The sequence below is a fragment of the Vanacampus margaritifer genome, chromosome 11 (genome assembly GCF_051991255.1).
Source record: "Vanacampus margaritifer isolate UIUO_Vmar chromosome 11, RoL_Vmar_1.0, whole genome shotgun sequence".
NCBI classification, from domain to species: domain Eukaryota; kingdom Metazoa; phylum Chordata; class Actinopteri; order Syngnathiformes; family Syngnathidae; genus Vanacampus; species Vanacampus margaritifer.
Window position 1 is genome coordinate 18103686 of NC_135442.1, and position 72089 is coordinate 18175774.

The 72089-nt window shown below is 39.8% G+C and overlaps 3 long non-coding RNA genes across 3 annotated transcripts; 1 reads left to right on the forward strand and 2 right to left on the reverse strand.

Annotated features, from left to right (window-relative positions):
- Positions 1–15472: 15472 nt before the first annotated feature.
- LOC144060069 (uncharacterized) lies at positions 15473–28933 on the reverse strand. Its single transcript, XR_013295840.1, has 3 exons — positions 28082–28933; positions 17485–17543; positions 15473–15509 (listed from the first exon to the last, which is right to left on the reverse strand). It is a non-coding gene; the product is annotated as an uncharacterized LOC144060069 (long non-coding RNA).
- LOC144060070 (uncharacterized) lies at positions 20555–38156 on the forward strand. Its single transcript, XR_013295841.1, has 3 exons — positions 20555–20634; positions 25007–25104; positions 38049–38156. It is a non-coding gene; the product is annotated as an uncharacterized LOC144060070 (long non-coding RNA).
- Positions 38157–42958: 4802 nt separating this feature from the next.
- LOC144060071 (uncharacterized) lies at positions 42959–49441 on the reverse strand. The gene is made up of 3 exons (XR_013295842.1): positions 49372–49441; positions 43932–43985; positions 42959–43084 (listed from the first exon to the last, which is right to left on the reverse strand). It is a non-coding gene; the product is annotated as an uncharacterized LOC144060071 (long non-coding RNA).
- Positions 49442–72089: the final 22648 nt, after the last annotated feature.

The window sequence follows — 72089 nt, forward strand, 5'->3', positions numbered from 1 at the left end:
AAATGTACAATACATTTTTTTAGGTTAAAAAATTTAATTGCCTGACACCCTGAATTTTTAATAATCTTTTTTTTTATTCATTCACTGCCATTGACGGCTATAAACGTCAAAAATTCATTTGAATTATTTCTATTAGTTAAAAATGTTTCCACTTTTGTTAACAAGAGTATGAAAACCTAAAAAAATGTATTGTACATTTAGAACAGATATACAATTTGTGCTTAATCGTGAGTTAACCAGTGAAGTCATGCAGTTAATTACAATTAAAAAATGTAATCACCTGACGCCCCGAATTTTTAATAATCTTTTTTATTATTCATTCACTGCCATTGACGGCTATAAAGTCAAAAATTCATTTGAACTATTTCTATTAGTTCAAAATTTTCCCCCACTTTTGTTAACAAGAGTATGAAAACCTAGAATTTTTTATTGTACATTTATAACAGACCTAAAAAAATATATTTATCGTGAGTTAACTAATGAAGTCATATGATTAATTACGATTAAAATTTTTAATCGCCTGTCACCCCTAATTTTTGATTACAACAACAGTGTCAACGCCTTTTTATCATTTTTCCCTGTCATTCATGATTGTCGTCCGGCAGTCGAGGTAGGGCCAAATGGCAAACAAAAATAGAAAGTTCATATTTATCCTTCTGAGATTTTGGCTTTGGGAAAAAAAAAAATCATTAAGGTCTGCTAGTAGGGGTCGTATGCGAGTGCACTTCTATGTTGACCCCTTCCGGTTTACACTGCTGACATCACGCGACCTCGTGGTCTAGAAAATAGGACTCGTGCGGCACCCTATTGCATAGCTCAGGGGTAGGGAACCCCCGGTCTTCCGTGTCTCTCTCCACCAACACAGCTGATTTGATGAACAGGATCATTATCATGCTTCTATAGCGATTGCTCATGAGCTGGTAATAAGAGTCAGTTGTGTTGGAGAAGGGAGACATGGAAAACAGGCGGGACAGCGGTTCTCGAGGACCGGGGTTCCCTACCCCTGGTATAGCTTATGTTTTCGTGAACACCATTTTAGGGTCTAATGAACTTAACTCATAATACATTTTTGTAAATATCATTTGAGGTTTGTTCTTGCTTAGTTCATTTGGAATTCCCAGTTATTCATAAACAATCGTTTCTTTAAAGAAACCAAACGTGTATTTTCTTCAACAATGACAGTTTAAACATCAAAGACAATTTTGAATTCAGCAAACCTAAGATACACGTGTTAGTAAAAAACACAGACAATCTTGGTCTTCAAGGAATAGCCTAATATAGGGGTGTTCAGAAAAAATCGATTCGGCAATATATCGCGATATTACAGAACGCAATTCTCGAATCGATTCAATATGCGGCCAAATCGATTTTTAAACATATATTTTTTATGGGAATATTCAACAAAACGTCTTACTTAGGGTTAGGATTCACACATTACGCATGGACGAAAGTTATATTAATGGAACATTAAGCCTTAATATTTTTATTTTAGTGCTGTCCAAACATGAAACAGACTGCAACCTGTTTGTTAAATGCAGTGGCTCAGTTATAAGCCTGAATTTTCAGATAAATAAATACATTTTCATACAAATCTTACAGTGTACATGTACAAGTTTACTGATTAGTATTTTCAATATTTGAGGGGGAAAAAAATCGCAATAATCAATTTATAGATTTGCATCAGGATTAATCGGAAGAGCAATGATGATGACATGTCGAATCGGTAAAATTACCGAATGAACAATACTGAGCTCTCAACAAGAAGAAGAAGGGAAAAAAAAAGAGCATTAATTGGTATCGAATCGAATCGTGATATGAATCGAATCGCCAGGTACTAGGCAATTCACACCCCTAGCCTAATACATGTTTTATTAAAAATAAAACACAATGTGGTAGTCTTTTCTTGAACCCAATGAAACAAATGCGTATTTTCGTAAACATCAAAAACAGTTTAAAAGTTATCCATAAACACAACTTTCAATTTAGAATAGTTTCCAGGTAAGCGGACCTTAAAGTATCCCAATCAATGTATCAATGCCCTCATTGTACATTAACTATTTGAGTGTTCTGTTTGTGCGCTTTCCAATGAAGGCCGCACTCAAGTTCACCCGCTGGACGCGGACGGCGTGTGGCTTGTTTGCCGGTGCGACGCAACAGAGAGCCATCTGTTGCCACCCAATGAATGATCATCAGCTCAGACGGAAGCTAAATATAGTCGACGCAAATTAAATTCAAATGACTCAGTCGCTCAATGACCGCGACGAGTGACTGATTCCCCCTCTTAACCGCGACGCTCCGCTCTGTCGGCCTTCGGTCCGTCAGCAAACAAGCGGCAGTCACTTCTTCCACTCCGGGTCGCCTCGTGAACTGTTTGAGGAAGGAAGTCAGGCGGGGGAGTGAAAGGGAGAGAGATTGAGAGAGAGAGAGAAACGAAATCAGTTGTCAGGCGAGAGGAAGCGCTGTCATGTCCAGGAGGAAGTGTGAGTCAGTGCTCGTACATTCTTGGTGGCTGATTCAGCGCAGTGCAGGAAGTGGGAAACGCTTACTCCTGGGCTTTAACAGCGCCGGGGAAAGAAGCTCGTCTGAAGCGGTAGCGGTGTAACCGTAAAAATCAGTCGTGGGCAAAAAAAATACAAAGCAGATCGTTGCCGCTGGCGTGCATTTGGTGACGGGACACCAAGCAGGACTTAAATACCACCAAGCATATCGACACGCTCACGAATATCAGTTGGGTACTAAGTATTGCAATCTGTACTCACACTCTCAGAGTACAGTTAGCGTTCGATACCATTTCCGAAATAAAAAGGACAAACGGTATACAGACAGTATGACCGATTCTGAAGGCCATGGGCAGTTTAGACCACAGAAAAAAGAAGAAGCAGACGCCCCGTCGGGTGAGTCCGGCAAACCTCAGCAATTGTTGTTTTGTTGAGAGAAGATTCCGTGTTCATCTCAAGTTCATTTTGCAATTGATTTTCACAAAAAAATGTGAAATTAGTGATGGATCAGTCAAAAAAAAGACAAAAAGTGGTACGGAAATGACTGCAGCGTCAATTGTTCAAGTTGCTCGGTTACGATTAATGAACAAACGGGAGCATGCGTCAAAATGAATGGCTTTCCTTTTTTTTTTTTTTTTCATTTCTTCCTCTGGATTGGAGGACTCTGGTTGGTGGCCCGGTAGGTGGTGGGTGGTGTCTGGTCGGTGCTGGATTTCACTTTCCTTTCTTTTCTTTGGTCCTTCCTCGGGTCTCCTGACGGCCTCACGACTCTGGCTGGAAGTGTTCGGTTTAAGTGAACGGTATGGGATTTTTTAATAGGTTTTAGGTGAACTAATGAATACACACACACTCACACGCACGCACGCACACACGCACATACACATTCCCACCCACATACAGATAAAAAAAAAATTTAAAAAAAGAGAGCAATGATGATGACATCGGTAAAATTACCGAATGAACAATACTGAGCTCTCCAGAAAAAATAAAATAAATGAATGGCTTTCCTAATCCATTCCGGAAAAAGAGATAGATCGGTAAGATCGCGTTCAGCTGTGATTTTATTCGGTATTTCCATTTGTTTCCTTCTTTTGCCATACGAACACTTATACATGCGATTTTATCTTCAAAATCTTAATAATGTATTTTAACTTGCTATTGAGATTTAATTCCTGTTTATGAGTACGTTTATCTTAACAAATAACACAATTATATAGATGAGTGGAATGGTTATTATGTAATAACTTTCCCTGGTAATTGAAGACCCTATGATTACGAACACGCTATGTGAATTGAATACTTTATACAAAAAAACTGCCTGCCTGCGATTGGCTGGCAACCAGTTTAGGGTGTACCCCGCCTACTGCCCGAAGCCAGCTGGAATAGGCTCCAGCACCACCTCGACCCTTGTGAGGAAAAGCGGTCAAGAAAATGGATGGATGGATGGATACAAAAAAACTCACTTGGGAGAGTTTGGTCACGTGACATTCGCAAGCTGAGCCGTGATTGGTCGTTATTTGAGCCCTGAGCAGCTGTGGTGTCATTTTCAGTCGACAACAAACAAGTGGCAAAATGGCCGACCCCTCGGATGGGTAAAAATGGCTGGATTAATTTATATTCCACAAATATTAATCAATATGAACTCATTCACTGCCATTGATGGCTATAGACGTCAAAAAATTTATTTGAACTATTCATATTAGTTTTTTTTTTTTCACTTTTGTTAACAAGAGTATGAAAACCTAGGAAAAAAAATATTGTACATTTAGAACACAAATTTTTTGATTAATCGTGAGTTAACTATTGAAGTCATGTGATTAATTACAATTAAAAAAAATTAATCGCCTGACGCCCCTAATTTTTAGTAATCTATTGGTTAAAAAAAAAAAAGGTTATTAAAAAATGTCTAGGTTTTCATACTCTTGTTAACAAAAGTGGGGAAAGAAAGTTAAACTAAGAGAAATAGTTCAAATGAATGTTTGACGTTTATAGGTGTCAATGGCAGTGAATGAGTTAATATGAATCAAAATACTGTGTGGACTGAAGAAAACAGACTATTGGGAATAAACTCATATTTCACTTTCAAGGAGCAAATATTTGAATGTAGGTTGTAAATGTAGGTCAGCGCTTCTGATCATGTTTAGATCAGCAGAGAAACCCTTGCTGGTCCTGACCACTCGCCGACGAAGACGCCAGCCTCCGAGTGTGGCTGCTGTGCTAACAGGATGCGTTTTCCCCGTTTGAACACTTTCATGGTCACCGAATGTGTCCGTGTGACACAACTGCCAACTGCTTATCATCACTTTCCATTCAGCTTCTTGGTCGTCTTATGCAACGGCAGGAAGTGCTGTCCTCTGTGAATGAAGAATTTACATCACGTGTTTGTATGTGTGCATTTGTGCTGTGTGTGACAGGTTTCCACATGAAAGTAAAGCAAATGTACAACAGTGGAAACAAGTGTGCTCAGCTTATTAGTGGACACACACACACACACACACACTGACGCAAACACATACACTTGTATACATCACTCATTTTTTCGGTGTCTGCACAAAAGCATGTTGAATTGTGCGCCTTGTTGCTAGGCGACCAATTCCAAACCAAAGACACACACATACAAAGGCGAGGCCGCAATCGTTTGGAAGCCGTTAAGCGTGAGTTTAAGGCAGGGGTGGGCAAACTCGGTCCTCGAGGGTCGGAGTCCTGCAGGTTTTGGATGTTTTCCTTGTCCAACACAGCTGCGATCAGCTCATCAGCAAGCTCTGCACGAGCCTGATAACGATCCTGTTGATTGGAATCAGCTTGTGTTGGAAGAGGGAAACCTCCAAAACCGGCAGGACTCCGGCCCTCGAGGACCGAGTTTGCCCACATTTTGGTTATATGAAGCGATATAAATCCTTTCTTCAATAGTCTGGAGCATTGATCTTGTGCTTGGTCAATTTTCCATGCTGTATATTTTGCACTTTCTCAATGTACTTTTTTATTTTTATTTTTTTACAGTAATCTAATAAGGTTTTACTAGATGTGTTTTTAGTTTGACACAGCAGTGTGTAACTGGTTCAGAGTTATGCCTTATGAAGTGTGAGTGTTTCATTTCATAATATAAGATGGTTTATTGTGTATTTACTATTTTTTACAAGTTTTTCATTTTGCACAGGGTGTGAGAGTTCTGCATCTCCTGTGTGTGGTTGTGCTACTTGCAAGTAGTGTTTTCAAAATCCGAGCACCGTTTTCTAATTTGTGTTTAAGCAATCATAAAAAAACAAAACAAACATCTAATATTTACTTTATGCTGAACTATGCAATGTTTGGCCTAAATGTAAAAGGGGAATAAAATATTAATATTACAAAAAAAGTCATAAAATTTGAAGTGTATGAAAAAAAGTCTCAAAGTGAAACAAAGTTGTAATCTTAAGCAAATCACCTAATTAGCATACCATTATTAGCTAAATGCTATGAAAGAGTAAGGCAACGCTGAAAAGGAAAACAAAAGGAAAATCCCAAGATTACAGAACTTTTTGCCCCTAAAAAAAATAAAGATATTTTTTTCTCATGAATTATGAATCATTTTTTAAGCCAAGTTGCAACATTATTATATTAAATTAAACAATCTAACAAACAATGCAAAACATTGCTTTTATCCAGTCATAGTCATAGTAGCTAACAGGTGTTTATAAAGCTAATGTTGCATACATCAGCACAGAAGTACGCCCCCCCCCCCCCACACACACACACATACTCACACATACTGTACAGTATCATGTGCTCTCCATTTCCATCCCTCCTCTTTCCATCAATGCGTCCCCGTGACGACCTGATGGTGTCACATGTCACATGACATGAGGTCATGGCTGTCCGTCCATCTGTCTAACATTGACAGCTGACGTGCAGCCTGCTTCTCTTTTTCTCTCTCTCTTCCCGCGGCATCAGCACTTTCCCGCACGGCTTTCGCCTCGACGTGATCCAAGGAGCGTGGTGTTGACCTCAGCGGTCGGGAGGGTCGTGTTCCCGCTGGGAACCTTTCGGGGGGGGGGCTGACATAAAGCAGTGACGCTTAACCTCTGCAGAAATACCCCCGAGGTCACCTGGTTGGTTTCACACGGTGATGAAGTCTGCTATGTTCGGTCGCAGAAAATTATATAGAGTAATCGAGTATTAGGATAAAATAAAAAAGTATATTTTTGCCTTGTGAAAGCGCAAAGACATTTCACTTAATGAATGACCTCTGATTTTTTTTTTTTTTTTGATGAACATTTAATACATTTAACTGTATTAGGAAGTGAGATTTTGGGTTATGAGATGAAGTGACGTCAGAATTAAAGAAAGGGTGATCATTAGGAACGGCAGCTGTGTCAGGCAGTCAGCATCAAAGTGTGCATTTTTTTCCCGCCTGTTAAACCGCGTTTGAAAAGAAATCTGACGGACCTGCCAACCTACAGTATAGACCAGGGGTGCACAAGTTCGGTCCTCAAGAGCCCCTATCCAGACGGTTTTCCATGTTTCCCTCCTGCAGCACAGCTGAATCTAAGGATCAGCTAATCAGCAAGCTTTGCAGAAGCCTGATAACGATCCTGATCATGAATCAGGTGTGTTAGTGGAGAGAAACATGGAAAACAGGCTGAATAGGGGCTCTTGAGGACCGAACTCGATCATCCCTAGTATCAGTGTTGGGAGGGTTATTTTTAAAATGTATTCCATTACAGTTACAAGTTACCTGCTAAAAAATGTAATTAGTACCATAATCCAAGTAGCCTAATATTTAAGTAATGTAACTTGATTACTTTGGATTACTTTTGGATTACCCCAATATGCTCTTGAGGACAAAATAAAAATAAATATCACCACAATATATATTCTATACAATCTGCCCTTGCTATTTGCGGGGGTGGTAGGGACCCGGGCAGAGTACAAATAGCAAAAATCCTTGTGTATTAAAAAGCATAAAGGCTATTGATTGATTGTTGTCCAAATGCTGTTTTCGAACTGTCACTGAAAGCATAGATAGATAGATAGATAGATTTCAAACAGTACGTCGATCACTTCTTTCATGGTGTAAATTGTCATTCATTAAATCGTTTGTGTCCGGATATAATCATCTTGCTGTATATCGAATAAATTAAAGTGTTGCGATAATCGTGTTTAAATAGTTAACTTTTTGTTCAAAATTACTTGAATACTTGTGCAAAAAAAAAAAGAAAAAGTATGAATGATTGTTTCACTAAAGCTAATATGGCACATTCATTATGTCTGCATGGAATTTACAATCAGACGTTAATGTTATGACCCAGTGTTTATGAAAAAGAGAAAAACTACCTGATACAAAATGATCTGAGCATATCCTCATACTTTTTGTGGGTGCAAAGCAGTCGCGTCGTAGGTTTGTTAGCCACCGTGCTAGTCTTGCCCTCAACTCCTCACTGTCTTCCGCCTGGTTTAGAATCACTGCCGGGAGCCGAAAGAATGATCTCATCTCTCTTTGAGCGATTAGAGCATCCGTAGGCCACGCACAAGTCCTCCAGCAAGGGGCGACACCCAAACGTGACATCACACTAGAAGAGGCTATGGGGCACTCGCTTACCTGCTAGCCACGGACGGTTAGAACAAATGCCACATTTGACAAGCGTATTAAGCTGTTTTTTTTTAGGTACCTTAATTAGCAATCGAACATGAGTATTTGGAAAACATTTATTTTGAAGTTGGCCTTGGCACCACGTTGGCGGCGTGTTCCGTCATGTATAGCATTGCAACAGCTAGCTTGATTGTCTTCCTGACCATGCTAACCAAATGAACAGGTACCCGAAGCAGAAAAAAATCCTCTAACATTTTGGACACGTTTCACTTTTGAGGGCCTTCTAAGGTGGAATATAGCTGTATAAATGAAGTACCATTACCATTACCCCTAGACAGTTCTCATTTTAGCATCAATCAAGAAGAACATTCATATTAGCCTATATGTCAAATTGCAAACATTTGATTGACATTGTCAGAGAAGTACAGAGAGAACATGCAAACTCCACACAGACCAGAGCCTGGATTCAAACCTCCAACCCCAGGATTGTGAGGCAGTGTGCTAATCACTAAATCACTGTGGCAAAGTATTGCCAATTGTTGAGTAATACAATTAGAATCAGGCTGGAATCAGGTTTCGTTTTCACACGAAGCTTTTGTCATCTTGGGTCGAGGTTGTTGGACGCTCGCAAGGTGAGTCAGCGTGTTTGGTACGAGACGTGCCGTGATTTGTTTTCCTTGCCACACGTTTGCCGTTGCTGGTGAAATTATGTGGAAGAGGAGCAGACGCACGTCTATGCGCAGGCACGAGCTGATTATCTGGAAAATTTCAGTCAAATTTAAGCGATGTTTAGTCACTGCAACGCTTGATGAGTCATTGCGCGTCAGCAATGTACCACACTCAATAAGTGAAAGGGATGATTGTTTAGATAAGGATGTGGTCAGCCATGTTTATTATTCTTAGCTCACACCTTTTCCCGCTTTATTTGCTGAATCATTTTAAGGACAGGAACTTCTTAAGCCTGTTTTAGCACACAACCATTTGCTCAGCAATCATACAGTTTGTATACAATATATAGAAATTACATAAGCCATGACTATATTTGAAATAAAGAGTATTATTATAGGCAAGGTTAGCATAAATAGAATATAAATATTAATAACATTACAGAGTATCTGTATGAATCATACAAAATGAACCATCATCATCCCCCCACCCCCCAAATAATGTGACTTACTGACTTTGTATAAAAAATACAATAAAATAAAAAGGACCGTAAATGTATCACTAAATCATTTAAAAATAAGTACACTGATGCCTTGAGATACGAGTGTTACTTACGAACACAAACTTATGATACAATCTATGTGTGTTGGCAGCTAATTCAACTCAAGTCACAACAAGCAGCATTTTGGCAAATGTAAACAATTCTTCAAAAACAGATTTCAAGCTGTTTAATGCCAATCCAAGTTTTCTGCCAAACTAAGCATGAAACAAAGAAAATTTCCTGTTCCCTTTGTCTACTAGCTTAATGCTAATGCTAGCACATAATGAGAAATGCATATATTTTAACACAAACAGTGTAGCAACACATTTAGAAATCCAATATAACGGCACTCAGTCAAATATTCTTTATCTTCGGTAAGGAGCAGAGACGAGCTGAGAGAAGCTGAGACGTCTACTGTACATCTTATAGTATATCAATCTGTCTGACTTATACTGCCTCCAAGTGGCCAAGGCGAGCAACACTAGCACTACATTAGCCATTCAAATGATGCAAAGTGCAGCAAAAACGGTTTCATTCTTTCGAATTCTATTTGATCATGTCATTACTGTATGTTTTCATGAAGTAGAATTTCATAGCGTGTTTTTTTTTCCTCATGAAAAGACATTTTGTTCTGTCTTTGGGGAAGAGGCTGGAACAGATTGATGGTGTTCACTTCAATGGGAAAATTTGGTTACAAGCATGATCATAAAACAAATTAAAGTCATATCTCAAGGCACCACTTTAAATGAAATGGATAATTTATGCGACCAATTAAATTTCCATACAACATATTAATATATATATATATGCAGGGTTGGGAGGGTTACTTTTAAAATGTATTCTGTTACAGTTACAAGTTACCTGCTAGAAAAATTTAATTAGTAATGTAATCCAAGTACCATAATATTAAAGTAATGTAACTTGATTACTTTGGATTACTTTTGGATGACTCCAATATCGAGTATGCTCAGGTGCATGCGTGCTCTATGTCTCTTTCTCGCCCTCTCTCACACTCTCTCTCATTGCAGAAATTGTAATCCCTCGAAGTAATCCATTTTTAACAAATGTACCTGTAATCTAATTACATATTTTTTCCCCTGTAACTGTAACGGTATACAGTTACATTTGTTTTGTAATAATCTGATTACGTAACGGCAGTACATGTATTCCGTTATATAACGTTATTGTTGTGATCCAAGACAATACAATACAACTTTGGCCTTGACAAAAACAATAATGCACAGTTGTGATTAGCACTGACAGAGAAGTATTCATTTATTTATACTTTTTTTATTTATATATTTCTCTTCCCATAGTGTCTGAAGGAGTTCGACGTGTAATGAGTTTTTATTGAAAGGAAAGCACACTTAATTATACATATCATTCAAACAATTAAGTTTTCTTCACTATTTCATCACATACAGTATATACGGGAAGTGCAAAGGTAGAGTTATTTATTAGTTAACATCTTTACTGCTATAATGTAATTATATGCATTGATTTATTTTTAGATAACCAATAATTATTAGTATTTATAAATCATCCATCATAGATGCTAGGGGGAAAAAATGCCACATAACCATAGCAACATCATCAATGTAAAAGTGACCTTTTATCAAAGGACCTCGAGTGTACAAACATTAATTTAGCAGTAACATGCTTGTGCTGTTTCAACGTGTGGCCTTGACGGCGAAGTACATCTGAAAAAAAATGGCCTCCAAACACAGGCACACTTCACACACGCGTCACAAAGACAAACCACCTACCAGAAAGCCTTCACCGACCATTTTAATCATCACATCATCATCATCATCAAACCGAGGTAGTGTGGAGAAAGACACGTTTGTCAGTTTGTTTCCGTCTTCATTTTTTTCTTTGACGGGGGGGGGCTGAGAGTTTTTTGTGTAAGTGTGAGTTTTTGAGTACGTATGTCTTTTTTGGTGTGAGTTTCAGATAATTGTTTTGTGTATTTAATTGTTTATTGGCCAAGATGAGTTTTTATGGTGAATGTGAGAGATTTTTTTTGGGTGTGTATAAAACAATGCACAATGCAACAATGAGTGTGAGAGTTTTATTGGTGAGTGAGTCTTTTTTCCCCTTGTAGCACAGAAGCATGAGAGTTTTATTGGTTAGTGAATATTTTTTTAGGTGAGTTTAGGAGATTTGTGAGAGGAACTTACCAAGTTTTTTTTGGGGTGTGAGTGAGAGTTTTTCAGATTTTTTTTTTCTGGTTTCAGAATTTTTTTTCTGTCAATTTGATTTTTGGTGGATGTATGTGTGAGTTTGGTAAGTGTGAATGTGAGAGTTTTTGTGAGAGAATTTTTGTGAGAGTGACAGTTTTTTGGTTGAGAGGTAAATTAGATTTTTGGTACCTGAGCGCCCGCTTTTCCTGTTGCGTTTATGTAATGTCGCATGCAATGTAATGACCAATCACAGCTCATGACCAAACCCAGAAAACAGGTGAGCCATGATTGGTCGTTACCTGATCGCTGAGCAACTGTGATGTTATTTTTCAGTCAAAAGCCAGTGAAAAAATGCGTTTTTAAAGGTATTAATTGTAGGCCTACATGAAAAATAATGAAGTGATCAAATAAATTACAGACAAAATATTAACTTTTTACTGTTGAAAACTGTTGAAAATATCTCTTTAAATTTGCCTGTTTGTGAGTGGCCTGGTACAAAAACACTCATTGCTTATTCACTCATTAGCATCTTGGGTTAAAACCATAACCTTGTCTTGTCTTAAAATACAAATTTTAAACCCTGATCTTAATCTAAGATTTTTTTTTGGGGGGGGGGGATTCCTAAACCAGACTACAGTATACCATTTACACCTTATCGTCATTGGTCCAGTATGAATCAGCATTAAATGTCAATACTGTATTGACGTATAAAAAACAACTACGTGAATCTTTTTCAAAATCATTTATTGTATAATAATTCTTTGCAAATGAATGCATGATTTGCTTTATTCGAGTCAAGGTCCAAGACACAGACATACAAGATACACAATACTTATATACAAATATACACACACCAAGATATTATATTAATTAAGAAGCATCATACAAGAGGTAGTAGTACCAATGTTTATCAGGTATCGTTAAGATGATATTTGATAAGTGTGCAATAATTTCATTATTTGAGTCATTCAGCCGTTAGATAAATGTCTAAATCAGATTTCTTTTCACTTGCACTGGTCCATCTAGCTGTACTGAGTAATAATCTCAGGTCATCATGATTATAGGCTATCGGAGGAATTCAGTTTACAAGCTTGTGCATGCAATCATGTATACCTTTCATATAGTGTGCATTGTGTGCAACACACGTGTTTGTCCATCCCTCTTGATCAGGGTGTCGGCTGAGCCGGAGCCGAGGCCAGATGATTTTCGGGGAGAGGCGACGGACATCCTGGACTGTTCCAGGCTCATTTTGACAACCAACCATTCACACTATATACAATGGACAATTGCAAATTCAATGAAGCTACCATGCATGTTTTTGGAATGTGAGAGGAAGACGGAGAGAACGTGTTAACTCCATAAGATGCCCTCAAATTCATCTTTTCTGTTGCGGCAACATGTTTCCCGAATCATTCAAATTAAAAACAATGTTTCAATGAAACAAAATTTTCAGGTGGGTTCTATTTGGGGAAATGAAGGTCTTATAACCTTTTGTTTCCTCCAAATAATTGCAGTCTCCATTTTCTAAATGAAAGCCTTCCAAGCCTCCACATCTCAAAATTGTTATTTTGTTTTCTTGTCCGTGTCGCAATATATACAGTATATATTTTGTTGCTGGCAGAGCGCTGACACAACCCCCTGCTGATTTGACTCATTTTCATCCTCTGCTTTTCCTTCGCTGGCTTTTATTGCTCCGTGGCCAACAGCGCACGTGGTCTCGGCTTGTTGTCTTGTGTTTTTTCGGGGGTGAGGGAGAGAATTAAATCCGCCGTCGTCGGTGGTCAACATCAGTGTAATACAATGAAACAAACACCAGATTATATTGGCATGGAAGTGAAATTGAACGTTTCTATTTTTAAGGAGTAAAGGCAGACTTCCATAAGTTTCATGTCAGGAAGTATGTGACAAAAGCTAGTGATTTTTTATGTATGTGTGTGTGAGTGTGTGCGTGCAGGCAAGACTTTGTCACGGTGCTAATAAGCAGCCAACGTGACAGCCGTCTGGCAACCGCCTTTGTGCTCCTTGCTTGCCACACTTCTTTCTATTCCGTCTGCCATCTTTGTCTGCACGTGGCCTATGGAGTGTCGGCCATATGTGTGGCAACCATGATATTCAAGAAATCGAAACCTAAGTATGGTTTGTGCTGCAGCTCTCTTGAATTAAAAGCATTTGGATTACCACAATAGCTTGTGAATTGTTAATACAACATTATGTAGAAGCTCCTTTAAACATAATTATTTTTCAATGCTAAAAAATAATAATCATTATCTAAAAATTTACAAATGTGTTTTTCTAGGGGTGTCAAAACTAGTGCGTAAAGTTCCTTTAATGCCGCTAATTTTTTTTATTGTACAATTAATGACCGGCCTTACTTGGAAAGCCTGTACTAGGGGAATTTTTGTCGCAACGCAGCAGACTCGTCCATGACAAAATTTAGCAGTAATAAATCTATTAATAATGCATATATTTGTAGAGACTGGGGTCAAGTTGTATTTTACAACTTTAAAAATGTGCAGAATTTCACAAGTTAAAGATAGTTCAAATGTCTTACAAATGCAATTATGCAATCTAGTGGCAGAAAAATTACAAACACAAATCAATATCACAATCGTTTTTTACAGTAAATCTTTTTAATTAATTAATTTGATCAATTATTATGAAATGACTGAATCAATGACTAAAAGATGCAGCCACATTTCTAAAACAAGAACATGAAAACTTAGGAAAAAAATATTTTATTGTACATTATATTGTACATTTAGAACAGATATAAAATGTCTGATTAATCTTGAGTTAACTATTGAAGTCATGCGATTAATTACGATTCAAAATTTTAATCGTCTGACAACCTTACACTAGTTTTTTTTTCCAGAATAGAAAAAAATATTAATTATTCATCATTATTCATTTTGAAACCTTTATTCCTGTTCAAAATGGTAAAATTCCAAGAGCTCACTGTCTCTCCTTGTTTTTATGAATGGTGGTCTAATAAATGTATAAAACATTGTATAGTAAAATATATATAAAATCTCTGCGCATCATGTTTTGACACAATATTTTGTATAAGAGCAAAGAAAGTACAAATAGTCACTTTTCAGCAATTAACATTGCATCATCAAAGACAGTAAGCCATTCCCAACACTTCATATTAATCAATAATTTGTAATAACTAAATAAATAAAGAACACCTACTTGTGGCCTAACCAATTGTATAGATAGATTTATTTTGTATTTTTTATATGAGTTGGACCAAATGGTGACTTATGAGGTTTCGGTCCCACGCCAGCGATATGTGTTCCTATTATGCTGAAAAATATATATAATACTTATGCAAAATTAAATAAGCATATGCTAATTCTAATATTGCCCAACAATATCACTTTAACTAAAACCATAATACATGAAATATTAATAAAATAAAACAACTCAATTAATTCCTGAATTCCACAGGAATTAATTCTTCGAATCCTCAAATCAATTATAAGCAAGACATTCACTCGAACAAATGAAAGCGGCAACAATTAATGTGTAAAATTGTATTTTTATTGTAGGAATGTTTTCTTTTTGTTACATCACAGCTAGCTTACCTTTTTCTCATTGAGTTTGATGAATCGGTTGCCGATTATATTGCTAGCCAGAAACCCAGCAGACAATGTAGCTGTAGAATTGTAGCACACAGAAATCTACATTGTATGCCAGGTTCAGGACAAAGCAAATCGATGAGCTTCTGGAGGCCAAACAGGAAGCCTTTAAAGAAGGACGGTGGATAAGGACAAAAGCCTTGACAAGGGCCCCTTGTGGAGTTGTGACAGAGAACATCCTGTCTGCGGGGGTCACAGGATGGAGCGCCCTTCGCCACCACCTCTCCGATGGCGCGGCCAATCGGGAGGCTCGGAACGCCACCAGTGGGTGGAGTGGAGCGTAGCGGGAAGTAGGCCGAGCCGCCAGAGACCCAGTAGCCAGATGTAGCTGCTGATTGCTACACAGGATCTACACTGCCTACTGAGCAAGTGACGGCCGCCGTGCGCAACCGGATCCGGGGGCGAGTCCGTCTGCAGGGGAAGAGCACGGAACATCCCTTTAATACAACTCATGGAGCGCAGCCCGAGGGCGGGGAAGGATATGGGAGATTATCCGCTGACGAACATCTCCAAGCATGGCATTATCAGTCGCAGATTCCTGTCATTCTTTCCCATTAGCCCCGAGGCCATGCCGGCTCCAGCTACGACGCATAATGGAGGCACTGAGGCGGTCCTAATAAAATATCACGTAGTGAAGAGCCCAACGCCGCATACCTGAGAGCTCGTGACCGCCACATTGATCAAATAGATGGCGGCCAGCTGACGCTCACTTGACTCCAATATTGCTTTTATTAAGGACTAAATGTGCTGGCCTTTTTCCCAAACGTCACACATTCCAGCTATTAAGGCTCTTCCTCTGTCACGTTGTCATTGTCACGGTGCACTTTTGGGCCACACTAATGCCAAATATCCGAAAACACTTTCAAGGCTTATAATGGAATGCTATAAGAGGCTAAGCTAATGCCTTCAACATTAGACCCTATAGGAACTCTGATGGGTTTTTTTTTTTGTTGATTTTCAAATAATTGCTTTGAGAGATACAATGAACTCCCGCTATATCACAGTTTTTAATCAAAAAAGTTTATTTATTTATTTATTTTACCGTCTTTTACAGTATCAGATCAGAGATGCCGGGCGGCACTGAGGTCCATTCAAAGACATGCAGCATAACAAAAAAATAAAAAGATGGAGATTAATAATAATAATCATCATAAAAATCTAAGTTTTATAATTACCCCAACATATACGTTTGCCTTTCTGTGACGGCATTAAGCTAGCAAAACATTTGTTAATGGTAGAACATTTTGGCAAGAAGCACGTACGCTTTGCCTCTTATTTGGAGAACTGCGACCCTGAGAGTGTCTTTTTGTTCCTTCGAAGTGATATTTGAAGTTTCTTGAATGCGTGACAGTGACATGAGGTGCTAAGTAATACTTTTAAAAACATACATGGGGTTTCATTGCAAATGCTTCTTATTGATAAGTTAGGATTTATTTTCATGTCACTCAAAAAAAACTTTATTTTTAATCCAAAAACTATTTTTCGGCATTTTCTGGATAAAAAGAAACCCGCAAAATTAGGACATTCATTTTTCTTGGACAGCAATTCTAAGGAAATTAGCAATTATTTATTGTGTCCCTCTTCCATAAAAAAAAAATATATATATATATATATATATATATATATATATATATATATATATTTATTTAATTTTTTATTTTTATTTTTTTACCATTAAAACAAATAATTGTCAATCTTCTGTGGAAAGATATAAAAATCTGGAAGAATTTTTTTTTAAATTGAAGATCCAGAAAGTAAAAACCCTGCAACAGTTTGGCTTTAGCCCCAGGTGCTAGCTAGCTATTTCCTTAGCTAGCTCCCATGGTGCTCATTTACCTGCTACGGAGCTAGCTAGCATCAATGGCTAAAGCCAAACAGTGGGAGGGTTTTTGATTTCTGGACATGGACTTGCCACTTCTGGTGGGCAGCTATCTATTGCAACGTGACACAACGAAAATCATGTTGCTAAAAAAAAAATTATTTTTCTTTTATTGTTTTAGACACACACAAAAATAACCTTCGGTGATACATGCTTCTTCCTACTGATCAGTCATGCTATGAAAATTGGCATCTATTGCATCGCTGTGGGATAGAAATAAAATAAAATAAAATGTGGGTCTCTAAGTGTTTTGGTTAAAAAACAACAACATTTGCCCTTATGGTATGGGAAATAAAACAATTCATGCATTTTAGGTTGGCTATTGCAAAGCAAATAATTTTTTTCTTCAGGTTTTGGATGAAAAGAAGAAAAAAAACACAACAAATTTGGAAGACGTGGTCCCTATTCAACAGCAATGTATTTCAAAAACCTCTTTGTATTTCTAAATATGTGAACTGGATCAAACAAGAAAATGGAGACCAAAGGAGGTCAGAGGTGGATATTTACCTCTCTTGAAGGCTGTGCCCAACAAATGGCTTTCGGGGGGAAAGCTTCACTGTGTTGACCTGAAATGAAACAAAAATAAATAAGTCGGTCAGCCACAATAAGCTCCATTTTCGTGACCGGCATAAATCCTGCACAGTAATTCTTTTTTGCAAGTTGGTGGATCTACGAGAGCGAATCTGCACCGTTGCGGGAGTGGTTACAGCCAAGTTCAATCATGGCCAATTAAAGCGGCTCCATTCATTCCGTTCAAATGTGACACGCAAGTTGTGCACGAGAGTCTTGCCATAGTGGAAGCACATCTACAGTACGCCATAAAGTGGACACCTGGAGACCAGCCCGTCACCCCGAATTGTTTGCGTGCCCGTCCCACCCCATAGCTGTGCCACCCAGTGGGATGATTTAATGAAAATATAACACAGTGATTCAAAGGATTTGATGCTTTATGTTCACATATTTTTAAAGGAAATATGTCGTGTTACATTGACTTTCTGCCACAAGATTGTCATTCCATCAGGCACATCTCCAAGACACACTCGAAATCAGGGGTGGGCAAACTCGGTCCTCGAGGGCCGGCCGCAGTCCTTCAGGTTTTGGAGGTTTCCCTCTTCCAACACAGGCTAATTCCAATCAATAGGATCGTTATCAGATTTATGCAGAGATTGCTGATGAGCTGATCATATACCAGCTGTGTTGGAAAAGGGAAACATGCAAAGCCTGCAGGACTCCAGCCCTCGAGGACCCAATTTGCCCACCCCTGCTAACTGCACCAGCCCGCCCAACTTGGCGCAGACCGTTCTGCCAAATTGGCAAACATGCACAGCTAGCCTTGTACTCAATCCGAAAATCAGGATGCGCGTCTACGAAAATAGAGGCCAGTGTGCTAGCATTTGTTAGCAGGATTGCATCAAAACTACTTTGGGCCAAAGAAGAAAACTAGTGAAATCTGTTGACAATTCGGGAACTTCCAACATGACACTTGTCCTTCAGTAAGCATTGCTGGCACCAGTGAACTGGAAGAAAATGAATACTGAATGGGATCCAACTGAACTTGTCTGTTTCTTTTGTTAGCATTAAATGTTTATACATTATCACTGTCAAATGAATAGCAACATCTCCCTTTTCTTTTGTCTACAAATCAATTCTTGTTGACAGTTGTTGTAAACATTTGATGTTTCCTGAACACTGTTTTGCTTTTCTCTCCTAAAAACATGTTTTTGTCAATGTATTCAATAAAAAGAAAAAAAAAGTCACAAAATATGGATACGTATGCTTTACAATGTTGTTGTATTAAAGATGTTGTCAGCGTTACAGGTTCAGGTGTGATACTAACTCGACCAGATCGTCGCGGTTGAGTTTGCCCTCAGTAATGAGAGAGATAAGTTTCTAATCTCTTAGCTGCGTCTTATCTCTGACTTTTCTTTCCATGCTTTGGTGATGCTGACACCTCTGCCGTGCCGGCACATGAAACAATCCCGTTTTTTTCCACTGGAAGTGCCGAGTGGAGTCGTGATAGCGGCCTGAGGTCGAGGTTCAACGGGAGGAAAGGGGAACTAATACAAACATGTATTTCTAAATATTTCTAAAGGCTTAAATAACAACGATTTTTTATTTTTTTTAATTAGTACTGTCAAAATTAAAGCGTTAACTAATTCATTAATCACAAAAAAATTATTGCATTAATCATGTATTAACATAAATTAATCACACTATTAATTTTGACCACAGATTATCCTTTATCTTGACAGCGGGTGGCTACGTTTAAGGTAGCACAGGTTGTGTTTAAGCAATAAACATAACTTTATGCATTAAAGTAAACATTTTAATAAATGTTTGCGTATGACTTTCAGAATATTTGTCCATGTCAAAATACTGGCGCCTTTTTTTTTTCTATTTTAAATTCTGCAAGTAATTAACTGATTAGATGAGGATGAGAGCGTGCAGTGGATCAAAAAATGTTGAAGACGTCTTCATAACATTAAATGTTGAAATAATTAACATATAACAGGTGCTCTTCAAATTTGGCGGATCTTTTTTTAAAATTTAAGCTTTTTTTCATCAAGTCATTAATCGTGATAAATCCAAATTCTAAGATGTGATTCATCTGATTACATTTTTTTTAATCATTTGAGAGCTGTAATTGTTGATTTTTAATATACAGAATATTTTTAATTTCAAGTGCTGTAAAACCAGAAATTATTTTTCTACAGAAATTACGGAATCTTATTCTATTCAAAAACTATTTTTCCTGCTTCATCAAAAATATTTGTATTAATTTAAATGACTGAAAAATAAGACAAAGGAAGTCTTTTTTTCTAAAACAAAACATAAAATATAATAGAGTTTACAGATATTTCTTTAAAATATTATATTATATATATTTTTGTATTCTTCTAATATCAACTTTGTTTTCCTCCTGTAAAACTAAGAGCTTAATAAATGCTTATTTTTAATGAAGCAATCATTTCAAATTATTTATTTATTCTAAATTTTCTGAAATATTTGTGGATAAAAAGAAAAAAAAGGATAATTTTTCCCTGGATAGCAAGCAAAAAAAAAGTTGATAGATATTTCTGGACTGGACAGCTACTGTCCATTTTGTTGTGAGACCAGAATTTTGTCAGGCTAACCTGCAAACAATTTTTAGAAACGCAAGAAAGAAAGAGAAATAAAATCACCTTTTTTTTTTCCAGGTAAAAAAAACTATTACGAAAACTTCATTGGACAGCGACATATTCGTTTTTTTTTTTTTGATAACATCAATAAACTACACGAGACAGTCAAAATAATAGGAACAGCTTTTGTGATGCACTGCAAGCTGCAGACTGTGGAGGGGCGGGGCCAGGCGTGCCATTCCATTCCTGCCTGCACTGGGCAAGTCTATTCCTAGAGTGTGGTGAATGGCAGTTGATGTGGGTTTCCTCTGAGCTGCCTGGAAGATGACTGGGCCTGACCACATCCACATTCGCACACACGCAGACTCACACACATTCACAAAGTGACAACTGCTGCGAACACACACTCATGCACGCCCGCGCGCGCTCACAAGATCGAGCAGCACATTGTAGGGGAAGCGAAGAGGAAGTGAATCATTACCCTGCCTAAGCCTCAAAGTAGGGGGTGACCACTGGACAAGAATGGGTGTGTGCAAACGTACGTTTCATTTTTGTTACAAGCGACACTGGTGTGTGTGTGTGTGTGTGTGAGTGAGTGTAGGCATGTGTGCATGTGTGTGTAGGCATGTGTGCGTGGGTGGGTGTGTAGGATGTGTGAGCTGGGTGTGGATGCATTCCCTTTCTCTGTACTGCGTGCGGTACACAGCACTCCGCTGTTTAATCTAATGGGAGGTAACAGACAATGGGGAGGCATGATGGTGGAGTTACAATAACACTACCGTGTCATTGAATAATGACACATCTACTGAGAGATCCCTGTTCGCAACTGTATGGCAACCACTAGAATGTGACCACATTTCGTTTCAATATTTGTTTATTCATTCATTATTTTTATGGTAACTCCTACTTCCATGCTCGTGTTGTATAACTAACTATGAGAGTAATTCAAACTACCTGGGCTACCTGTGCGCATTGTGTGTGACAGAACTGTTTCACGGCGCAATTAATTGATATTATTCTCAATGATTCTTATCATATTGTTCTTGGGGCATTGATTTGATTCCAACTGGACAGTTCTGGTTTGCCTAGAAGACATTTTTCTGTCATCTGAGCAGGCTTCATCAGTTCATGCACATAAGCTCGATATGACAGCTCTATTAGCAAGGTGGCTAACAGCTAGCTAATAGGCTAATGCTAACCAAACCACATAAAGAAGACCTCAGTGTAACGTACCATTGTGCACTTTACAACATTTTACCTGAATGGATTGCTTGTTGTTGCTTGAAGGATTTGTAACACAAGATTTAGTTTTGGAGAAAAGCATAATGAGTCCAAAATACAAATGTAGTTTTCACTGTTGAATGACATGACAACAACCTATTTGCGACCTCCAAAACACAAACATTTAAATTTGTCTCAGGATTGATATTTTTGAACAGTTTCTGTCTATACGCTAGTAAAGAATGAGTTTTAAGTGTGGAATCTGAATGACACAGTAATGACGGAACACAGCGTGTGGACATGTTTGAGTTTACGCTTCGTAACATTTACTACACAATTTATGCACCCCAAGAGTCACATTATTAACCACAGCCACAGAATATTTGCTAACAAAAATGCTAAATTAAAATGTGTCTTAGTGTGACACAATAATGACACGTCAGTGATAATGTTGGTTAAACTGAGAGTCAATTCTACAAAGTGCTCTCGAGGACTGCCATCAAGCCAGTAGCCAATCAGATATATCAGCAATTTGATATTCAGGTCCACTAGAAACTGGCTGGTAGAAGAAGTATTACAGAGTCCTTTTCTGTTCCCCATCCAAAGAGTTTTCGCTACCCTGGTATAGTCGATCAAGCAGATGGTCGCTGCCACACAGGCTGGTGAAGTCTGTTTTCCTTCTCTCTCGTGACACTGCCTTTAAATGCCTCGCTGTAAAACTGAACCCAGAATGCTTCCAAGTGGTGGTCTTGAGAGTCTCACATCATGCCAAAGCCAAGGAGAGTCTCCAGAGGGAGCCCCTACCTCGTACCCCGGACTGCCGACACCCCTTTGCGGGCCCTTCCAGGGGGCTGGACTGATGGGAAGGAGTTGGCACATAGACCAAGGAAAAGCAAACTTCTTCCTTTCACTGCTTCAAGCCTGGCAAACGCGAAAAGAAGCCGAGTGAGGGCGGGAGCAGGGATTGAAACACATGCTGAGACGAGCGATGGACGGATCCACAGTCACAAGAAACTCCTGTGTCCCCCGTCACCTTTTGGGGGTCACGGTATTTTACGCTGGGACCAGCAGTGCACCACGGCGGCCATAAATCGACTTCATTAGGCTCAACACAAGGCAGCGTGGAGGCTATAATGCTATAATGCAATAATGCACACTCTGTTTGCAGCGCCATAACCCGGCTGCCCGTGCCTGACCTGCCCCCACCTGGAATGCTAACACCACACTGATAAATGCACCATAGAGGACCCGGACAGTCGGTCCGTTTATATGGACACTTAAGTCGAGCTACGACAGCGCCGCGGTTGCAGAATGTCGCTGTCAAGCTTGTAAATCTTTGCTGATCTACGTCAACATAAATATGTTAGATGAACTACGACAACTTGATTATCTTAGTCAAGCTGAGATAACGTGAATGTCTATGACAAGACAAACATCTTAGTTGCATTAGCACATGGGCTACGACAAAGTGAATGTACTTTTTTTTAAATTCACGCTACAAACCGTGAATTTCTTAGTTGAGCTTCAACCACGCTAATGTCTTAAGTGAGTTACAAAAACATGACACTACAACAGCATGTTTGTCTTACTGATCTTCAACAACAGATATCGCTAATGCTAAATGTTATCTTGGTTGACAGTTCAGCAGCGCTAAACAAAATAATGCACTCTCCATCATCCAACGTTTTTTGCTCTGTCCCAACAGCTGTTGAGGAGCTGGCTATGCCATTTACCTCGCATTGTAACATTGGAAATTTATAAAAATATATATAATATAGGAGCTTGCGTTGTCTGACCGGGAAGTGGCGACTGCGAGGGGTAGGACTATATTTCCCATGATTCTTAGATGCAAAAGCAGGAAGTAGTTGTAGTTCAGGGCAATGCCTGATACCAATTAGATGCGGATGTGAATGAGAACGCAAATGTGAATTTGGAAGTAAATAGGAAGCAATTTAACAGTTAAGTTCCCCTTTAATGGGTTTATCGTATGAATCGCAATGACAGCTGTGAGACTGACATACATATGGCGGGGAAAAAAAAGGGATGCCGGGACGGGACCTGTATAATATCGGCAAAAAACAATAAGGTTGGTGATCTCCGCCAGCAAGCGGGACCCAAGGTTCAGATACGCGACTGTCCCAGTCAATTGGGACGTCTTGTCACCCTAATTCTAGTCAAGCTACGCCCACATGATTTTTTAAGCTAAGCTGCAAACTATGGCAACATAATTGACTTAAACAACAAATAACAATATTTCGGTTGAGCTGCAACAACATGAACGAGGCCTTTTCGAACTGTACTTGGTTTTCATGGCGTTCGCAGTGGGGCAGCGTGGAAGGTCTACAAGTGCCCAAGGCAAGCTTGCCCATATTTGTAAGTTCTTCTAGCAGCCTATCAGGAATTGACTCGGAGGCTTTTCCCATCAGGTGGTCTTTACTCTGAAATCACTCCACCAACCCGTCTCCTATTGGATGAACTTATGACATCACTGTGACGCCGCTCTGGAGTTGACCATTTTTTCCAGCTCGAGTGCACGTCACATCTCTGCAATCACCCTCCTACTAGCATGGCGTACTGTGACGCGACACTGCGTTCTGTCCTCTTAACAATGAATAGTCGATGGTGAACTGAGCATTACTAAGCGCAGTGTGAAAAGCCCTTGAGTTGAATCTTTTGTCAAGTTCCAACAATTTAAATGTCTTTAAATGTCGACAAAACAAAATGCCTCAGCCGTGCTATGACAAATTGAACCTCTTTGATCTTGAAGGAATGGCGGCAATGATACTCATGAATACATTTAAAACTTAACATTAAAATTATGTTCAAATCTGAGCTACGGACAATTTCTTTTTCTGTCATTCAAGGTCAACAGTTCTACAACTTTTAACTTTTGCAAAGAAATTGAAAAAAAAAATCTTTGGAAGCAATATTTAAGAACATAATGGGACTTGAGGAAAGACATTAAACTCACTAAATATCGGCATGTTCGCTCATGCCCGGTTAATTGTTGGGGAGAAAGAGGAGAATAATCCTGCACCATGACTGCTCATATTGTTCTTTTGTTAGACTCAGCACTAGCCTCACAAGCTTTTTGGGTCGTTTTGAGTGACAAATGGCACCCGTGTCAACTGGCCTTCTTGTGCTCTCCCCAATAGACAAAATAGGTGTAATGGGAAGCTATGTTCCTTTTTAGCTTCCTTGTAATGGGCCTTTTCCGCTTGATGGTATCGGATTTGAACTACTGGACTGACAACTTTGATTCATTATGATGGTTTTACACTACTTGGGTCACGTGAGCCAATTTATTGATTTTTTTTTTTTGTCATGTGCTCCCATTGGGACTTATATGGAATCGAATATCCAATTATCTGAATCAGGCCTCAATCATATGTGAATACAAATTTGATATGATTTAGAGTTCTATCAATGTGAGTGCATTTCAAACGGACAGATCGCATTTCCTTGTCAAATGGATTGTTGAGTGTAATTTTTTCATTTGAAAATACGGATTTTTAAAAAAAAAAAGTAAATTGAGTGTTTTTGGAGGGAGCTAAAACAGATTAATTGTATTTCAATTTTTTTCAAAGGGGAAAGATGATTTGAGATATAAGTGTGGTCACAGAACAAATAAACGTCTATCTCAAGGCATCACTGTCACATTTTCTAATCGCATAATCCATGTTTTTCAGTGTGTAACAGTCCAGTTGCCACCTTATTCCAGTGTGAACCTGATCAGCAGGCGTCACAGCTTGGTTGCGACGTTCCGGTCGTCTTGTATGCTATCTAGGTGAGTGTACTATCCCGACTGACGTGCTTCCACTTTGAATAATCAACCTGGCTGAGTCATGCCGTCCACTGATTACCTTCAGAAAACAAAAGGAACACCTTAAGAACAGGCCGCCCATTTATTCTACTTTTCCATGACGTGCATCCGCCATGGACACACACACACACACACACTTGAACGCACCGCTTATTGGAATTCAGAGTGGGGCCCAGGTAGGGGAAGCTATGTCCATATATGAGCATAGGAGGAACCGGGCCAGGTGTGTGTGCACACAGACAAAGTGTAACCGTGACGTCGCCGCTGCGCTCTTAACTCCAGCCTGAGAACCGTGGCCTGCCTTGTTGCTGTATAAACAAGCGCGGCGTCACGCGGCCAGCGAAGTGAGGGAAAGTAACGAAGGAAGGAATGAGCGCTCATATAGTTGACATTGTTCTGTTGCTGAGCACACTTTTCTTGCATAACTACACTTCAGGGGAAAAAAATTGGCACGTCTGGAAGACATGACCTCCATGACAGCCTTCAACGCGCGCACGCGCGTGCCATGCGTGTGTGTCAATGAGAGCAAAAATGCTGGTCAAATGAAAGGCTGCCACAGGTAAATTATGGCTTGATTGTTGAAATGCGATGACTCAACAAAGTCAACATAGCAAAGCGAGGATGTTTAAGAACTCCGTAGTTAAAACAAAGAAGCCATTAAAACATAACAGGAATGCTCAGATGTCTTCAGAAAAATTAACAGGAAACTTCCTTTTTACTTTTTCAACTTGGTCCAAGGAGTCAAAATGTCTGCCCTTAAATCTTAAAATTGCATTTGAACTCCGTGGCTCCAAAACAGCAGCACCTACTGAGGTGTCACCCAGACAAATTGAAGTGTGGATGCTTGTAAATCCCTGCACAGTATTAAAGTATTAAATATGTTCCAGTAGTCTCGGAATTTTGGTCACTCCCCAATGTTGTGTGCCACTTTTTTGTTCCATCTAGAATGCCTTAATCCCCCAATAATAGTAATTTTTATTTAATTTATACATAAATATGATACACATACATATATTTTTAAAAATAATTTTCTATTATATTAAATACAGTATTACTCGCACTAGTCTCCACCCATCTATAGTTGAGGAACTAAATTCCTGGATGGAGCGTCCTTTTTTAAATGCCTGATTAATATTGGCATTCCTTAATGTTCAAATAATAATGGAACATAATATTACAATAAAATATAAACCATATCATTATTAGTCCTAGTATCAGTGCCCTCTTGTGGCCGTTTTACAATCACTAACTAGAAATAAGCAGAAAAGAAAATTGCCATTAATTTCATGCAATTTTAAAGAAATGCTACATTGGCATACATGACTCTTTCTTTTAAATTATCTGTCATTGTTTTTTTTTGGGGGGGGGGGGATTTTATGTATCAAAATATAATGGTATTGCTACTTGGTGTCGGTGACTACTTAAGAGTTGAGTACTCGTACTGGTATCGGTCTGAAAAAAGTGCTATAAACATCCACACAAACATACATAAGCCTATTAATAAATTGTCAAAGCCAAAATGTATCGCACTGTGTTCACACTTTGAATTAGAGTCAAAAAATTTTTATTGCTTCGTGAAATTCGTTGTGATCAATATTTTATATTTACATTACCATTTTATCAAAATTTTTGAGGAACTGCTTTTCAATTATGTCCTTAGAAGGCCATAATAAATTCACGCATTCAATCATGCATGTTTTGGGATTTTTTGTAGTTTTATTTGTTTTTAGAGTTGCGTCGCTCTGGCTTTCCCACTTTTCGCCGAGAGCATTCGCACAGCTTTTTGTCAAAATGTGCAAAATAATGAAACGCGCAAAAACCTAACATGTAATAGCAAATTTCCCATTGTCTCATTTCTTTCTGTAAAATTATTATTTTTTGGTGTGCATATTTTACAGCCATTACCACTAAATAATCCGACAGGATAAATTGATATTTTTCTCACCCCTCCTCCTTGAATGTGTGGCTGCAGGAAGGCGTCAGGCCTGCTTCCTGCCAAGTAGGACAGGGCAGGGTTCATTCCATAAGGCAGTGTTGATAAGGCAAAGGAGAGGAGGGGCGAGGTTAATGGAGGGAACGGGGGACAGATTCCACACTAATCTCATTGAAATTCCCGCCAAGCATCTCACCGCCAATTTCCATCGATGTGGACTCTTATCAAAGTGCTTGGACAGCAGATCACTCGCATGACAATGCAATTTGTGCAATTCCAATGATAGCCTGAAGTGAAGCTATATCGACAAAACCTTAACATTCCGACTCCGTTGAAGAGATCTGCATGTTGGAAGTTTGCAGGAGCACGACAACTCGTGATTAATTGCAATTGTCACGATGAGTGTGAGACGTTTGCAAGAACAACATCAGAGAGCACGCATAAATAAATAGACACACAGTGGTGGTCAGCTGGTGACTAAGCCCCCTGCTCCCCCCCCCCAAAAAAAGCCCAAACACAAGCACATCAAACCTCGGCACAGCCAATCAAGAGCCGCGTCCATTCATAGAGTCCGAGCTGTGCGATATGACAACCCCTCCTCCCTCCCGCCTCCTACTCCAGCCGCTTCATTCATGCCGCCACCGCCGGCGAACAGAATGAACGCTATGTGAGTCAAACCGAGGCAAGAATGAGAGAGGGAAGGGCGGGGGCTGTTTCAGCATGACAGAGAGAGTAAGCGGCACCTCCATCTGTGGCGCGTCGAAAGTCGGAATCAGCTCTTATGACACCAGTACACCGGTCATATGATTGACAAGAATCAAAAAGCACTTGTGCCGACCCGAGAGAAAAATGCCCGCCGAACCATTTCTGGCCCCCCAACCCTCAATTTGGAGACCAACCTTAAATCTTAACTTAGAACATATGATAGCCATCAACAGCAGCATGCACACTCAAGTCTGGGAACTTTTTAACCCCCTCCCCTCTTTTTTTTTTTTTTTTTTTACTTACCCAAGCTTCTGCCTCCTGGCCATTTTCGCAATGAAGGGGGGGACCTCCCCACATCCCTCATCCCCTCCTCCTCTTCCCCAGTCTCCTCCAGAGAGTCCTCCATTTCATACTGTCCCGGTGCTGTCCCGTGCTCTTCTGCCTCCAATCGGGATTCCAGCGTCACTCTTTAAACTTTTGCCTGCTCCATCAGTGGGCGAGAGAGGAGGAGGAGGAGAGAGAAAAAGAGAGAGAGAGAGAGGAAAGACGCGATTGGGTAACAAGTTCTCACCCACATCCTCGCTTGGACAAATCACACACTCTCACTTTCGAAAAAAAAAGAAAAAGAAAATTCTTCACTCCTTCGCCTTTTATTCCTGCTGTTGCATTCTTCTAAGTGTAATCAGTAACAGGCCAGTGACACACACACATGCATATATAAATAAATATATATATATATATATGTGTGTGCGCGCGCGCGTGTCGTGAGTGTGCGTGTGCGCATGCGCGCGTTTGCGTGTCCCGTGTGTCCCTCTGGGCGAAAGGTGCTTTCCCAGCGCTCTGGAGTCATCACAGCCGTTAAAACTCCACGAGCCAAAGTAGCGGTATCACATGTTTCCTCTCTATCTCCCTCGCTCGGCCCCCCAACACACACCGTCTCTCTCACACACATACTCAGGATCAGTGCTCCAGCACTCTCTTTATAGCGTGGCTCTTCAAATGAAGAAGAAGAAGAAAGAAAAAAAAGTGGTGGTGGGGGAGGGGGGGTTTTGCTCTGTGAGCAAGCGAAGGGGAGTGTCTTGTTACACGGCTCTCAATTGAGGTTAGAGAGAGGACATCCATTGAGAAAAAAAAAGAGAAGGAAGGACGAGGAAGGAGAGGGGACGGGGTAAATTGCGTGAGTGCGCGTGTGCATCGTCAGGAAACCCCCGGCAAAAGAGCTGGGACGCCTGTGGAAATGGACCTGAAGGGTGGAGAGCGACATAAGTGGCTGGGGTCTTCAGCCACTAGAACAACCCTTAGAGACCTCCACCAAGGCCAAATGATCCAGTGATTTGTATCAGCACTAAATTGTACAAAATGTACAATTGTCATTTGCATTAATGATATATAGCACAAATCCATGGATTTGTATATAAAGTATTAATATAATTTTGCTACATCAAATTATACTATAAATGATACTATTGCTGCTGCTGTTCTCACTGCCAGATGTTGTGAAAAATCGACATTAATTTGTGACATCTATTTACTGATGTAAAACTGGAATTTCACTATTGAGGGTCTTATGACGTATATTGTTCTTTTGTAGGACCCAAAAAAATCCTGTTTACGTGTGTGAGCGGACAATTTACATACTCATATCCCGATCTAAACCCTGAGACATGGACGTCATTATGCAAATAGACACATTTCTGTTTTGAAAGTTCTACAGATTAGATACATTCTATTCATGTCACTCACCAGTCACCACACTAATAAATTAGTCCGTTTCCTCCTTGCTCCAAGAAGGTCCTTCTGTCCTACGTCGCCATGTTTGTTTACCTTTACTTGTGTATTTTTTGTGGGTTGCGTGCCAGATGCACATACTTATATGCACAGATATGCATATATATATATATATATGTGCGTATATACACACACTTTAAAATTGTCACCTTAGAGACAGAAAATAACGTGAAAACGCTACAGAGAAATTGATGTAGCCAAGTTGGGCTCGCTTCGAGGGTGGCAACGTAAGATGGCCGCCGTTGTTCCTGTACTCAATAGACCAAGATTCTTGGCGACTAGAGCATGCGCAGAACACAAATAATAATTTTATTTATAATTTAATATAATAATATATATATATTTTTTTTGTAATGTTGATAAACAACAAACAAAGAGACAAACAAACAAACAAGCAGATAGTGCTGAACAACTGGCCTCCAAGCCACACTTCTTACTTGATACAAGTAGTGACATAATTAAAAGACGCACGAGGTGACCACAGCGACTGAATAGGAAGTCGCTAACGACACGGGCGGAGGTCCCTACCATGTGTTGACCTTAGAACAACCCTGGTTCTCGCCTCTGGTGTGGCCCCTCATCCTCCGCCAGCCTTCACCTACTTCCTGCCATTCTACCACCACGCACGCCGTGGCTGCCAACCACGCCTATCGAATAGTGCGCACCCTCACCACACCCTTACCCACCTTTCTCCACCCACTCGCTGGCTCTTGGGAGTTGAGGGCGGAGGGTGGGAGTTTCAAACCTCCAGGAATGACATAGCTGGTCACTTACTCACAGGAGGTCGTGTGACTCATCAAAGGCAACGCTGCTGCACCCATGTTACACACACATTGCCACACATACACACTTCATTCATAACTTTTAAATACACTCCCTGACTCACTTCCCAGGACATTTGACCCAAATAGCCGCAGTTCTTTTCCTGCTAAAAGAACAAGTCCCGAGCTATGAATTCCATCCGAATGTTTACACCTCTCCCAACTGAGACAGATTTTTTAAAAGAGAGAATTACGCTTGTTTCCCACCCTGGCTATGATGAGCTCATGCGGCTGTGGAGGTCCCGACCCAATGTGTAGCACCATGATCTTATATAATTGTTGTCGCCCAGAATAACAACAGTGTGACATAATGCTCCTCACAAACTATCTCCCTATAATACTAGTGTCATCTTCAGCAGAACCGAAAGAATCTGCTCCAATTTAGTCTCGGGTTGGTCTAAATCTCATTTTGGCTTGGTTTAAGCAAAGTGTTGGGTTGGTCTAGATCTTGTTAAAGGCTTTTTCTAAACCAGGATGCGAGATAACATAAACTTGTCTATATTATCAGTTATGTGATCTCAATTTTGGAGGAGGTGAAATATTGAAGATGCGCAGAACATAGGTTTGGCAACTGCTGGGCGATAATATTGTTATTGTGTTCAAAATGTGGTCTTGGCTTCGGCTGGTCTAAACTTAGTTCAGGTTTGATCTAAGCAAAGTTTAACTTGGTCTATACTTAATTATGGGTTGTCTAAACCAGGGTTTCCTAACCGGCAGTGGAGGTACAGTAACATTTCAGGCGTCATCTTTAATAAATGACATTAAAGTTGTATAAGGGGTGCAAGAAATCCTTTCATCTTCAGCTTAATTTTGCAAGTGGTGGAATTTATGTTCTGTCGTCGTGCAGTGTACAAAATTTGGGTAACTGCTGATATATAACACTGTTAGCGTGTGTAAAGTGCAATGGTACTGTTTTGGTACCATTTACTGTTATGAGCAGTAAGCACAAAGGGCTCTAACGCGGGGTGTCACGTGCACTTCAAAGACCCCGTGGTTGGGACTCAAGCGGTGATCTGATTTTGGCAAAAAGCCTTAGCCTCCAGCGCGGCGCTGGTTCGTTTTGACGACAGAGCGAGTGGGTGTGCGTGAATCACGGCCTGTCGCGTGTCCATGCGATGAATGAACGGGTTTGTGTTTGCATGTTGCTCGGCGTCGGGTCCGACAGGCGCTGGTGAGCTGTGGCAGCAGGCAACGCTCGAACGAGAGATGAGTCAAGACCGCAGTGGCTCGAATAACTCCAGTAGCTGCCAAAAAACATCAGGAGTCACATAAACGCCGTCTTTGGTCCCTCATTCGTCAGCATTCTGTCACCAATTTTGTACAAAATAGCACTTACTAGTCCAAAGGTTAGACTTTTTTTTCAGATTTTTATTTATTATGACAAAAAGTAACTATTTTAGTAGTGTTAAATTTGGTGGTTTCAGCATAGAATGACCGCCATGTTTGTGACGTGTCAGCATGTCTGCCATCTTCATAGTTTCTGTTATGGCACAATTCACACACATCATTTATTCATTCACTGGTAAGAGACCATCAGAACGAGTGTGCAAAAGATAAAAGTGCTTACTGTGAAGTGCTGATGCCTTTACGTAAAGTGTTGTGATACAATAAAATAAATAAAGCTCCTGCTGGAAACAGCTGAGTGTCATGATTGGGTATACATTTCAAATTGTTTTTAGAAATCTTGACTGCCTTGTTAAAGATGAAAAGGACCATACGAATTGTTATCAGTGTAAAATTCAAAAGGCAGCATCTGTGATAGTTTGTGAGGGTGTTTTAGTGCCCATGTCATGGGTAACTTCCACATCTGTGAGGGCACAATTAATTCATTCAGGTTTTGGAGCAACGTATGCTGCCATCCAAGCAACGTCTTTTTCAAGACAAAGCCAAGCAACATTCTGCACTTGTCAGAACAGCCTGGTTTCGTAGTAAACGAGTGCGACTTGCCAGCAGTCCAGACCTGTTTCCCATTGAAAACGGAGACCCTAGACTGCTTAGCAACTGAAGTTGTACCTCAAGCAAGAATGGGAAAGAATTCCACCTATAAAGCTTTAACAGTTAATGTCCTCAGTTTCCAAACCTTAATGAGTGTTGTTAAAGGGATATGCGATTTAACATGGTGGTAAACATGTAGCCTGGAAATCCAGACTCACTCGCGGCTTAGTCGGAGTCTGGTCAACCGCCCTATGAGTCGAATTTCTGAGGCGGGGCAAACCTGAGCTAACATACAGTGCAATGAACCAATGAGCAAAGAGCGGACGTGACGTTGAAGTCTTTTTTTTTTTTTCTCTCTCGAAGACGGAGTAAAACTCCAACATGGCTACTAGCCGAAGAGAGACAGTAGTGGAAAAACTTGAAGAGTGACGTCACACAAATAGACAAATTTGATTGGCCCGGCTTGTTTTGTCTATGGATGCCTGTCCACACCCACTTTCTTTTTGAAGAAAGTGGGTATGGCTTGCCAGGCTAGTAAACATGACCTTATTTGGAACACGTTGCGGGCCTCAAATTTGAAATGAATGAACATTTGCACAAAAACAATAAAGTTTATTGGGAATGTTCAATAGCAATTTTTTTTCAGACCGTTACCAGTACTCTTATACCAAGTGTCCAACACCACTAGTCCTTTTGACATAAAATTTCTATTAAACTAATGACATAATTTTAAGCATGATACTATGAAGTGGGAAAATAGGGCTGGGGGATATGACTGAAAAATATATCCCAATATACAGTAAGAGGGAAAATACCATTCATAGTACAAAATACAGGTACATACAAGTACAAAAAAAGTAGACAACAGGTGGGTATAGCTCGCTGTGTATATACACATAAGTAAGTAAAAGCGCTAAATTGCCTGCGCTGCATTCAACAGGAAAAATGTGCATCCACATGATGCCTATGTATGTTGAAGGACAAATTATGATCATCAATTTTTCCAAACTTTTTTGCATGATTGTTTCTTGGTTTGAAATTTCAATGTAAAACAAAAAAATGACATCTTATATTTGGGTTATTTGTACTAAAGGGCTCTAATCAGCGCGGGAAACGGGGAAACATGAACCACCTGGAGTTCTTTGGATCTCACCATTAAAAGTGACATTTAAAATATGCTGAGGTTTGTTGAAAAAAGGTTTGTTGTTTGCTGTTCTATCATAAATGAGCATTTTTTTGCCATTTTAGAATGTGACTCAGCCTATTGTGAGAATAGAACTGCCTGCTGGCTTTCTCTGGGTGGATACAAGGGCGGAGATGTGCATTTCAACAGGGGGGGCCCTTCCTTCATGTTCCCACACACACACACACACACACACACACGCACACACACACGCACACACACACACACACACACGCACACACACACACACACGCACACACACACACGCACACACACACACACACACACACACACGCACACACACACACACACACACACACACAATGGAAAGGAAGCTGGGGATTCCTGAGATTCCTGTGGACAAAAAGGTGTGAACTCGGGCAGCCGAGCAGCCTGGGAATTCTACTGCGGCGTGCTCGGGTAGCAGTTTAATGGCCGACGGAGGTGCTGGTGACACAGCCGCAGATAAACAAGACTTACACAGATAAGGTCAAAGAATTCAAACAACAGAGGAAAAGTAAAGGAGGGGTGGGTGGGATGCAACAGATAACAAAGATGATGTTAAAATATTTGGGATGTTTGGGAAGCTATCTTTAACATATTGCTAATCACTTCTCAGTCTTGCTGCCTTGTCTTTTTCTCATGCCCGATTTACAAACTAAATCAAGACATTTGCATGATTTCTTTTCACCAAAGACTCCAAAACACACCCCTGTCGGTAACTTCAAACAGACCAATCATCAAATCGCTTGCCACAATCGACCAATGACAATGTGGCGTCCCCTATTCTGAATAAAATCGTTATTAATGCTTGCACAGAGAAAAGTGAAATATTGAATATGAAAATATTTAACCAAAACAAAAATCATGTTCACCCAACCTAAGCAGACCTTTGTGACAAAAGTGTCATTTCTACGTAAAATGGCTTTCATTAAAAATTCAGCACTTGCTTCAACGTTTGCTTGTTTGCAGGACAGATTTCTATGAAACTGCAAAGAGAGTATTCGGATCTTCCAAACGATGCATTTCAATTTGATTAGGATCCATATTAACTTCTACGTTTTGTTGTTCCTGTCTACTTTCATTGGGGCCAACTGGTGCAGTAACTAACCCCATCCAGCAGAAGGAGCTGCAACTACAGGAGCGAAGTGAAAAAAACACTGCCATTTAAAAAAAAATGTAATTATTGCTACAAACAGCTGAATGAATAGAACAATGTTATAGTTAGGTATTTATTATAGGAATATTATATAACTTTAGCTGTCATTATTTTCCCTTAAACATATTGATTGTTATGAAAATTGCGGATCCATGAATACATTTGTTAGATTCAACATTGAAATATTCCAAAATAACAGACATCGAACCTCATAAACTACCAAACTATTTTTGTTTATTGATCATTGTGGACTATACATATATACCACAGATTCTTCATGTGTTAGAAACGAATTAGTAATGCACATGCTACATTTGCAGAATAGTTGCTCAGCTAGCATTACGAGTTTATTGATTTATTTTAAGATATTGCTCCACCAATTGCAAAAGGTCAGTATTCCGCTGAGTGCCATTTGAGTGGTGTTAACTTCACAAGGGGCTTAGGGGGGCATGCCCGAAGGAACCACACTGACTATATTAGGCCAGTATGTTTGTAGCAAGCACTCAATCCAACTGTGATGTCATGGTCACGCTGGCGAGGCATGACTGCATGTCTTATCTGTGCCCACTGGGCTTGCGCTCCATTGCTGTCTGTCTGACCCTGACTCCCCCAGTGTGTGTGTATGTGTTTGTGTGTGTGTGTGTGAGTGCATTACCCGGTAGTAACCCTGCTGAAAGAGGTAAACCTCTGCAGCTTCACCCGTGATGCGTTTGTGTCACACAGGAATTTTCCATGATTATGGGAATAATGACACATACTCTTCTATTTTATGCCACAAAAAAAATATAGTGAAGCTATTTAAGGCAGGCGTAACGAACGTCTGGCCGGGGGCCATTTGGGGGCCATTTGGGGGCCCAGGTATTATTGGCCAACAAAGCTTCCTGCATGGGCCTCTTTTTTGAGATCTGTCTCTGGCCCAACCCTACTCTGCCCAGCAACCTACAAGCTTGTCACGTCACTCGCATTCATTTCCAGGCATGCTGTCACCAATATGGTCCCTTCAGAAGATTACCAAATAAGACTGAACATTCAATAATTACTACAGTACTGTAAATGTTAGTCAAGTCTATTGTCTAATTATGATGATTATTATTATTATTATTATTATTATTATTATTATTATTGGACTTGGTTTATGATCCAACAACCAGCACTTGAACACTGATTTAAGGGCAATACTATTCCTTATAAATTGACTTTCTATTCGATTTTGTTGTTGCTCAAGAACATAAATAATATTCTTATATTTGCTTTTCAATCCTTTTTTTTGGTCATCATTTAATCAGCAAATAAAACCCCCCACATATATTTAATTAGGGTGGTGCCCAGAAACACACACACACATACACTTTTTAGGTACCTCACTTACTGAGCATTTAAATAAGGGTGGTCTTGACACGGGTCGATTTCCCCCCTTCCCCACATAAAAAAAAAAAGTTCAATCGTAGAAAAGTAGATAATATCTTAAGTTTGTGCTTGGGACATTTATGTCATTACTCATTTTTCAAGTAAGACTTCAAATGAGAGTTATGTTTTTCTATCCCTACAGCAGAGCCAAAATAGTTATGTTTGGCATCTTTGAGTAAACTTTGAGTATCACTCAAGAATCTTATGGTTGGGCTGAGTATCCTCTTTTTTTGGAAACCAAAAGATGGTCATACGCAGCATGATTTGACTGCGTTAGGTAAATGTCATTATATACCTTTCACTAACCCTGCTAACTGACATTTGAGTTAGAGTGAAAAAAGAATCACATGATGGGTTTTGTTTTTAGCTACGCTAGCGTCTTGCTAATGTAGCCTTTATGAACAAGCTTTGCTTGGTAATTCAGTCAAGTTGGAAGTCTAACTTTTTCTACATTTGATTAGTTTTACGTTTTCAAATTGTGAGCTCTACGTTACACACACAGACACAAACAGTTTGTCTGTTCACTGTTGTGTTTGCAGTAGGCTCCTCACACGGTTAATTAGTATGATATTTGAACCAGTAAATTCTATTGACATCTCATTCTTTCACTTCACAGGCATGTTTGAGTGGTTCCCACCCTCACATTTTTAAGACAGGTGATAAACGGGGTGAAAAGGTTACATTTCTCCAGCATGACTCATGTTTGATGAGTTGTTTGACCGGGAACATGTGAACACCCATGAAGCATCATCATATCATCAAACAACATTTAATGAAATTCTTATTATTAAAACAATCCAAACTTAAAATAGTACAAGGTAGTTTTTTTTTAAGGTCAGTATGAAGTAACAGGCTTCTTTTTTGGAACATTAACATAAATTTTGGGAGAAAATCTGACAAACTGTGCACACAACATTGCATGATATGATGCTATCATGCTAACTCATAACACTATTAAGAAAAGTGTGACAAATGAATGGAACTGCACCATTACAGTACTTGATGCCCTGGGGTAATTATAGGCATCCTTTGGCAATGCTAGAATAGTCACAACAGAAGAGTCCAACATCAAAACAATAGTGTGACAAATTCATGGTTCCGCACCATTAGTTGATGTTATTGGGGTAAATCCAGGGTCGGTGTTCAAACTACAGCCGGCTGTCCTTTTTTTTTTGTGGCCATGGCCTGTACTAAAAATATTTGACTGGCCTGCAACGCTGTCTAAAAAAAAGTGTGTTGGGGCAGCATGAAAGCAGAAGGTCCCTGACAACTACTACAAGTACTTTGACAAATACATTTATTTTATCTTCAGCTTTTCTATATATGTAAAGGCACAACGAAACTATTTAGAACTAATAAAGTAACATTTCTCTCCATTACAGTGAATCAAGATAATTCAATTTCAGAAATAAAAATGGTTTCTTCCTCATTCCACTGTGTCAAAGTCTGATTTATGAACAAGTCACATTACGGTAAAGATTTTTAAGTAAACAGTGCTATAAAGTTTGTCAACCTGCTACAGGTTGTTCTTCTTTAGAATCTGAACATGAGAGGTCAACTCTGTGCAGGGGTGCATCTATTCTAGTCGGCTACAGGGAAGTGGACCACCCCAAAATCTGGAAAATCCTAAACTATTTGCCACGTTAAAAAGAATGCTGTGATGTATTAGTATTTCAAAATAACTGTAATTTATACTGTACAAACAATGTATAATTTATTGATGGATTGGTTGGTGGTTGACGGTTTTAGCGTGTTTGATAAATAAAAGTGGCAATTGCATCCTTTGATTTTTCTGTACAGGAGTTTGAGAGGAACACAATAACTAAATGTTTAAAGGAAGTACGCTTAAAAATGTTTTTGGTCTGTTAATCACAGCATGTGACTGAACCAAATCGTGTAAGATTTGATAAGACAGTTAAGTCGCTAAGTCAGTCAGTACGAATCTAAGCCTGACAGTAAGTTGCTATTTTTTTACAGAGACACACAGTGTCCACCCCGTCAGCGGAGGCATGACAGAAATGTGACTCGTCTAAAGCAACGACGCTCCACTTGGTCATCACGGCACAACCCCCGCCTCCTGCGTCCTCCCCCTTTCCTCTTCCTCTTCCCCTCAGAGGTGCGAGAGGGAAAACATCTCTAGTGAGTGAATGAGCGACTGTGCTGCCTCGCAGGACACGAGAGCGGCGAGCTCTGCCAATGCGGTGAGGGGTCACGCCGCCAGGAATGCGTGGTCTCCGAGGACCGCTGCGTCGCTCTCCGGCTCCCCCGGTGGTGAGCGAGTGGCATGACGCTAAGCGGAAGCGCTTCTAAAGGCGTTTCCTGCTCTCACTTCCACCTGGGCCTACCGTACACGCCCATGCTGTCATCCACCACTTCCTCACCACTCCCTCCCGAGCCGCTCCCCCTTGGCGCCGACACCCCCGCCCCAGACTGGTGGACTCCCTGCGACTTTCCCGGAGAACCACCTTCCATTATCTTCACGACTGGCGCAACCCAGGAAGTGCAGTGAACGAGTGAGATCACTGAGTCGCGCTGGCCACTTCCACTTCTGAGAAAGCTTGATTGAAGTACGCAGAAATGTAAAACTCGTGTGTCGAAAAAGCAAAGAACAGTTACACATGTTTTTGACGGAAGTGTTCTTTCTGGTGTGCTGCTCACTCAGGGTTACAATAGTTTTACATTTTTCATTATTAGCTAGTCTATTTAGTTTTTTTTAAAAAATTAGTTTATTTTATTTATTTTTAGTTAGTTTTTAGAGCAAGGTTAATTGTTGTTATTTTTATTTTATTTTTTGAAAATGCTTTGTTCTAGTTTAGTTTTAATTAATGTTAGTATTAGTTTTTTTTTAAACATATGGAGTATTTGTCAAGTGCAAGATAAAAAACGTAACTAAGTATTGAGTAATAAAGTAAACTACAATTTCCAAATTACTGTTCGACCTTCCTTCTTGTGTACAGCCTAACAGTGCTACCAAAATACATTTAAAATCAGCCCCGACAATTCATGTATGATCATATTAATTGACCAAAAATATAATCAAGGGACATTTTCACAATTATAGTTATTTTTTGTTAATTTTACACACGTGAAATGTAGTTTCAGTTAGTTTGATTTTTTTTCCAAAGCGTTTTCTGTTGTGATTGTGTTGGGTTAGGTCATGAGGTCATTGTGTTGTTATGGTCCTGTATTTGTCTTTGTAGTACAGTCTAGGCATTTATTCTGTCATATAGAATTGTGCATTGCCTTATCTGGAGTTGCACACTTGTCAGTACGTCGAGGTTTTTGTGAATATGAAGAATGTTTTTCCACTTCCGTGTCCTGTCTGCTTCTGAGTCCAAATTGAAAATATCCTCACATAACTATTTCACTTTTAATATATTCCATTAGCAAAAATGTTTTTCGATTTTCATTTTAGTTTTTTCATTAGTTTTCATTAACTCTAACCTTGGCTCACATTGTCAGAACTTTGCTGAAAATTAAATGTAAGAACATTTGTTTTGCTGTTAACAAGTCCTGGATATCCTCATTTCCCTCTTAATATCCTACTAATTATAACCTCAGCTGATGAGTTTTGACTTTTATATTATCAAATTTACAACATTGCATAAAGTCGATTTATTGCAACTTAAATTTGGTTTGAGTTTACAATTTTAAAACATTCGCAAAAATAATAAGATTGATTTTGGAGATGCGATTTTGGGCTGTTTACAATAGGCCTTTATTTTTGTTATGTAACACCAGGGTTTCATGTGATGGAAGACGGGATAAAAATACATAAATAAGTGGGACTCAAAACTCAAAAATATTTTTGATAGTTCAACAATTCCTACACCTCTGTGTTGTCGTAAAAAAGTCAAAGTCAAAGTCGTAAACAATGTCATCACAAACTGATCAGTTGAGGCAGATAGCCACCACCCATTACGTCACATCACAATAACTTTCAAATTATTGCTATACATTAAAAAGCATGTACACCCTAATTTTTCAACTTACACCCTTTTGGACAAAACAAGAAGAAAATATATTTTTGTTGTTTTTCAAAATTCAGTGTCATGTCTATGCTCCCATGTTGAAATTAATTTCCGAAAATGCATTGTCACCTCGCATCAGCCGTCTTAACAGAGAAATGCTTGTTGCTACCTCACATGAAAGTCACATCTGAGGGCATGCAGGCCGAGGAACCGCTTGTGAAATCGTCTTAGCGCGTGTCGACCTGGCACAGTTAGTCCCCCTGATGTCACTCCTGATTGCTTGCGACTTAGCGAAGAAATACATGCTCAAGTGCGGCATGTGAGCGTGCTGCTCACGGCGGATTAGACTGGCTAGAGGTTTTGTCCCCAACAACGAGCAATTAAATGTGAGAAAAAGAGCGAGCGGTTCCAGCAGAGGCCTCCTCTGTCTAAAAAACAGGCTGTGAATGGACCGCAAATGTCTGCTCACACAGAAGATAAAGAACCGGCATCACACAAAAAATAGCGCCCAGTTGCAGTGTAGGCCTCTGCCAAGATTTTACAATTAATAAATTGTGACGGTCCCTATTTAACCCTACGTATCATATTAAACATTAAACAAGACATTTTGAGCCCTCTATTTCACGAGTATATTTTTTTCCCATTGAAACCCTGACGTATATGATCTGACACATGCATTGCACGGATAATCCATTAGAGGGCAGTATCACCCAGCTGATGGCTTTTTCTTGCACAATCGCCCCAATTGAGAAAGGAGCGACACATATACTTATTAATAGTGGGAAATGTTTTTTCAGATTTTTGTAAATACTAATATGTTTGATATGCCTGTTTGTTGTTATACTTTTGACATTGTTAAATGTACAAATTTAAAGCTTTGTGACCGGATGTATAAAATATGACACAAATCAAAAGTCATTTGTGGAAGTTGATTTCCCCCCCCAAAATTTTTCGTTTGTTCAAAAGGACTAATAAATACTCTATTTACAAACAATCAGAAATGTATCTCATACATTTCATGTTTCAGGCTTTATACGGTTAATTAAGGAAGTTTCTGCACTCAAATGAGCGCAGTCCGACAAGAATGAGCTGGATGTCACGCAAGTCGACAAATATGATTTTGCTCTAAGTTCGTCCCTGACCACCAGGCCTAGCAAATTGTCTGGGGGAAACCCTAAATATACATCAGATTTTTATCATGAATACACGTCAAGGTCAACATATAAAGGACTGAACAACAGAAATCACACACAGGATGATGCAAGACTTCCAAAGTGACTCAACAACAAAAACACGACTTCCTGCTTCAAGAACAATGATGATGTGAAACATTAGGGGAAAGTGGGAACAGTTTCATGGTCAGACAGATGGAGAAAAAAGTTCTTTTCACTTGCTCCAAATAGCCATCCAGCAGCGTCCTCTCATTTTGGGGTGCGCGGCAAGCTGACTCACGAGCGTCGGCCCACTCAACAACAACAACACCACCAGCACCACTACAACCGCGCACCGCCTCCTCTTCCTCCTCCTACTCTTCAGCTCAACCCCGACCGTACCCCAGCGTGGGAGGCAGCCCGGCCCGGGACCAGAAGAACGCCTTGGGCGAGGCGCACACACAAACACACACACACACACACACACACAGCCAGTGCGGGCCCACAACTCTGGAGCCGATTTTTTTTCATGCACCCACGCACACATTAACACACACTTCCAGCCCACACGCGGTACCCACGCTGATTTTTAAAGCACCTCTTTAATGATGTCATGTGCTCACATGTGAAGAGATCATGCAGGGGAAACACGTGGGAGTGTGGGGGCGCTACAGTGAATAGATGTGTACTGTAGCTACTGTTACATTTTGCACACTCACACACACACTACACGCTATGGAAACACTGCAAAATGTCTACACTTCTGGGCCACTACATTAGGTACACCTGACAATCTAGTGAGCCATGTCCAAAATTCTATTTTGAGGTATGAATCAACAAATGCTTGTTATCGTCCTTGCAGTGCATCATCCTGCATCGCATGATGATGCTGTGCAGTCAAGCGGGAACAAATACAAAATGAAATTTGATAAAATTATGATAAATTAGGAACATTTATGGGTTAAATGTAATAAATGTAATAGCTTATTGTCTTATAGAATTGTGTCTCATGTGGTCAGTATATGGCGCACTGGCCTAATCATTTTCTATATTGTTGAAAAATGCCTTCCAATACCTCCAATTTTAATGTATTAATCAGCTACATTTCTACTCATGTATTTCAAATAATAATAAAAGAAAAGAACTTCTAAATACCACATAATTATAGTTAATAAAGAACCATTGAATACAACTTTTGCAAACTTTAACATATAAACTTTAAAAAAAACAACTGAAAATGTTATTCTAATGGTGTTAATGTTTCAATTTTTATTTTATTTATTTGTTTATTTTTAACCTTTAAATTCTACAGACACCTTTTATGTTTAAAAAAATAAAATATTTTTTGTTCACTGCTTCACTTTTTCTTTTTTGTGATCAAGTAGACTACTAACTACTCATTCCTCATATTTTCTCTTCTTTTAATCTCGAAGAAACTCAGGGTGCTAAATAGTGGACCACCAGGCTTCCCCTTCTGTCTCCCTCTGTTGGTCATTATTATTTTTCGTGTCTCAGACTGCGAAGACAAATTCTTTGTGTGTTTTTACATACTTGGCCAAGAAATTCTGATGCTGAACTGCTAATTGCTGGTAACTTAAATATACTCCCCCAATATGCACAACAAGCACAATAATAAACGTTGTTACATAAAGCTCTCTGGCAGTGTCTCTTCTATTGCGTCTCACAAGATCCTCATTAATATTGTGGCCAGTCAGTGCAGACTAATAAATTAATATAATTTGTGTGGCACTTACCATAAGGACGGGAGTCTGTGAGGGTCATCCGTGAAGAACAGGTGGAGGAGGGGCACGTCACTCCCACCCCGTGCTGACACTGCGGCGGGCGTGATCCTTAAGATTGGCTGGGTGTCACACATTATGGGATGGCGGTGCTGTGAAATGGGCCAGATTGCTCATTAGAATATCTCACATTTGCGCGTGGGCGAGCGTTTAGCGAGCCCGCCCCCTCTCCGCGGGCTCCAGGAACACTCGTTCTCCGTCCAACGCCATGCGAGGTCCTGACCCGCTGAGTCTGTCCGCTACCGAGCCAGTCCAAGTTACACAAGTACACAAAATGATGGCAACTTAATCTCTGTACTGTATTCACTTTTTCGACATAAATTAGCAGAAACATCGCAGAAAAATTATAATTCAAAAGACAACTTTGTGTTATGACTTGTATATATATATATATATATATTTATATATATATATATATAAATATATATATATATATATATATATATATATATATATATATATATATATATATATATATATATATATATGTACACACACACACACAAACAAGATTTGATACGGATTTGACACCGATTCAAGGATGGTTCGATTTCAAAGTGGAACAATTCAATTCAGTTTGACTCACTGTTAGATTCAATTCAATATGTTGAGGCTCATTTCTAGAGGGTATGATGCAATGGCATTTTACGTACATGGGATTGAACTTGTTGTCAGCAGTGCAAATGTGCCATTTCCTTCTCTAGTCAAAGATGATTCGATACGTATATTGATATATTTCCAAGAAGAATGATTCGATTCGGTTTGATTTGATGCAATCGCGTCTTTCAAATGAAAAAAAGATTTTCCGGTTCAAAACAATTTTTGTTACACCCTTGTTATAAAAATTTAGTATGGCCCCCAGTGAGCTTACTTAAAAAATGCGGCCTGACAGGCAAAATGCTGGGCACCCCTCATGTTAGGAAAAAAAAATGGCGGTACCTGAGCTCTTTGGTCTTGACTTATACACCTTCAGCGGATGTGTCACTGCAGAATCTGTGAGGTGCACACACACACAAACGAAAGGAAGTCACAACACAGCTTGTGGGGGTCATTTGATACACTACACGCTTTTTCAGTGCGCCCACTTCAACATCCCGATAGAGTTGGCAAACCGACTCTCCCCCGCAAAACAAAATAAATGTGTCAAAACAAAGCTCAGGAAGGGCACTCAATGTATCCCCTTTGCTAAATATTTTATGCCACGGCCATTTTAATGAAGGCACCCCTCTCCTAAGTATGCAAGGCCTACAACGGTGCTTCGGCAGTATTTTCTGTATCACAGCGTTTCCCCAACTTTTTGTGCCGACAATGTTAGCGCACCCCTTCTGTAAAAAACAAAACATAAAAAACATCAAGCCCTCTGTCCTGCACCAAAACAAAACAAATAATGCCACAAAGCCTGTCACTGTGCAGCCATACTGTATATCGCAGCCTTTACCAAAACATTTTCACCTTCAGCATCCTGACAGAGTTGGTGTGCGCCCTGTTGCTCTTCCAGAAGAAAACATAAACAATGTTTAGGACAAATGGTGTGAGGGTGATCCTTCATATGACAGCCAGCGTTGGTGCACCCCTCTTCCCCGCGCGCAAAAAAAAAGAACAGCCGATTAAAGTGTTAACCAGAACACTGCATCTACGTTTCACAACGTGTGTGAATGGCTACACAAAATTTCAAACTCACACCATTCAACTAATTAATGTAACAATTGTATCTTATACTGTAAGCTGTTTATATAGAACAGTTTTTATTGATTAGGGGGAAAAAAGCAAATTTATATTAGCAGAGTTGTGCTGCACTTTAAATTTCACAGCAGTTTATATTCCCTTGTATATGGCATCGTTAGGACTTATTATGAGTTGAGCAATTACGCAGTCATCGATATACTGTAGTGAAACACATCACAGTATTTAAATATATAGGAGAAAACGGACTTCCCCTTGTTCTTTAGCAAGATTTAACTATGTGTATAAAAATAAACCGACATTTTAATATTTGCTGATACTGTTTCTGGAGCCATGACAATATGTCACATTAGTTTGTCCCATCCTTTGCTCTGTATTGATATTATTACAATAAATAATTTCCCAAAGTGTCTGACTACTGGGTCGGTCCGGCAGCATTCCGAAGTCCATGAGACATTCGCAGAATTCCTTTCATCATCACACTGTCGGCTTGGCAGGTGAATCTCATTCCTCACGCATTATCACATCTGGGTGAGGACATGCAAGGAAAAAAAAAAATCCCCAGAGCTCTGCGTGGAAGATCCGAACTTGAAAAATGGTGTCCAAAGTCCAGCCAGGGAGAGATTTGCAGTATTGGGTCTCATTTAAGGGTGTGCATATCTTACAGGTCCTCATGAGGTGGACTCTGGTTCTTAGCTGAACTCAGACGTGTATTTGTTCAGATCCAGTATTTATTATTTTAAGGACTGTTTGTTATTTAACCTGCTTTACATATTTGAGGATTTATATATTGTCAATTAACCAATCAAAATGATGCCTTATCTCAAAGAAAATGGAGAAAGTGCGGTGTAAAGCGCAAAGTATTTTGAAGATTTTGATGCACATTGCAGTATAAAACATGTTTTGATCGGTGCGCCTAAGACATGCTGAAGAATGTCACTTTATTAAAAACACCAAATTGTTATAGAGTGGAGGGACAGAATTTTCATTAGACAGTGTTGAAAGGTTAATTTAAGATGTATTTTCTCCACTTTCAGACATTTTAGGATGTCTTAATTCGTAGCACTTTATTTTTCAACTTTACATGTTTTGACTGACACTTCAAGCGGCGACTATAAATAGATGTTATAAAGGCGTTATGTAAAACATGTTCTCGTTGCTTGTTTGGCTACATACTTTTGAAGTACACGCACGGGACCATAAAGAATCTCATCATGTTAAAAAGGCTAAATGACCTGAAAGTAGAACAGGATATAAATATATAATAATAAATATTTAGGGTAATGTATTATTATTTTTTTTAAGATGCACCTCTTTTATTGATTTGTTTGCTACTACTTTTACAATATTTTTTGTAATTAGAGTGGAAAAACAACAATATACTGTGTGTTGTTGGATTTTTTTTTACAGACTTATCTTTTTTTAGTGACAACACTAACATGCATGTTCATATTCTAATTTTCCTGGAGCGGACCTGTTTAACTGTAAACGGATGACGCCTGGTGTATATGTTACAGCATCATCTGCGTAGTAGTTCATTCAAAGTGAAAGTGAACAATCATAGTGGCCTGCGGTGATGTCGTCAAAAGGGGAAATACACCTGTTGTGGGACTTTACCGTCGCTCCACAGCAAAAAGTCGTTTTCCCTTTCAAGCGCCTCGTCATTTTCACTATGATTGGCCAGCATTAGCATGCATCTCGCTGCGCGGCTGCCAGAAGCCGGAGAGCAGCGGAGAAAGCCAGGCAACGCTGTCGCCACAGGATGTGAAATTCCCTGAATACATTTTGAGGTAGCCCACTCTTGTCTGGTTATGAGTGCAGGGGAGCTTTAGGGTATTTTCTCAACAACATTCCCACCCGAGCAACATATTCTTAATGTACTATTCTCAATCTTACACTGAGAGTTTCAATTCAGCTCATCCTTGTTATGATTTTTAACTGAAAACCACATGCACACTTTGTTTCCGCTCAGTAAAGAAGATTGAATCTGATTTGCTGAAGAAATCCCATCAAGTGGGAAAAAGTGTCATTCAGCCCTACATGCATGTTTCACATTGAGGAATCAAATGAAATCAATAGTTAAATGCAGAGAAAGGAAGATGTCATAAGGCACACATTAAAAAGATAAAGTACATGTAGGATTAGATGAGACCAAATAAGACTCAGTCAAAAACTCAAGATCCCATAGGAAAACGTCAGATGATGATATGAGACGATTAAAACAAGTATGATATGATAAGACAGAGAGAGAGAAAAAGGCAGAAAATGCTGCAAAATGAATGAAGCCAAAAATTTAAATGGCAATTGCATACATTGGATGGCAGGATGAAAAAAAGCATTCGGATAATACTTTTAGGTTAAAGACTGACATCACCGGCTGACACATTTATTAAAAAATGGAATGGATGTGATTTTTTTTTCCTCCAAAATAAATCAAATCTGAGTTAGGACGGTTTGACACCTAAATGAAGAGATTGAATCATATGAGACTTTGCTAAATAAAACAACATAAAAGCATCACATATGCCGACGTATTTAAATATATAAAAAGGAAAAAATTGGCGATACGAAACTTTTAGCAAGAAAACAGTGTAAAGGAAAGGATGAGATACAGAGTGGATTGGAACAAATACAAACATAGATTTGATTATTTTATAATGAGTAGAAAACAAAATAAAAGGATGAACCTAATTATTTGATACTTAATAAAAAATAAAATAAAAAATAATACAAGTAAGGCTTGAATGATTGAAAAATACAACAACAAAAAAATAAATGCCATGAGGATTATTAGAAATACAAACAGGAAGAAAAAAAACAAAGTTGGTTTTATATATTTACAGTATATTAGATAATGTAATATATTGTTAATTTTTAGAATTGTTAGAATTACACAGTAAAACGCTAGGAGAAACTGAGGATGCGGGGATGTTTCAGTGTCAGAATAAACTTTTTTTAAAAAAGTGTTTTTATTTTGTTTTGTTGATACACAGCAGTGTAATGCATATGGATTCCGGGTTGACACAAAATCATCAGCAGCGAGTGGCGGGCAGTCTCGGGTCATCAGTGTGCACTGAACTCGACCCTGGACAAACATGTGAACATCGAACCTGACATGGCAGTCGCCTTTCAAGCTACCGACAACAACAAATTAAAAGCTAAGCGAACATGTTTTTTGCCCCAAACCTTGAAGGTACGAAAACTAAATTGGTGAAATGTCTTCCACTGACGACTGAATTGCCAACTTGCTCCCAATCCCAGGAAGGTGTTTTCACCGTCTCCTTCACTGGGAATTCCCCTCTTGGAGCCACAGCTGTACATTGGTCTGTGTGTACATATGTGTGTGTGTGTGTTTCCTCCCTCATTCCCAGGCTTCTGAGTTAAAGCCTCTTAAATGCCCCCCTTTTCCTTTTGTCCTCACGTTTCAGCTGAAGTTTCCCTGCATTCATACCACCATTCCGACTGTGTGTGTGCGTGTGTTTGTGGGTGTGTGAATGCTCCGGAATGCACTTTTGATTTGACAGACGCCTCAACTGCATGCAATAAGCATTTTAAAAACAAACAATGATAAAAGAAGGCTAAGAAATTAAAGGTGAATTTTCACTTTTTTTGCACATGCATGCTTTTGGCCCTTGTGCAAATTCAACACTTACACATTTGCGCACACACACTCACACACACTTTAAATATGTGCTCTGGCTCAACGAGAGCTCTGCACCCACTCATCCACACAGCCACCCACACACTCACGTGCACTGCCAAACAGCGCTCGCTCTTGAGCCACCCACCGCATCCCCTTCCCACATCACCCACCACACACACACACCCACACAAACACGCACACATGCACACTTTTCACACCAGGCTTACACCTCATCTGGTTTCCTCGATTTTGTATTTTTTTGCCAGCGATAAAATAAACACAAATACATGATAATCACATTCCGTACATATCTCTCCCGCCAGTGGGAAGTTGCGACTGGTTTTATGCAAAAGTTGTTTGCCGTGTGTGTGTGTGTGTGTGCACGCGCGTGTGTGCGCGCAAGTGGATGGGTGGGTATGTTGTGCAACCCTGGACCCAGAAGAAGAGAGAAGAGGCAGAATGAGTGCGAAGGAACAAAGAGATCTGGGGCGAAGTCTCACACATTCCTCAGGCTTGCCAATATTCTACCAAGCACCATCGCTGCTGCTGCAATTCACACACACACACACACACACGCACACACACACAGGGTGAAAGAAGCCTACACCTCTTTTTCTGCCAAAATGTTCCCATGGTGAGAAATGTTTTCACCGTAAAAGACGATATCGTGGATTGTGCCACACAAATATAACAAGAACAAACACATTAACAGTCACACATTTTTGTTTTACGGACCAGCTCAAATCCCTACCAAGTCAAAACGTCCCCACAACAAAATGTGGGATGTTAAGGGTCGTGCCCAAAACGATAGATAGAAAAGAACAACATGTGGGATAAAAGCACATTTGTGTCATTCATCTTGAATGAACAGTAAAAGTTCAGCATGCAACTTAAACACAAACGCTTACAAATGCTTGACAAGCAAGAAGAGGCCGTCCTACCTTGTGATGTTATTTTTTTGTAGCAGAAGAAGGAATGCAATTAGACAGAAAGAAAAGCAGTGAAAAGAAATGCATGTAGTGTTGTTGTTATTGTGTAAAGAGTGAGCGCTACCTGAGCACATGGCACGCCGCGTCGCACTTCCTCCACGCGCTTTTGTCTCTCTGCTGCTCGGCTCGCATGCTTCTCCATCTGCCTGTCTCTCAGAGTCTCTCCTCATGCCGTCCTCCCTCCCTCTCCCTCCCTTTCCCTCCCTCTTGCGCTCTCTCTCTTTCTTTCTCTCTCTCTCTCTCTCTCTCTCTCCTAACTCGGCTCACTTGAGGAAATCTTAGCTTAATGCTAACTGCATGTGGCTAATGGTGTGGCAAGTGTGTGTTAAAAATTGCACTATATTTTAAAAACGCTCAACGTACAGCCCGTCGGCCATATATAGCTAAGTAGCATAGCAGGCTCAATTTTGGTGGTGATCAGGTGAATTCCCTTGGAGTAGGACTTGGACACCAAAATGGCCGACTACCTGTGAGTCTCAGAGTATAAATTCATTTTCCGTGCGTACTGCCGTGATGAACATGCATGTTATGTTTTATGTAAGTTGGACACACTTGTGGCTTGTGGTAGACTTAGAGCAGATGTTGTTTGAGGGCCGCATACACAAAAATGGAATGATGGAAAGGCTACTTTGAATTTATTTCACTTAAAAACTATTTAACTTGCTAAAATCAATCCAGTACGCAATTATATATTGTTCATATTTTCTGTTGAATTTGATACACTTAAAAATGAATGTTTTTTTTTTTGGGGGGGGTGGGGGGGGTAATTTTTTGGTGGCCCACAGCCCTGTATTGCACTAAACTAGGTCCACCTCTGCACTGAACAGCAGCCAAATCCCATCTCCACATTCAGAACCAAAGCAAGAGCAATCTGTTGTAAGCTTCTACTGTAAAATTGGATTAAATTTATCCACCAGTGTTTTGAAGAGTAATTGTGTTAGTCGTAAATAATTTATTTCTATATTTGCATATTTAGAATAGCTCTACACAAATTAATTATTAGTGGCACCTTTTTTTTTTCACACCTTCCCTTGTCACTCTGCCTACCTCCACCTTATTTTATTTTTACTTTTTTATCTAATCTTTCGGGCCGTGTCAGATGTTATTTTTATATATAGTATATGCCTCGGGCTGCAAATGGCCCCGGGCCGTAGGTTGGACACCACTGATTTCTGCCCGGATACACATCCACCCATTCATTTTCTATAGCGCTTGATCTCATGAGAGTTTCACTGGAGCCTATGCCAGCTGACTTTGGATGAGAGGCGGGGTATGTCAATCACAGGGCCACATATAGACAAACAACCATTCACACTGACGCTCACAACTATGGAGAATTTGTCTTGAATGAGCCTAGTATGCAATACTTTAGAATGTGGGAGAAAACCAGAGTAACAGCAGAAAACCCAAACATATACTAAGAAAGAGTGAGCCGGATTTGCTCACCACTAGCGCAGGATATAATTGTTGGGTAATAAGAATTGAAATAACAATAATAACTAGATAAAGTGCAATTTCTGCAGAAATTGCGTGGGAATGCTGAAAAGCTGAATGCTAAGATTTGAATGGATGTACTTATGAAGTGAATTGAAAGACAATCTGGTACAAGTGGGGTTTGAACCCAGGTACTCCGTGGTTGAAGGCAAATGCTCTAACCATGGAACTAACTTGACTAGTTCGAAATCATGGTGTATTTATTTTTGAAAAGTGTCATCTGATGTTGAAAGCTAACATGCATTTCATCATTTCAGCGAAATTATAACACATTTCCTGATATGATAGCCAGCTGGTTAACATGTAATCAATCACTTAACAATGTCCATGGATACATTTGCAAAATACAGTCAGAGGTGGGTTTTGAACCTGCGACGTACCGGTTACTGGTCAATGCACGTTACCAACTGCGCCACTGAGCAGTATTAAACAGATGGTAATCATAAACAGTTGTATGTTTGAAAATGAATGGGGAAAAGTTGATATTTAACGTTAAATCATGCAAATACTGTAAGTAATGTGGAATCAGATGATATATACCCCGGGAGGCGTGAATTTTTTAAGCAAGTTGAAATTTGAACATTGTAAATCAGAAATATTATCTGTGAGTTATTGCATGGCAAAAAAGTGAGCCGAATAATAAGTGTCTGAAATAATAAAGGTTAGAAACAGCATATGTGGCTCTTCAGCATTCCCACAATAATCAGAGGTGGGCAATATACCAAATTTTGGTGGTCCGTCATTCATAATTCGTCAGCGCCCTAGGCACCCTTGCATCATAGTCACTCTATCATTTTTCCAAGCTGAACCAAACTGTAATCGTCAGTCTGTCATTTTATTGTAACCATTCGTAACCACTTTGTCACCACTATTTTAGGACCGGCAGATGGTGGGCATTCCGTCAGTTCATTCGTCAACAAAACGGGCATCCGTCAGTGACTAACTGAGAGGTTCGTTGGCATTTTACCGGGGTTAGTGACGATTACACTGATGGACGAAAACCCACTTCCGTCAGTGTTATATTAATGAGGCCTGACGACCGAGTGTTCCTTGAACATGCTTTTTATTAGCAAACGTGCCTCAGGGCAGTCAAGGCATAATAACGACACCAACACACTTTACGACCTCTATACGTCTTAGCTACGGAAGCCTGTAAGGTTCACAAACCTATTACATTAATCCCCCCTTTTTTGTGGATGACATTTTTCACCACACAACAAAAAATCTTTATTTTTGATCAAATGCAATTACTGCAAACTACTAACACATATAATTCAAGAACATGAAAATCAACAACACATTTTTCTCATGCATCTACTTATCCCTATATCGAGCAGGTAATTTCACTAGTCTACCATATCTGGTGCGATAACGCGTATCTGATTATCCAGTAAGAATACCATGCTGCTCTGTATCAGTTGTGTGCTCTGGTGAACTTATGTGAGTAGTGTAACCAATTTGTGCCTCTGAATCTGTGTTTGATCTCAAAGTCACTGGTAAAATGAAAGTTTTTCTCTTCAGTTTTCCTTAGATCTGTCCTGTTCCTCTTGTTCAACCTCCTATCTGGTGTACGTACAACGAAAGATCTCGGTTGCTTATGTTTGTGTAACACCACTGCCAGCTGCCAGGTCTCTCCTGTCTGCATCCTGATGTTTGCACCTGCCCGCAATTCAGAGAGTCTCTTGGTTTGCCTGTCAAAATACACTTTTTGAATTTTCTTGCCTCCTTCGCAACTGACTCTGTATCTGGGCAGCTCCATCAGGTGTAAGTAGGGAATTCGAGGTTGGCAGTCTTCCTTTCAGCCGTCGTCCCATCAGCAGCTGTGATGGCGATAATCCTATAGCCCAGTGGCGAGCGGTCATAATAAACTATTAATGCAGTGCATGCCCAATCCCCTAAATAAAATAATGTGTCCTCTATTATACAATACCTTAGTTCTACTGTTTTGGTCTTAAATTCCTGTGTAATTTGTTCTGTTCTTGCGGAGAGCTGAAAAGTCGACAGCTTGTTTCGCGCATGCGCAATGAGAAATCAAGTTGTGTTATTTCCAAGAGGTTGTTTCTGTACGTGCGTCTTTTGAATGGCAAAAAAGCTGGCAGTAAAGCAGCATTGACAACACGTATCCGCATAATTGGCTTACCGGTACTTGGCTTGTTGTTGTGGTAAACAGTCAGTGGTTCAATTCATCGCCGAGTCACAATAAGTGCCGTTTTCCCGGAGAACTTTTGAGGAAAAGATGAATATAATTTCAAGTAGTCGTCCTACTCCTGAATTAGTCATCACGAAAACGGGGAAGAATTTTGTTCGTCACTTTCAAGCCAGTACGTACAAGAAACATAAATGGCACGTTGGCTGTCCACAGGTTAGCAAACTGTTGAATGTTGATTGAAATCGCTTGGGGCTCCCTCCACTGCGATGTCATAAAAAAAAAAAAAATCCAGCACGAGGTGTAGGGGGCGCCATTGCTCGCCGTCTTTTTCAGCAAGTTTTTAATAGTCTGTACTGTTCTTTTTCCACTTGACCATTTGACTGGGCATGACCAGGACTGGATGTGATGTGCTTAAATTCCCACTTTTCTGCAAAGTCCTTGAACTCAACACTTGCATACTGCAATCCATTATCCGAGACAACAACATCAGGAACACCATGCCTGGCAAACATTGATTTGAGTGCGACGATGACGCTACCACTGGTGGTGTTGCTCAGCTTTGCAATTTTGGGAAATTTGGAAAACGAATCCACATACAAGTGTAACAGATCAGTCCCTACCTACTCCCAGGGTCTTCCTGGTACTGGATGTGACAGCAGTGGCTCTCTTGGGTTGCTAGCACACCGTGACACTACCTCCTCAATGTGTTTACACATGAGCGGCCAATACAAAACATCCCTTGCTCTTTCTTTGCACTTGACAATTCCCCACTGTGACCCATGGATCGTTTGTAGCATCTCTTGTCTCAGCTGTCATGGCACAACAAGCTTTGCTGCTTTGAGCATCAACCCAGATGAATGAGTGATTTCATCACGGAATGTCCAATACTAACCTTGCCAGCAAGATGAATTCATGCGATATTTGTGAGTTCACAAATTCTGGAGAATACATCTTGTACTGCTCCTGCTGATATGTTTGCAGCCGATATTTTTTCGATTGGACCAATTAGGCGTTGTTTAGGCAGGACAAAACCAATAAGCGCCGATGGCGGGGGGAAACAAACAAACCTAACAGACGAATGGATGCTGCAATTAATTATGTTACTCACCGTTTCCTTGTTGAATTTGAACAGCGAGAGGAGTTTCGTGCATTTTTATCTGGTAAAGATGTTCATGCCCCCCCCCCCCCCAACCCTAAGACGAGACGGAAGACAAGATTTTCATCTGTTTATTGGTCAAAACAATATGTGCAAAGATCGTCCAATCATCTCAAAGTATTGTACAGCAAGCCCCGCCTTTCCCGAATGGGTCTGCCTAGTGAAGTACCAGATTGATAATGTAAAGAACTCCCTCGAGTGGATCACATTTATCAATCTGGCTGGCGAGGTTTGTCCAATACGGCTGAATTTCTTGTGGTACTGCACTTCGTTCATGTGGCCAACCTTGCACAGTTATGTCTTTCAATAACTACATTTTTGGGTCCTCTGCTGTGGCCACCTTGAACTTGTGTAACTTTTCCTTAGACAGGGGCAACTATGTCATCAGATTCACCTCCTATTCTTTTCCCAGCAGATCTTTTTTTCTGCTCATTGAGGAATGCTCGACTCAAAGCATCTGCAACAAGTTCTCTGCCAGGCCTGTAGGTGACGTTAAGACTGTACCTTTGCAGCCCAAGCAACATCCTCTGAAGCCTCATAGGGGCTTGGTGTAATGGTTTCTTAAAAATGCTTTCCAGAGGCTTGTGGTCACTCTCCACCAGGATGTCTTTTCCATGCCCGTATTGATGGAATTTTTCACAGCCGTAGACAATGGCAAGTAGCTCTTTTTCAATTAGAGCATATCCTCTCTGGCATTCAGTAAGTGATCTTGACCTGTAAGCTACTGGTTGTCTATCCTGCAGTATCAGTGCTACTATACCTTCTGAGCTAGCATCAACTGACAAAGTCACAGGTTTGTTCACAACATAAAACTTCAAAGTTGGAGCGTTGGTGGCTAGGTGTTTAAGATGCTCAAAATTCCTTTTTTGGGTTTCCTCCCAGTGCCTCTCTATTTTGCATTCAAGCAATTGCCTTACAGGTGCACTGATTTCTGACAGATTTGGTATGAACTTTGTGAGATATTCGATCATCCCCATACATCTCCGAAGTTCCTGTTTGTTCTGTGGCGCTGGGATCTGTGTCACCGCTCTCACTTTTTCCTCATTAGGTCTCAGTCCATTAGTGCTGAGTGTGTGTCCAATGTATTTAATTTCTGTTGTCCCGATCACACATTTGTTTTTGTTTCACATGATTCTTTCTTACTCCCTCCAGCAACAACTTCGCTCTTCCAGGATCTCTCCCCATACTGTACAAGCTGATCATCAATGATGTTTACCACACCCGTGAGACCTTCGATCATCTGTGCAATAGCCTTCTGGAACACCTCTGGTGCTGATGAAATTCCAAATGGTAAACACAGGAACCTAAACCTCCCAATGGGGGTATTGAATGTACAGAACTTTGAGCTCTCCTCATCAAGCTCAATCAGCCAAAAACCTTGATTGGTGTCCAGCACAGAGAAGTTTTTTGCATTCAACATACGGGACACAACTTCCTCCACTGTGAGCAATGGGTAATGCTCCCATTTAATGGCTTTGTTTAAACCTTTTGGGTCCATACAGATACAGATTTTCTTAGGTGAGACCACAGTCACCTGGCTGTTTACCCATTCTGTTGTCTCTATCTGCCTTTACCACTCTCATTCCCTCCATGCGTTGCAGTTCCTTAATGAATTATTTTAGAAGCATGCACAACCGTTGTAACATTGTGGTCTATCTCGATGTGATGCTTTCCTGGGAAACATCCTAATGCGTTAAAAATATCAGCATATTCTTCCAAGATTACATTCTCTTTTCCAACTTGATGCATCCTTTTCACCAACCTAAGAACCACACAGGTGTCACCTCCTAGTATAGCTGGAACTTCTTAATGACTGATTTCAAAGTCAATGCTTGTGGCTCTTGTGTTCACATGCCAATTGTGTTCACGTCAATGGCCTTGTGCCTAGCGGTGCCATCTTCTGTCCAAAGAATGCAACAAGTTTACTTTTTCTTGTCCTGAGCTTGCCTCTGATTTCCAATGGATTCAAAATTTGGACTGACATTGCATTACTATGGAGGACCAAAACTGCCAACATTCAGAATAAATAAATAAATGACTACATAAATAAATAAATAAATTAATTAATTAATGACTAAAAGTGAAAATAAAAACGGATATTAAAAAAATTACTCAAAAATTAAATAAAAAAAATTAATATAAAAGGAAATAAAAACAACACCCAAAAAATATATATACTTAAATAAATACATTTGTATTTAATTTTTGAATTATATTTTTTATATTATATTTATATATATTATATATTTTTTTCACATTTAGTCATTTATTTATTTAGTCATTTATTTTGAATTTGGGCAGTTTTGGTCCATACTGCCAAGACGAAATGTTATTCAAATGAGGGGGCGGTCCTAAGTGTGTCTTGGGTTGGACACCGCCGTTGCAAACTGCCTTTACATTGGTCGAGTGAGTGCCGGCGTGGAGAGCTCCAGTAATGGACGACTATCTTATCCACTGTCACCACAACTTGCGACTTGAGTTGCTCGACAACAAGTCGAGGTTACAGTAGACCAGATAGTCGTCCATTGCTGGAGCTCTCCAATGCAAGCCGGCGAGACTTCCTTGTTCGCCGGCCGCTCACTCAACCAATGAAAGGTAGTTGGCGGAGTTCAACCCAAGACACGCTTAGGACCGCCTTTTAAAAATAAATCAATTTGAATAGGATCCTCAAAAGTACATTTTCCGCAACACTTATTGACACTAGTCACATGTGAGCTCGAGTTTATCCCAGCTGACTTTGGTTGAGAGGCAGGTACCACCTGAAATGGTCGTGAGCCAATTGCAAGGCACATAAAGACAAACAACCACTCACCCTTAGGAACAATTTAAAGTCAACAATTAACCTAAGAATGCATGTGTTTTTCGGTTGGGGATTAACTCTAAACGAGAACTTCATAGAGGAAGTCCAGAGCCTGGATTTGAATCCCCAATCTCAGAGAGCATAGTGACAACTGTATCTAATATTTTGAGCCTCTTGTGTAGCTGAAGTTGCTACTATCAAGCTATCTACAGGAAGCAAAAGTAATGTGCCATTACTCACCAAATTCCCCTGCTGTATTACACCACATTATAATCTACGTATATGAAAATGAAGCACTTTACAGTGAGTCACCAAAAGCTTTTAAAATTCACATAGTCGACAGGCTTACGATTATCATTACAGTTCTGACAACTGTAAGCTAAAATGTCTTGTTATTTCTCAACATTTTTCTGCCGTCATATTTCCCGATACAATTACACTGAAAACGGCAGACTCAATTCTTTAGCATTAAAAATGAGTTGGCAATAGCCATCAAATTTGACAAGTAGAAATGAAAAATGATTCATACATTTTTTTGGGTTACATTATGAAAAAGCCTATTCATAAGTGTTTTTTATCACAAGCATATTCAATGATCATCTTGGTTATATATATTACATTATACATTATACATATTGGTTATATATTCTATCCTTCCATTTTTGTGTATGCTGCCCTCAAACAAAATAGTTTGGACACCCCTGCTCTAAATATGACCATTTGGGCTGGCCCACAGCCCTGTATTGCACTAAACTAGATCCACCCCTGCACTGAACAGCAGCTGAATCCCAATGTGGAGTTGATTTGACTGATCTGATTGTGATAGAAGTTAACCACATTCCTTGAATTTATAATTAGTGTTGTTTGAATCCAAATGTCTAAAGTGTCTGCTTGCCAATCAAATGTGTAATAAGTTAATAACCACCCCACACAGAATTTCTCCATCAATGACTTAGCAATTAAGATGGACAAACTTCCAGAGCAAAAGAACCCCCTTGAACCAGTGGGCGGAGCCCTATCATGTCAAAGCCTAAGAATAAGTTTGTGGCGATGTGTCCATGCGCCACAAAAATCATTCTGGCGCATGCTTGTTTTCCACATTCTGGGCTCTGCTTAAGCAAGAAAATGAAAGCAGCCGGACGCAGCGCACACTGCCGCTGAGCAACGTTGCAAGAGATGGCCAAACGCCGGATGGAATGCCAGTGTACGTACTTGCCGGCCAAGATCCATCCCGGATTCAACGAAACTCCCACCTGCCATTGGCCCAACTGAATATGTGGTGGGATGCTACCACATTAGAAAAGAAAAATGCTGTACAAAAATGCATATTCATTCTGTTTGTTACAGATGCATTTAAAAACATATATTTATAGATACATTTGAGTTAAAACATTTTTTTATTTATTGTATTCTGAGTATTTTATATGAGCATGCATATTCAATATAATCTAGTTTTAATTTAGTAATTCATTTTACACATAATTTGTAATTTGTAATTGAACACTCAAAATTGTCCATAGGTGTGATTGTGAGTGTGGAAGGTTGCTTGTCTCTGTGTGCCCTGCGATTGGCTGGCAACCAGTTCAGGGTGTACCCCGCCTACTGCCCGAAGCCAGCTGGGATAGGCTCCAGCGCCCCCCGCGACCCTTGTGAGGAAAAGCGGTCAAGAAAATGGATGGATGGATAATTTTTAATTCAATTTTTTAAAGCAACAAAAAACCTCAAGGGTCAAGGGTTAATATTAAAGGGTTCATTTAGGTCAATTTAAGTAAAGGTTAAGGGTTAGTTCAATAGATTGTAGTTCTATTAAAGAGTAACTTAATGGTTTTGTGAAAATTGTGGACTTCTTTTTTGTTGACGATTTCTGTTTTGTGATCATTAATTTTTTTTTTAAATAAAAACAGACGTCCCTGAAAAACCTTTTCAAAAAAATAAAGTTATTTTTTGTTTTTTTGTTTTATTATTAGTCAGACTTTCAATTGATTAATCCTAGTAACTTACAATACACAAAATAAAAATGTTTGGCTTTAACCTGGTACCAGAAAAATAATAATTAAATAAACAAATTAAAAAAACATGTAGAACGTCTTCCCAGAAGAGTGGAGGCTGTTATAGCCTCAAAAGGGGGACACCAACGCCATAAATCCCCTTCCTGTAAATGTACTGAATTTATGCACAATGCGAGAGCTTGTCACACTCTACAGGACCTGACGAGCAACAAGTTTCCCCCCACTCAGGATGCAGCAAAAATAGGAAAACAGGCTCATGTTGACGTTGCAATCAGAAATTCCAAACATGGTTCAAGAGGGCAACGGCAACCCAAACACGAGTCACGGGGCTGCGAGACGTGATGAATGTTGTTCATCATCTGCTGTTGTCTTTTCCATCCCCCCCACCAGCCCAAAATATTATGGAAAGGAAGTAGACGGGCAAGTTGAGGGATGAGCTGATTTGTTGTTTTTTCATAATTCTATGAACAAATGATTTCAAACGTGACGTCTTAACTGAGGGAATCCCGAATTTTCGCTTGCATTGGTTTGGTGTCTGGCTCCACGGTCCATATTGCGAGGGATGCATCGGTAGGTTGATGGGCAGTGGTGGGTGGGACAGAAGGTCCGTCAGTCTGTCCTTGACGGACATCCATTTCACTGGCAGACTGGCGATTGACGGAAACTTTGAAATACTGACGAAATAACGTAACCTTAAGCCTAACCCTGTAACCTGAACTGTAAAATACCCGAAAAGCAAAGATGAGGGACAGTGTGGGAAGTAGAAGCAGGAGGAGGAACAGTAATAATAAAATAGTTTATAATTTTTGTGTAAATTGGTCCAGACGATTTCTAAATGAATAAAATTGTGTTACCTTTGTAAACATTTTTTTTTTTTTTTTTTTTTACTGACAGTCCTAAATTAGCAATGGCAAAGCGTAATTTAGTGATGATGGAAGTGTGGTTACTTTCATACATTGACGCATATCCACATTTTCGGTAAGTGCTTTATAACGCGAAGCCTTGAAAGCAGGTTTTTGTCCATCGTTCTGAGTCAGTACAAAAATGTGGGCATCTGTCTACGACGTGCGATGGAGATGCGGAAGTGCCCACCTCTGAAAAAATAACAATGACGGACTGGGCCGGCCTGAAATTATGGTGGACTATTGATGACGGACTCGTGGGTTGACCGTTAGCGAATGACGCACAAATTGCCCACCTCTTTTGATGGGTAATACCGGAGTTGTTAAATCGACAAAAAAATATTATTTATCTCATTTTGCTCAGTTCTTTTGCAGCGACCACATCAGGAAAAGTTATTCTTCTTGAAGGTTCTTCATGTTGCCAAACACTGGATTACTTGTGTGTTAAGTTGGTTTTTCAGAATTCTTTGCAAAAAATGTGGCATCACACATGCGCAAATTCTGTGCTTTCATCCATTAAATGCTCTACTTTCTATGGGATGCACTGGGGTTGATGGTTAAAAGAGAAGTCAACCCCCCAAAAATTCTTGACAACAATATGTTCTATGCAGCCCCACTATTCTAGATACGGTATTCAGCAGCAAAATCCAGCCGTTTTTTATCAATATCAGAAGGCGGCCATTTTGCCACTTGCTGTCGAGTAAAAATGACATCACATTTGCTCAGGTCTCAGGTAACAACCAATTACATCTCAGCTTAAAAAAACAGATGAGCTGTGATGCCCTTATTAACTGTGATGTCATTTTCAGTCAACAGCAAATGGCAAAATGGCCGCCCCATGAGATGGATAAAAATTGGCTAGATTTTGTTGCGTAACTCATATTCTACAAATGTAATATTAATCAGAATGTCATGTTTAGACTAGTGATGTCACATATAACATATTATTGTCAAGAAATGTTGATGGTTGACACCCAGCTAACCCTTAAAGTAGCACTAAGGAACTTTTCAACCTTAATAAAATATTTTCATAACTGTTCTGATGAAACAACTTCAAACTAGTTAACTGGTACCTTTGCCATGGCCTGAGGGGTTTTGCATCATTTTTACTGGCACTAGGCAACTTTGAGGAGGATGGTAGGAACACTGCCACACAAAAAACTACAAATGTGCTGACTGCTTTTTGGCATACGTCACTTCTCCCTTTAACCATTTATTAGAAAGATGGAAGTCAATTTGAGCTAAAAAACAAACAAAAATAACAACGCAATGTGCTTGTCCTTGTCCTCATGGGACTCCCCCTTCAGGCATAACATTACTGCTTTTGTCCATACAGCGCCGCCATAATCAACATAAACGGAAAGTTCCTAAGTGTTGCTTTAAGGAATGCGTCTTACCATTTTAAGCCAGAAAACCATAAAGATGCTTGATCCCGTATACTGTAGTTCAGTTCTTATGCAACAGCTCCTTGGGAAATGGATTCTTTTTAAAGGCTTGACACGTTGACAAGTGATCAGAGCACTTGTTTATTTTGTCGTTTTTTTTTTTTTAGACTCTTTGGACAAATTATAGCAAACTCAACATCTCCGCTGAGAAAATTGTGAACATAGACTTGGATTGGATAAGTCCCCATATGCTCCACTGTCCACATTCCCGAGGGATGCATCAGAAGAGCCTCAAGGGATGATGGGTAATACCCAAATGACCCACGAGGGTCAGACACTTCCTGCCTCTTCAGCCCTGGGCTGTGAAACAAAAAAGATTCTTCATCCTTTCTTGTTCAGTTCTTGCGCATTGGCCTCTTCGGGAAAAGTGAATCTACTTGAATGTCCATCGTGTGCGCCCACATCCTCTTCTCCTCCACCAGTTGCATGTGTGCGCGAGTGTAGGAGTACGAGGGTGAAGGAGGACCACTCTGCGTGGGCTGAACAGTGCTCGGGCATTCTCTGCCGTGGTGTTAATAGGCCTCTCTCTCCTCTCAGCGGGACAGAAAAGCCGCCGTTTGCACCGAGGTAATGGAGTGATGGAGAAGTGGAAGGAATATGTGTGGGCGGTCCATGATGAAGGCCTCGCACCTCTTTCGTTCTCTTTTAGCTCCCTCGCTCACTTCTCCCTGCACTTGCGTTCTCTGTTTTCGCACTCATCAAGGGCATTGCCGTTGCATCCACAGACACAGCGGAAAGCGAGCACTAAAAGTCCTTGTCAGAGTTGCATATGATGAGCGCATGTGTTGCTGAATCAAAGAGACGTAAACGCCTGAGCATACTAATTGGATGGCTCTAATCACGCAGCTTTTGTCTAGCTTGGCGGTGGCTTTGCGGCCGCATCCAAACACATGGGAGAGTGAAGTCACTCTGTGGGAGAGTCAAATCGCCTGTGAGGAAGACGGGGCAAGCGTCCAGACAAGCTGCTATGAATTTATTTGTACAGTCACATGACATGAATATTAATTAGACTGTCTATTTCTTTTCCTTTCCCCAGTTTGGTCAGCAGTTCCTCAGACACTGCATCAGGTTTGCGCCTTATAGATTGTCGGGTTTTGTAGAGCAGGTTGCTGATCAATTTGGTGGGATGTTGTGAGAAGGCCCGGGGGTGAGTTCATTCATCCTCGCCTTCACACAGAAATGCTGCAAAATAACAGTAGATACAGCATTCACTCAACCGTGATTGAAAACGATTTTCGGTTTGACTGTTAACCGTGGTTTTAAAAAATCAAGGTTGCAGTAACTACTAATACTGGTTGTCACCGGACACTAAGCTGGACACAATATGATTGGTTGCTTGCAGAAGTGAATAAACGGGCCACCCCTTTAAAGTGGAAGTCAACCTTAAACATTTCTTGACAATAACATGTTATATGAGACCTCACTAGTCTAAACATGACATTCTGATAAATATTAAATTTGTGGAATATGAGTTATGAAGCAAAATCCAGCCCTTTTTATCCATCTAAGGGGGCGGCCATTTTGCCACTTGCTGTCAATTGAAGATGACATCACAGTTGCTCAGGGCTCAGGCAACGACCAATCACAGCTCACCTGTTTTCTGAAGCTGCGCTGTGATTGGTTGTTACCGGAGACCTGGGCAACATTGATGTCATCTTCAGGTGACAGCAAGTGGCAAAATGGCCGCCCCCTGAGATGGATTAAAAAATAAAAAAACCACGCAATATTAAACAAAATAACATATTTAGACTAGTGGGGCTGCATAGAACATATTATTGTCAAAAAAAATGACTTCTCCTTTAATTAAAGTTCATTGCTTCCAATTAATTTTTTTCTCCAACTTGGAGAGCAATTACTTTCGGAGGAGGCAGGGAGCAAGACGATAGAGACATAGCAACACTAGATTGATGGCTTTTTTGCTCTGATAAATAGGCATTGTCTTAAAAAAAAATGGTGCCAAAGGGTAGTAGTTTGCCCCAAGGACAACATGAGATGCGACGTTGTGACGTGCTAAGAAGAATTAAAACAGATTGTCAACATTTATTTAATTAGACTTAAATGGTACTTTTGTACCAAATATTCAATATTTAGTTTAAAAATATATAAAAAATTGTGTTCAATGAAAAAAAATGTGTTTATATTTACCCAAATATTTCAAAATAGTACATTTTAGAGCTGTAATTTTTATACAGTGATTTTTTTTGCTCCTGGTTATAATACAAGCAGAATCTAATATCAGCCCATGCATGCACAGAACCCATTAAAGAGGCATAATTGTGCGCGAAAGTACACCACAGCAACTCTGTAATCAATTAATTAGGTTTGTATCAGTGCCAATGTCTTGTATTTGCTGTTTGAAATTGGATCCACGTTCTTCCTTGGGGTTGCTTACAGAAATTATGAACAAGTTTCTTTACAAAATAAAAATAAAACAATTGTAAAAAGTGCAATCCTTCACTTAAACAATCTCATTTGTACCATCTTAATTTCTAGAACAATTCAATTATCTGTAAACAAAGTTATACAACAACAATCATAATTTCTTGTCCATTTACTTTTCTTTTTTTTGGTTCCCTTTATAGCTTAGCGTCTTAACCACTGCAATCAGCTATTGGGGGAAATGGTTGTACTATGAAGCTGTTCTCTACATTACTGATCTTTTCAATGCATTAGTTCTGGGAATAGAGACAAGTGATTACTGAGGGCCTGTCTGATGTCATAGCTACACCTTTCAGTAGTTGAAAGCAGCTGTAAAAAAAAAAAAAAAAAAAAACTGGTTTACCTGAACTAGATGCAGTAGTTCTAACCAGACTGCATGCCAATCTATCCTCCACCATCATCCAAGACAGCTTGGCATGCATGCATCCTATTAAACAGCGGAGGGCAAAGAATGCTGCTCTATTTTGAGTGATTTGGAGCTTTGCAGATTCTTGTTTGGATGCACAGAACCAAACTGTTGGGTGGTAGTCAAAATGAGACGAGACTAAAGATTGAAATAACAATTTGACAGTTGTTTCATTTTGCAGGTTGGTACTTCTTCTAATGTGTGATGTTAAATAGTTGTCAACATTATAGTGTGAGCTAAGCGGCATATTGGTTGTGATTCAGACACCTTTATGTGCCTCACAGACAGAACACAGTAAATGTGGAATACTCCACCCAAATACATTTGGGGGCATTTTATGTAAAAGAGCAACATAGGAGAATTTTCTGGCTGAGTGAAAGGTTGTGTTTGTAAATAAATGGTGGATTTCTAAACTGTTGCACTGCCTCTTCAAGTCGAGATTTAGCCACTTCGTTTTCAGCCTGTAGGTCTATTTCGACAGCTTGAAAACCTATTGAGAGGGGGATCGTATTAATCAGCCAATATTGTGAAATTTGAAGGTAGTAACAAAGACAGTTATAAATGTATTCTTGTAAATTGTTTGTTGTAATGAAATCAGCAATGTTGAGATTTAAGGGGTATTTGTCTAATAATTTTCAATTTCCTGAATTTGTAGAATGGGAGCATTCAGAAAGAAGATGTCAGATTTCGGAAATGGCTAATAAATGCATCTTTCTAACATGCTAATTAAAGTCATGTCTTAAAAGCATTTGTCTTTTTTCCGCCCAGTTGCCCGCCAGCTTACGTTTGCATTTTCCAAATGACAAAAAGCCATGATCCATTTTAAATCCATAACCTGATTTGGATGACCAAAATTGGCAAAATGCTAAATCCCAAATATTCCTAAAACTAGTTCACAAGCAATTTATCCGCATGCAGATGATTCATTTTTAGGAAAAAAAGTTTAACAAGCGGAGGTTAAGGTGCAAACAGCTGAAAGCAAACCAAACAATGTATTTTTTGTTTGCTTGTTTTGCTGTTGCGCACACAATGTGATGGATGCCGCTTCATTGTCTTCATCTTTTTCTCTGCCTCCTCGTGCAGAGGCGTCGCACTCGCTGGCTTTTTTGTCCTTGGGAAAACTTGTTGCGATGATGACAGCAAGCCACTCGCACAATACGCTCGTCCTTGGGCGCATTGTGATCGTTGTAGTGTAGACAAAAGACTTTCTTATAAATGATCCACTGTTGTAAACAAGTGGTGCCATCGCAAAAATAAACACAGTAAATGTCAAGATTTTTCAATTTAAACTTTCCGTCGTGTTCAATGTGAGGGGTCAGGCGGGGAGTTCTTCTGTAGAATAAAATATTTAGTATTCCTCTCAAAAAAATACAGTACAGATATTTTGTAAAGCTTGATGTTTGGTTGCACAACATGCACAGATGGACCCAGTCTCCTTGAGCCAGTGGATTAAGACAGAAAATGTCTTTATTTTCAGAAGTAAACAGCGGCAGATGAATATTCCTGATGATAATGTGACTTGTGTGATATCAGGAGAGACACATGGGGTTTAGAGGGGCGCTTCTCCGCCTTTTCTGAGAGAAAGGTGGTCCCATCATCTTGTCATTGACAGGAAACACTCACCACAAACCGTTTTCTCCTGTCCCGACCAACCACATACACACACCTACACGCACGAGCACATGCACGCACGCACAGACACACAGACACACACACACACACACACACACACACACACACACACACACACACACGCACACGCACACGCACACGCACACACACACACACACACACACACACACACACACGCACACACACGCGGCTGGCATTTACTTTTCAAATGACTTTTCACTTCACATTCAAATATCCACACAACTGTTACAATGTCAACGGAGGGGAGAACATTTGTGTTTGTGATTTCCCTTCACCTTAAGTGAGGAATTCCCCTGCTGGTTTTCCCCATCTCTCACTCCTTTGACTCGAACGCCACCATAGAGTCCAACTAGGGGTTATGACGTTCTCGGCTTTGTCTCGTGACTTCTCGGATGTCTAAAGGAAGGAACAAGATGGGGTTGCATCATTTTATTTTTTGAAAAAAAAAAACTGAAACTATGGCAAAAATTTACAGACTAAATTTCTTCCATTATTGCAGCTACAAGGTGTCACAATAAAGTCACCTAAAGTAACAATCACATTTCAATTTTGTTTGGAGAGAAATGTTTGAGGGCCATGCATGTTATAATTTCTGTAAAAGGGTCAACGGTTATACTGGGCGATTCAAAAAGATTACTCCAAAATCATCATGTGTTATTTTAAAAAACAAAACACAATAGAAAACTCTAGCTTGGACACATGTTGTACATACCTTCAAGTTTTTATTTCATGTTTTACAAGTGCTCACCGGCAACATGGACAACAGCAAGCCGTTGTGAGAATTCCTCCCAAACGTGCGTCACGATGTCATGGCCCACCGTGCTGATTGCAGCTTTTATTTGAACCTTCATGTCGTCGATATTTGCTGGAAATGGTGGAACGTCGACTTTGTAAGGTCACACACAGTGAGGTCCGGGGATCTGGCAGGCCAAGAGCAGAGACCGAGGTCTGTAGCACCATTTTTATGAATCCACCGCTGAGGCCCATTTTCATCCATCGCTCAAACCCCGAGATGCCAATGGGGCAGTGCGAGGGGTGCACGCTAGAAACGGTATATTCAATACAAGGTATGAATTTGACCAAAGGTAGAGATTTGAACCCTACCGTCTAACGTTGACGTCTTTGTATCTCTTTCCATGCTGCTCAGTGTGACAGAAATGCCACAAATGTATGGGCAGCTCCAAGAGAAAGTGAAAAAAAAAACTCCATGAATAAAGTATACTATAATTATATTATACAGTAACTATAAGTTGTTATGCCTGCATCCCATCACTGTTTGCTTTGGGGAATGCTTGTTGCACACTGTGTGGAACCCGCACACTTTAGCATCCGTGAATTTGCATATTGAGATTTTATTTTTTTCCAATATTTTAAAAATACTTTTACATATTTTCCCCATCCTTATAGTATTTCATGGAAATCGTGTATTACATGTTTATCAGTGTCTTTCGAATAATTTTTGGGGGTTAAATTATTATTTATTTTCATTCCCATACATTTCAGTGGTAGGGAATGGGAATAATTCCTTCTATGAAATTATGCTGTAAAATGTTTTATTTGATTTAATTGTATTTACACTTGTAAATGCCAAAATGTTTTTACCCTTATGGCCTTGATTTTTGTGCCCAGGGCAAGTCTAGTGTGATATGCTAGCATATTAAAAATAAAAAATTAAAAAAATAACATTATCAGGCCCGATTTCGGATCAAGTGATTAAATTTGGACAGTCCTACCTAGAAGTGTTAACTGTCATTTTAGTTCATTATTAATATTTTTTTAAGTTTTAAAACATGAATCTATTTTTGGTCCAGTTTTAGATAGACGAAAGGTGAATTAATTTGTCTTGGGCAACGGTGGTTTCTTAGGAATGTCCAAATTAAATTATTGTGTCTGCAACATTTCCTTAATGTCACTCGAAGACAAAACCTATCAGAAATCAGGAAAACACTATATGAGTGCAGCCACAGGAAATCAAGGGGAAATTAAAAACTTAAACACTAAGAATGGCTAATACACAAATACACACTGACGTGCAAGGCGCACTGGTCAGATCCAAAATCTAGAATATCAGAGAGATAGACCCCTAGCTTCTTCTTTGGCCTTTGAACATGTTCAAAATTTCCTTGCGAGAAGAAAAACTGTTAAAGACAAGGAAAAGTGTTTGTGAACATGTTTGCAACCTTTTGCCAATGCTGACAAAAAAAAAAAAATCATTATCTGCCCAGAGTTCCCTGTTGAGGGGATGAGCAATTGGCGGCCCACACTCAGAATGGCCCTCAATGATTATTATTATGTTTTTAAATAAACATGTTTACTATAGTTGAGCAGCCTTAGGTTTAACAATTACAGTGTTACACTCACAGTGCCGCCAATGCCCAAACTGTACTTGTGTATCACAGCAGAGAGAGCGAATCTTGCCTTCTCACCAGAACCGGCATTAGATCAGTAAAACAGCACCTTTCAGGTGAAACAGGGAGCAGATTATATGCTCACCAAATTTAAACACATCATATGTGCCTAGTTTGCGTAGAGGTACTTTAAGTCATAAAGATTTCAACAAAAATCGCCACTACAACACCGCAATCAAATGTAGTTAGTTTTAATTAGTTTTCAGGGCGGCTCTGTTAATTTTTTTTATTAGTTTTAGTTATTTTAAAATGCTTAGCTGTAGTTAGTTTTAGTATTAGTTTTCATTTTTTAATAAATGTGTATTACTTGTGTGCATGATTTAATAAATAAAATAGTAAAATGAAAAAAGTAACACAATTCTTACCTAGCATTGCGTTTCTGCTGATTTATATGAAAAAGCAAGACAAGACAAGGCGAAACATTGGAGCCAAAAGTCAAGCACGCAAAATTGTGGAGCGACAATCTGAAGGTGCTTTTCTATTGGCTGCTGCTAGATGACGTCAATTCCATGCGACATGCTTTCAAACGTCCTTATTCCGGTTAATATCAAAATAATTATACTTAAATCACTTTTAAAATCAACCCAAAGGCTCGTGTATTAAAATAATCACCAAAGATGAAAACTAAGGACATTTTCTTTACAGTTTTAGTTCGTTTTGTAAATGTAAAATGTAGTTTCAGTTAGTTTAAAATTTTTTAAAGATTATTTTCGTTTTTTTATTTTGTTCCGTTAACGGGAATGTTTTTGGAATTTTAATTTGAGTTATTTTGTTAGTTTTACTTAACTAAAATAACCTTGGTTTTGGAAGTGGAATCTTAAATTCAGTAGCAACAGAGTGGTGCTGCATGGGCATTGGCTCAATCAGTCTACATGTGTTTTGAGGATTTGCTCCAGGAATGTGAGAGACAACCTGATAGGGGCTGTTCGGTCCCTGTACGACCAGTGTCAAAGTTGAGTTACTTTACAGTTAAAGAAGCACTCACAAAATGTGGCAAGTTGTGCTTTCTACACTCATGTAGTTCGAATGCTTCTCTGTGTTACACACAATGTGGCTTGATTCTCTTCGTCCTCATGTACTTAACCTCGCAGTCGCAGCTCACCTGTCTTTCTCTAACGAGTCAACAGTAAAAGCAGTATTCCTGCCGCAGGAGCTGCGTGGCAGCTGTGTAGATGCGCTTGGATAAGGAAGAGGAGGACGCGGAGGAGGAGGAGCACCTAGGGGAAGATATCTCTGCGGAAATAAAGCCTGGTCCACCTTTGTGTGTCAGCTTTGCCTCCTCCTCCCAGCTGCTTTCTACACCTACGTTGTCCTCCACCTTCCTGCTCCCTTTGCTCCTTCCTCCCTATCCATCCTCCTCACATCAAAGACACCAATGCTGTTAGTCCACATATGACTTTTTCATTGTTTGGCTGAGTTAAACAAAGGGTTTCAAACACTTGTTCCATTAATTTTTTTGATTATGTAACGTTACATAATTGTATCCGGATATTTGATATCTCTCACTGACAAAACTTTTATTCTCACTATGCTTGCAATAGATGCCGCATTGAGGATGAAGATTTCTGGTATTCATAAATGCGGCTGCTTCTCTAGAGTGAAGGGCAGTCTGTGCTGTCCATGTTAAATAATAAGAAATAGCTGCAGGTACATGAGTGAATTTCAATTAAACAGAAGCCATTCTGAAATTATGCCATTTTTCAAATTTATAGATTCGCACTTCGATTTTTGATGATGGATTAATCTTTTTCTGTTTTATTTCTGAAAATTCATGAGCAAAAGGTATATTCGTAATTTTTTGTTGAATCTGATCATTTCATGGTCGTTCCCCATTACAAAAACAAATGTGACTTCTAATGTGAACGGAATACGTTGGTAAAGTGACACATACACACAAAACATGACGTCACATAGTGCAGTGTATACAGACGTAAATACGGCCCCACATTTCAAGGATTTTGTAACCTTTCCAGCCAGATTGAGAAGCGTGATTAACTCGAGGGAGTTCTTCACATTATCAATCTGGTATTTCACGAGGCAGACCCGGTCGGGAAAGGTGGGACTTGCTGTAAAATACTTTGAGCTGATTGGACCATGCGGCATTTTTGCACATTTTGTTTTGACCAATCAAGGAAACGGATGAACATCTCGTCTTCCGTCTCGTCTTAGGGAGGGGGGCACGAACATCTTTACCAGATAAATATGCACGAAAATCCTCTCGCTGTTCAAATTCAACAAGAAAACGGTGAGTAATTCTGCGACAACATAATTATTTGCAGCATCCATTCGTCTGTCAGGTTTGTTTGTAAGAAGCCACTGCCTCTAAGTACTGAAAGTAGGGACAAATTTGAAGCTGTGCATGCTTTCAAAGGTATCAGCACAGACAGAGTAGCAGGTGGGGAAAAAAAGAAGAAAAAAAACAATACCAAGATATCAGTGTTAAAGGACATTTTTGTGGGGCTGTCCTGGTTTAGAGACAGTACATCACACTAGACATGAGCTGATATCGTTCAATCATCTGGTTGTGGGTTGGAGAGTGTTGTTGTGTGAAAGCGCACAACTGTGGCAATATATCACCTATGCTGGGTTCTGTGCACTTCCACATGGACAACCCAATAATGACATTTTCTCTGCTACAGAAAGTGTACCGAGTAGTCTTTATTTATTTGGTATCTCACACAAGCATTCAGTGGGTGAGTTCAGTGAATGGATGGAGCGGTTGAGGTCACTGCAGTGTTTTTGTGGGTCACTTGCCCCCCTCACCAGTTCAACGCCTCTCCTTTTAACAGCAAATCATAATGAAAGCTGAAGGTTTTGCAGCCACAAAGAAAGCGAGAGAAAAAAGTGAGAATGGATGTTTAGTTCCTAGGCAACAGTGAACGCCGGGCCGCAGCAAGGGGCTACAGGGTGGGTTTCCGAGTTCCCATGTTTTTTGCCTTGTCTCCACATTCTCTTCCTGAGGAATGTGACCCACCTGACCCCTGTGAATGCGTCTGGATTGAGCCGCCCCTCCCAGTGTACAATCATAGTGCACTGTAATCGAAAAGCCTTTATGAAAGCAAACCTTGCACTCCCTTTTTCTTGCCACTTTATCGCAGAGGTAGATGCCACGTTAATAGCTAACTGATTGATTTTGACGTATGTTTAGAAAAAAAAATATTCACACCTTGCTTTCTGATTGTATCGTTTAGTTTTGGCAATTTTCTTTCCTTTTTTTTTACACTTTCAGAAATGTTCAAAAGCTCACTAAAAAAAACTAACAGAACAGAAGTACTAATTTCTTCCAATACAGTTTAGATTATTATTTTTTTATTTTATTTATATTTGTTAATTATGCTCATGTCCAAATTAATGTAGCCTCAAGAGGGCATAAGCCAGTGTCTTCTTGTGCCGGTCGGTCCCAGGTCCGGATAAATGTCAGGAAGAGCATCCGACGTAAAAACTTTGGCCAAATCAAACATGTGAATCAAATATATGACTTCCATACCGGAGCAGTCGAGGCCCGGGTTAACAACAACCGCCATCGGTGCTGTTGACCTCCAGGGTGCCGGTGGAAACTGGACTACTGTTGGTCGAAGAAGGAGAAGAAGAAGGTGTGTTTGTAGGAGGAAAGAGAAGAGGAACAGAGTCTAAGACTGAGAGTAGGGACTTTGAATGTTGGAACTATGACAGGAAAAAGTAGAGATCTGGTTGACATGATGCAGAGGAAGAAGGTGGACATAGTGTGTGTTCAGGATACCAGGTGGAAAGGGAGCAAAGCTAGAAGTTTAGGAGCAGGGTTCAAGTTATTCTATCATGGTGTAGATAGGAAGAGAAATGGAGTAGGAGTTATCGTGAAGGAGGAGTTTGTTAGTAACGTCCTGGAGGTAAAAAGACTGTCAGATAAAGTGATAAGCCTGAAGCTAGGAATTGAAGGTGTGA